Source organism: Culex quinquefasciatus, chromosome 2 (assembly GCF_015732765.1).
Source record: "Culex quinquefasciatus strain JHB chromosome 2, VPISU_Cqui_1.0_pri_paternal, whole genome shotgun sequence".
NCBI classification, from domain to species: Eukaryota; Metazoa; Arthropoda; class Insecta; order Diptera; family Culicidae; genus Culex; species Culex quinquefasciatus.
The window spans coordinates 191,068,563-191,138,318 of record NC_051862.1 but is presented as its reverse complement, the minus strand read 5'-3'; the positions used below and the strand labels follow the sequence as shown (position 1 = coordinate 191,138,318).

Here is a 69,756-nt window from a genome sequence, read left to right as displayed (position 1 = left end):
CTCGGAATTCTGTTAATGAATATTTCCCATTTTTGAGAAAGTTACGAAAAAATTTCCAAAGAATCCGCCATAAAAAGATTTTCAGACAATGGCTCTTCGGTCTAGACACCGTTAAAACGTCATTTTAAAGTTTCATACGACTTTTTCAAATGTTTGGCTCGACTTTCGGTCCTTAAACTGTTTGTTTTTGGAAGACCAACCAATCATCTCTCATTTGCGTTCAAGGCGGTTGAAATTGCGCGGAAAATTGACGAAAATGAAAAAATTTGACCACCCTATTGTAGGTCACCCTAATGCACAGTGGTCCAGATCGCAAAATAAACTGGAAAATGGATTTTCCAAAAAATTGTAAAGTTTTAAAGCTTTGATGTCTTCAGAAAACATATTGCTAATTGGGAAGGCCAACTTTTGATTTGGTTCAAAAAAGGGTGGTTCACGATTAGGGTGATTTTGAAAATCTATCTTTCAGGAATATTTTTGAAATTTTTCTCGTCTTGTAGAAAGTTGTTTGGCTCGCCAATCAAAGCCACTTTGTCCAAGGCACCAAAATTTGATCACGGAATCTAAGCCTTCTTAACCTTCAAAAAACAGTTTTTTAAACGTAGCAATTCAGGGTTCAGTTTTAGAGAAAAGTGCTGTTGCGGGAACTTTTAGAGCTCGAAAAAACTCTTATAAATATCACTGAAAAGATAGATTTTCATTTTTTTTTTTTGCAATAAGTTCACCAAAGAAGATTTTTTCAAGATTTTGATAAAATCGTCATAATTACAAAAAATTTTTTTACGGATGCTATAGAATTTTCTGCCAGCAATATCATTCACCTAGCCGCGAGTAAAGCTAAGCTGCTCTATACATGCAGCAATAACATTTCAAAAGGGCGTAATCTTGCTTGTAGTTACCAAAGGTTACGCCCTATTGAAAAATTAATACGGATTAACGATCAGTAAGACCTCAGTGCCTCAGACATTTTACTCAGCAATAAATTCATTTCGTTTCGGACAACAGACCACATCGTTTCGTCTTGGCATTTCCGTAGAGATCCCCCTCCCAAGAGCGGGAGTTCGTCTATTCGGTTTATATCTAATTTTAAATTCTAGGGCGGAGTTCACCCACCGGAACAAGCCACTGAATGCCTGTAAAAAGTCACTTTTGTTACCAGCTAAACATGTACAAATTTTCTAAATGAAAGTGTTTTTTTTTTCATTTTTTTCAAAAATAGCTTGAAAATGTTTTTAAGCAAATTTTAAGCTTATTTTGATTTTGTTTATAATTTCATGAACTATATGATGATGAAAGTTTATGTTTTTGCGTTGCTTTCGAATGTGTTCCACTACAGTTTTCGCACATAGAGAGAGTTTAAAGGGTCAGGCCAGTTTACATTGTTTCGCTTGAATGTTATCTACCAGTCAAAAAATCATCAGACACACAACTCGGCATCGTAAAAGAAATGGTGTTAATCAGAAACTTTATATACGAGAAGAAAGCTAATCGCCCTTTTGACGCTGGTCACTTCAAGCGGAAATGTTAGTTCGTATTTAACGGATTTCCCGAGTTGGTCAAGGTTTAGTCTAACCGGTGTAGCTCGTGGATATTAGACGAAATGAAAAGTGTGCGTTTGGTAGTGGTGGTGGCGGCGATGTTGGCAGTTTGGCTGCTGCCGGTGAAAAGTGACCGAATTTTGGCGATTTTTCCGTCGCCAGCGAAAAGTCACCAGATTGTGTTCCGCGCCTTCGTTGACGGACTGTTGGCCAGGGGTCACCAGCTAACTGTGATGAGTCCGGATCCGTTCGAGACGGACAATCCAAACATTACCCAAATTGACTGGAGTTATGGATACAAAGTGGTTAACGAGATTGGGGACGTGGCAAAGGTGACCCAGGAAGGGTGGAGTGCGTTTCGAGTGATTACCAAACTGTTGTCCGTGGCTGAACGATTGGTTGAGGTAGAACTGGCCCATCCGGAAGTGCAGGCCATGATCCAGAACCCGGTGGAGCAGTTCGATGCTGTGGTTGTGGAGTACTTCATGATGCCACCGTTTCACGCGTTCGCCGAGTTGTACAACGCTCCGTTGATCGGGATTACGTCCATTGATTCCGTGGCGTACGCGCATGATATCGTTGGAAACGTGGCCAACATTATGACCCACCCGGAGATGATTCACTCGTTTTCGCGGGATCTTTGCTTTTGGCAGCGCATTTTGGCTTTCGCCACCAGGATCGTTTCGGATTATTACATGTTCCCGATGTCGTTCAAAAAGATGGATGAAATTATCGAGTTTAACTTTGGGACAAACATGAGCAAATCGAACGAGCTCATGAACCGGCTTGACTTCCTCATGACCAACGTTGAGCCGGCGCTGGGTTTCGTCCGACCAACGGTGCCACAAGCCATCCAGCTGGGATTCCTGCACGTGAAACCTCCAAAGCCCCTCCCGATGGGTCTTCAGCGGTATCTGGACTCGTCCGAGCACGGTGTTATCTACTTTAGCTTTGGAACGCTGATCCGTACCCAGTCGTTGCACACAGTGGTCGTTACGATTTTGCTGGAAACGTTCAAAACTCTCAAGTACGACGTTCTGTGGAAGGTTGACGAAAGAATTGACCTGAACAATGCCACCAATGTGAAGGTAGTACGCTGGGTGCCCCAACAGGATGTTTTGGGTAAGTGGTGCATGTGATAACGATACCTAGATTGTGCACTTGAGTATATCTCTATGCTTATTTTTTTTACAATGGATGTGTTAATAGTGGGGAAGAAACCAACCATATACATATAGGTGGCTTAAGTTAGTTTTTGCTATTTAAAATTGAGCAGCGGGTTACAGATTTTCGACAATGTTGTAGGTGGTGATACAAAAAAATATTAGAAAAAAAGTCCTACTCAAAAAAGTCCAATTCATTGATTCATTAGTTTTTTATCACATAAAAAATGATTTTAAAAATCCTTTTTTTTAATTCGAATGTTTTGATACATTTAGAAATTCAATCAAATTTATTTCACGTAAAAATAAGTATCTGTGTCTAGTGCGTCTATCCCGGGAATTCCCAGAACAAAATTCCCGGGATTTTTCAAAACCAGGAATTTTCATATTTTGTCCCGGAATTCCCAAAATTGCAAAAAAGAACTAGTTTTGGTCTGGAAATTCAGATTGTGTTGTGGAAATAGATAAACAATTGAATGCTTAGTAAGTGACAGGAATTTTAAGTAATACAATTAATATTTGGCATGTATTAGCAATAATTTGGCCTATTAGGGAAAATTGATAAAATTTTAGTTTATAGATGCGCAAAATTCCTAGCGCTTGAAATATGATCTTTTAAATTTAATATATTTTTACAAGACTGAGTATTATTTTAACGAATATTTATTATTTTGTTACTTTTGAAAAATATTACCATATTTAACTATTTTTTATCAAACCCTTAACTTTTTTTCATAAAATCTGGGGTAAATCAAGACAAATGTAACAAATTTGGACAGCTATTTAAGCCCATTTTTTTGCATAATGCTTCGATTTTTTTTATTGATTTCGGTGAAAACAGGAAAATACCAAATCAATGAGTAAATCGATTTGCAAAACCATTGCTATAAAATCTCCTATACTTATTTAAACTGTAGTCCTATTTTTGTTTCATTTTGCGGTAGTTACTTAAAGATAAATTATCTCATCTTAAATTTGACATTGTCTGGAATAATTTTATTTTCGTCGGTTCTGATTTTTTAAATTGATTTCAAAATACATTTTAAATGCTTTTCTGGTCATGTCAAACAAATAAAAATAAATAAAATAAATGTATTTAAAATAGGCTTATTTCATTCAAATCACATTGGATTACAAATAAAAATTGAGTTTCACTTAGAATTCAAAGCACAACAAAGAAGAAAAAAAGTCTTTTTGAGCTATTTAAAAAAATGTCCTTGTTCAGATTGAATTGTAGGTAGATTATTACCAAATAATTGTGTTGAGCTAATTTTATGATTTTATGCTTGAAAAAATAAGAAATATTATGAAAACTTACATTTTGCGACGCCTTTAAAATTTTCCCGGGATTTAAAAAATATGTTTTTCCGTTTCCCGGGAAATTGAAAACCCATAAATTGGACGCCCTATCTGCGTCTATTTTGAGCTAAATTCGTCAAGATTTAGGGGTTGCTGTTGAGCGTTTAAGTTGATATGGGAAAATCGTGAAAATGTATCGGGAAAAACATCACTCCAGAAAAACTGAAATCAGATCAAACTTCATTTTCCTGCGTTTGAAATCTGATTGAGCATGTTTTGAATTTCCTTGAAACTCCAACTAGCAAGTATCTGTTCCGGTCTACAAATTCTTAACTATAATTTCACTTTGCATTGTAGTAAATTCAAACTCTACTAGGTCGACAAAGCTTGACAAAGAAAAATCCGAGTGTGAAAGTCCAGCAAAAGGAAATGTTGCGTGCGATACCCACATTTGTGTATCTACGGTCTGACGACTCTGAGACTAGTCGCCACTTAAAACGGTGTTCGATTAATTTAAATTTTATGGTTCCATTGCTTTTCCAAGCAATGGCTTTTGATATTGTTCAATGAACACCAAATTTGAAAAACAAAAATTAGAATTCAAATCATTTCTTTTGTGCTTACATGTCGCACGTGTATTTTGGGGCCAAATTGAGTTAAAAACACCATTTTGTGCAGCTCACAATGCCTTACTTTTTGATCTTCATCCTCAAAATTACATTTCAATCCTGAGATATTAAAAAAAAATCTCCGTGCATTTGTGTCACTTTTCACATGAAAGAAGTTTCAACCTAGTCAGGCTATCTAGACAAGGCCTGAACATTTATGTTAGTGCGTCAATTGGACAAAGGGATTTCAGGTCAGATCGCGTTTGACACACGGACTAACCCGACTATCGACATTTGTTAATTCAACCAAACTTCATGGCAATGCACAGAATGATCGTCCAAACAAAACGTGTTAGTTATTGTTTACAGTGCGTGATCTAGTTTTTGTTTATTCAAGGTCAAACATTAAAACGCATTTTTCTCGGAACGTCAAAAAGTGACTTGCATTACATTACACCAACGTTCTGGCAGATTTCATGAATCGTTCGAAAGCTCGCCAGGTCAAAGAAAAGCTCACACACGTCAACGGTGGCCTCCGTGGAGAACTCACAAAATCCACCTCTCTCTTACATGCCAACATAAGCAGCAGCATACGGCAGAATAGTTCTTCGCCACAGCAAATTTAACGCGCTGCAGTTGGTGTGGTCTTTCTCTTTGTGTTTCACTCGTTTCTCTTTTCGGTTGCGAGAGGTCAAGGAGATGGATTTGACAGAGCTTTGTGGGAGCTGCTGCAATGCTCATACGAGGCTGGAGTATGATCTGAAAATGTCTTAGATTATTTTTTTAAGCAATCGTTAATGTGAAAATATCCCCAAAATCTCCATGTCTTTTTAAAGCAAAGTCTCAAGTGAATTTATTTGAAAATGTAGTCCACTGATAAATCCTCAACGACAAACCAACAAATCCAACATAAAAAGGCATGTTATGTCACCGTTCAAGTGAACCCAGGGGGCCAATGCCAGCATCAATCTAAGGTTGACAATACCGCAAACTGTCACTGCTCTACTGAGGAAAGGGGGGGTTCGTCGCTTTGTCCCCTTGAAGTCTTTTACGCAGCCGACTTCCATTTAGGGGTGCATCATCCCGCGAGTCGTTGTCTGTGGCCGGGTGACGTGTCCGTTACTCTTCATGTAATCACAGTCTAATCATGTTTACCGTGGAGTGCTGGTGGTGGTGGCTTGCTTGTCAATTAACACCTGTTACATTCGTGTCGCACCTTTCAGATGGTTATTCCCAAGGGCGTTGGTGGACCTCGGTTTACTTGGGTGATTGAGTTCGCGATTGTGAATATTTTCAAGGTTGTCACCAGACAGAATTTGCGTTTGTTGTACTTGTTTTAAATTTCAAATATAACAAAATATTTCCAATATTCAATTCAAAGTGTAGGAATGGTAATTTAAATTGAATATTTTAAATGGGAACACAAATGAATCGGTTAAATATATTCAAATTCGGACGATTTTAAATCGATCAAAATCTTTATGTGTAGAATTTTAAAAAAATGTCCTACAATTATTATTAATAAATAATAATTTCATACTTAAAAATCATTCTAAACATTTTGTTCAACTCTTCATATGAAGTGTAGTTGCAAGGAGTCACTCTGCTCATCTACTGTAGACATTTTATTGTGATTGAACTCCAGCACCTAAATTCAACCAAATATCGGGTCAATGCACAGGAGCCAAACCGAACGTGTTTGTTATTGTTAGCATTGCCTGCTCTAGCTTTTTTTTCAAGGTCAACTCATGAAAAGTGTTTTATCTCGGAACGTCAAAAAGCGACACGCGACAGGATAGAGCGATCACTTGGAAATTTATCAAGATGCATTTTTTATATTGGATTGAAAGGAGAAATCGGATGTGCTCTGAAAAACATATTTTAGACGCCATCCACGAATGACATTGCATTTTTCGAGGTTTCGACCAGCTATTTAAACAATCTTTACAAAACATTTTATTGAAACTTGTTTGCTCACTTCCTACTGAGCTACTTATAACTCAATCTCAGCTGAATGCCCTTCTAAAAAGCTGTAATTGAACATCAAACATCTGATATGGCAATGGGTTTGAATATCTTATTGACAATATATTTTTAGCATTGCCTCTCCCGACCAATACAATTGTTTCAAAAATAGTCATCTGACCATCTCCATCTTTTCATGATGTTGAGAGAAGAAAAATAAATATAAATAAACTGTTTAGAACTTCAGAAAGCCGTGGGATATTTTTTTTCCGATTTCTTGATTTCATATATTCAATATTAAACTTAAACTGTTTTCAAAAATTCAAAACTGAATTGTACTTAACACTGGAACGCCCAACGCATGTCCAACTTACACGGACGCCCAAGCCTCCCAAAAAAGGTGGAACGGTAACTTCAACACGCCCGTTCTCGGGCATAACTCAACCAATCGGGACGATTCTTGTTCAAAGTGATTTGTAAGAATGTCTAGATGATCCTTAAATTTTGCAGAACTTGATTTGAACGAATCTGTAATTTCTGCGACCGAAAACATCGTTTCGGCGAATTTTTTTTACACGCGAAAAAAAAAGTTGGAACGATGTTTTTGATCGCAAAAATTACAGATTTGATCAAATTAAATTCTGCAAAGGTCTAGAATCATCTAGACATCCTAACAAATCACTGGAAAGAAGAATCATCTTGATTGGTTGAGTTATGCCCGAGAACCATTGAGTTGAAGTTACCGTTCCAACTTTTTTGGAGCCTTGGGCGTTGGAATGTTAATAAACTTTGATCTTTAGGAGATAACATTTCAGTGCAAAAAGTAAAACTTTTTAAAACTTTGATACAATTTGAGTGCATTTTTTTTTGAATTAAAAACAAAGTATACATTATAAAACATCATTAAACAGAGTTTAAGAAATAATTCCTATAATTTTGAAAATATTTATGTCCACAGTTAGAATCAGCTGATATTTAAGAGCTCAAATTTAAATCAGTGAAAAAATGTATTTTTTCTATTTTTAAGACTTCTTTAGGAGAGAAAAAAAATGTCTACGTTTCTTATGTAAGATGCACGGACCAAATCAGAAATTAAAAGAGAAATAATTATCATTATTAGATGCAGAACGAAATAAAAATTGAAAATAACGTTTTTTACCAAAAAAATGCTGTTTTTACGTTTGCAAGAATGGTTATTTTTTATGTTTATGCTTGGGTCTTTAAATGTAGTGTAACTTGCAATAACCTGAAAATAACTCCTAAATCATCGCCTTTGTTTTTTGACTCACGATGTATCGGAAACTTTTGGTTCGATGTTCATTGAATAAATTTGAAACTTATGTAAAACTTTTTGCTTTAATTTAAACTTTAAACAAAGTGAAAGCTAAAACAATAATCAATCTTGATCACATTGTTTTTGATAGTAAATAAATGTTGAGCATTAAGTAGCTGCAAATAAAATGCTTGTAATAAATGCTTCTAGACAACCTTGATTTTTTTCCCCAAAAAATTCAGATGACAACAAAATGAATCACTGAAAATATCAAAGAACTTGTCGATTGCGAACTATAAAGAATGCATTGATTTGCATTTAATTTATGCATATTTTTGCAAATTTGATTTTGAAGACTTCTGAAATCTAATCTAATCTAATCAGACCCTAGCGCAGCCAATCTTTCGAAGGGATCCTGGAGAGTGCCTTAGGTTAGATGACGCCTAGCACTCTTCTTGATTTTGAAGACTTCTGAAATGAATAAAAATATTGTTTGGTTTAAGCATAAAAATAATAATGTATAAGGCAATTTTTAAAACATTTTGGGTAAAAAATATTGAATATTATGCTTGAAATTTTGTATTCATAAATTTGCAAAGTGCTGTTTTTTAAACACATTAAAAAACTGGAAATGTAAAAAAATATGCAATAACCAACAAAAAGTGCTCTTCGACAAATTTTCTATTAAACGAGAGTAGATAACATTGAAGATCTTATCATGTTCAAAAGAATCATGTAATTAATTTTAATGTTCAAAAAGTTTTTTTGTTCAATTTTTATTGACTCTATTGGCATTATTGGTCCATTTCGTGAAATGTCCCATCCCACAATCATATTTACAGATGAGCCATCGAAATTGGATGTTTCTGATGAATAAATGATTAAATCGCGATTCAACGATGTCTCCAAAAAAAACCTACCACCTAGCGAGTCCAAATTTCTTACCTAGGTCAAGTGCAGTTACAGTTGGTGTGCAACAGCCCCAGGACAAAAGTTCGAGCTGTTTTCAGTGGCTCCCACACTCGTTAGCAAATCATGAGGTATTTTTATCCAATCAAACGTTCGACGAATGAGAAAAAGACGCGGCGAGGCGAAGGTAACCCTTCCACCGCGGCCATAAAACTGCTCAAATGTAAACAAACTCACGAATCCAACTGTGCGTGATTGTCGCCGCAGCGTAAGTGTGATCTTCAAAACCGTTGGCGGTGTGTGGTGATGATCTTCACCACGATGGCCTGTGCAGTAGGTTTATGCACACACTAGTATTAGGGGTGAGAGATGAGAGCGCGTCAGCGTCACGTTTTGAATTTTCCTCTGGTCCAGCTGCTGCCTCAGCGGTCACCCGGGAGTTGGGCTGAGTTTTCGCGCGTGTGCTGAAGTGAATGACAGTGTTGCAGGATTAATGTTTTTTTTTTTTTACGACCGAGGTAGTTGTTGTTTTTTATTCTAAAATTTGCAAACTTTTGGACCCAATCCTAACCTATAGGTCATAGCCTGAGGTTAGCTTAGGCCGGACAAACAGTAAGTAGTATTACAGGCTCTCCTAAAGATGAAGGCATAGTGTCCTTCGTGTTGGAATATTAAGAGATGCGAAGCCATCCAGTGGTAAGGAGTCCTCCAAAATGATAAATTGAACCAAATTTGCATCAAACGCTAACTATTACTTACATCGCGAAACACTCATTTGCGCTTCAGGTAGAGTCATGTGGAAAGAAAAGAACATTAAAATAAATTTAAAACGTTTCCCCCAAAGACATAATCCGCCATCACTGCCCTCCACGTGTTTAGCAAACACCCAACGCTGCTACTCCAGCTCCCTGCCATGAACGAAGCGAGCGCGCGCCAAGTGGTTGGCGCTGCCCAAGATCTCCGCACACCCGCCGTCGCGACGCATTCAAATCTCTGCTGGTCTTCTAGGCGCACGCGCGGGGCAGCATCTCTTGGCGCGCGCGATCTCCGCATGGTAATTCTACTTGCGGTCGATATAAAACTAAATTTCGCGTGGCGCGCTTTTTCAGTCTCCGATCGGTTGCCGCGCGGGACGTTACGAGTTCGATCTTTTTGGGTGCCAAGATGGCAACGACCACACTGAGGGTGGTCTGCTGGATCGCGACGGTTTTCGTGATGATGGCGTTTGTGGTGGAAAGTGGGAGTGGTTCCAGGATATTGGCGATTTTCCCGTCGCCGGCGAAGAGTCACCAGATAGTGTTTCGGGCGATGGTGAAGGGACTGTTGGAGCGGGGACATCACGTGACAATGATGAGTACGGATCCGATCGAGACGGACAATCCGAACATTACGCAGATTAACTGGAACTTTGCGCACAAGATTGTGAAGGAAAACTTAGATGTGGCCAAGTTGAGGCAGGAAAACTGTAACTCGCTTACGATTTCAATGCAGCTGCTGCATGTGGCGGAAATGTTTGTGCGTGCCGAGATGAACCATCCGGATGTTCAGCAGCTGATCCGGAATGCTGGTGATGAGCAGTTTGACGTTTTGATCGTGGAGTACTTCCAGATGACACCGTTCTTTGCGTTCGCTGAGCTGTTCAACGTACCGATGATCGGAATTACCTCGATCGACTCGATCTCGTTGGCGCACCAGGTCGTCGGAAACGTGGCAAACCCAGTGGCTCATCCGGAAATGAGTCACAAGTTTTCCGGAAATCCGAACTTTTTCCAACGGATAGAAGCCTTCTTCACGAAGTTGTTCCTTGAACACATCCTGATCCCCGGAGAGTTTGCCAAGTACGATGAAATCATAGAGCAAAACTTTGGCAGCAACATGTCTAAATCGTACGAGCTGATGAACCGTGCTGATTTCCTTATGACCAACGTAGAACCAGCCATGGGCTTCATTCGACCGATCGTTCCCCAAGCGATTCAGCTCGGCTTTCTTCACATCGAGCCCCCAAAACCCCTTCCCACGGACCTCCAACAGTACTTGGACCGATCACGCCACGGAGTGATCTACTTCAGCCTCGGAACGCTCATCCGCAGTGACTCGGTCAATGCCAAAAACACCAAGATCTTCATGGACGTGTTCAAGTCGCTCAAATACGACGTACTGTGGAAGTGCGACAGTGAAGTGGATCTTAACGGAACCACTAACATACGCATCGCTCGATGGCTTCCCCAGCAAGATCTACTCGGTAGGTTTGACGTAAATCACTTAGAAGCGATACATTGATATAACCCCCAGGGGCCCGGAGTGGACACTCAATTCAAGTTCACTGAGCATTATGGGAATTTTTGTGCTGAGCCAGCATCCTTTTATTACCATAACAATAGCTAATTATACATGTTTATTCGGGAATTTGAGTGTCATTGAAAAAACAACAGTGTATCCAGTATCTCCCCTTGAATTCAAGTACCGTTTTCCGGTGCTTTCCCTCTTGTTTGCAACAGAGCTAAGATTGGCTGGCGTCAGCAGTTTAGTTTCCAGTACAAAAATGTTCGCAGTACTTTGAGAAAATTAACACTTGTAGTATCAATGTGGGGTGTTCAAGTAAGCTGAAAAAGGTGTGAAGAAGACTGAAACTATCATTTAACTGAAGTGAAATCAATTATTTTCTTCATAAAAAAATATTTTCAGATCATCGATATGCAAAATGTTGTTCAATTTAAACAATAATAAGAAAATTAACTGAATTTATTTAACCATCTAAAAGCCATGACCATGACCGAGTCACGTAGCCCAGTGGTAACGCTTCCACCTCGTAAGCGGTAGATCGGGGTTCAAATCCCGGCTCGGACCAACACAACTGGTGATCTTTTCCCTTCTGGTATTGATTGCTTAGTAAAGGGAAGGTAGTGTATCGTCACAAACTGGACCTTATCAACGACACCTTAGGAAGCCGACCTATGCAATGTTACCATTAGTTGAGTGAAAAACTGCCACTGAATCCGCTTTGTGCATGCCGGGCCCGATACTCTTTAAGGGTGTTCCCCTCAAGAACTGGGAAAGATTTACTTAGTTTTATCTAAGAGGCCACCCACTGATTTTCTGATATCAAAGCATTAAATTGAATAAAAACTATTAAATATTTGTTGTCAAAAAATCATGTGACAAGTTGAGAATGAAAAAATAATATTCGAAAATACAACGAACAGTCCATTTTATGAGAATGCATGCAAAATATGTCTACAGTATTGCCCATAAAAAAAGCGACATATGATTTTTTTCACAGAAAAGTCCATTCTAAAATGTATTTAACAAACTGATTTTTTCTTTACTATGGTGTTTGTTTAGTATATTTTGAAGATAACTTCGGGTGGGCTACAATAATGGATGTGTTTTGGTACAAAATTTAACTTAATTTCAAACCTTATATCTCAAAAACGGAACACTTAAAAATATCCAACTTTGTGCCAAAAACATCGTTAAAGACGACGAAGTTGAGTTTATAGCTGTTGGCCACCATTGCTAGTACCAACCACTAGTGTCTTCCTTTTTATCAACAAGGACTTCGCCGCCCTGGGCTCCTAAGTGTATGAAAGTATGGCACGGAGCGACGGCGCCGAATACCCATATTTACACAAAGAATTTTTAGAGCGAACCGGCGCACTATGGTACATTGGGTGGCCAAGTTTCAAAAAAGTGACCTTCTTCAAATATTTTTTGGTATTTTTTTCTCGAAAGTAAACATTCTAACTAAGAAAAATCCAAATTTTCAAAGAACTAAGTTTGTTCATTACGAAGATACGCAAGCTGAAAGTCAAAAAATGGAGTAAAAAACAAGCGTTTTTCGTAAAAAAGGCTGATTGTTTAATTTTAACATAGCTCAGCCATTTTAAATGTTTTATTAGGACAAATATACATCGTTGGAAAGGTAATGAGATAAGCTTTGAAACTATTAATAGATAAAATGTTGTTTCCAAACCAAAAACTGAAATTTTCATCGAATAACTGGAGCATTTTTTTTGACAAATCATATTTTTTTGTGTTTGTTAATCGAGTACTTTTTTTGCTAACCGATGCTAAACATGAAACTAAGATCACTTGAAAGATTGGATTATAATCTAACATTGCTGAAATTTCGAGCCTGCGATTTTTTGCGTTTTCGGAGATATGCCATTTTGAACATTTACGTTTTATCAAAATTTGCTGCAATCTAGGTACATATGCGCCCGTTTATTTCACTTGCTTTGCTACCTCCTTCGTGGGCATCGTCGCTTCAAAAATCAATACCTGGTTTCAAGAAGTTCGAAATGACTTTATTGGAATTTTCTGTTGCCTATATTTAACATTGAGTACCTTAGTCAAAATAAGGTATTCGTACCGAAGTTTCTCAAGCGAAACTGGAGAATCTCAATTTGATACCGGAAAAAGTATTCATCAAAATGTTGACTTAGCATGATGAATTTCTGCGATCAATCCATGAAACTGATCCACATTTAAGTTCTATGTTGGTTAGTACAAAACATCATAAAAAGTACCTTTAACATATCCTGAAGCTGTCACAAACTCTATAATCAAATGAATTTTAAGAATATGGTTTGTATTTTATCGTTTTACTTCATAATTAATATTTTGAATAAAATTATTTTTTCTGTTATTTGATTTAACAATTAAAATTTTCGCAATTTATGCCCGTAAGGGGGGGGGGGGTCTCATGTTATATGGCATGGACTCACAAAAAGAAACACACAGCAGTAAATAATAAATATTTTACTTAAAATGAATTTATTCCGCTTAACAAAATTTTGTTGGTGGGAAGGAGGAGAGGGGGGGGGGGGCGTGAAAGAAAGAGGAGGGAGGGGTTGTGTCCATAAAGTGGGGATGTATTAGCTTATCCATAATTTAATAATATAAACTTGCAATACAATATATACGCAATTCTGTTGCACTTGCAAATGTATGAAAATACTATTTATTATAAACAATCAACTATTGAAAAACATGAAAAGTCATAAAAATCGACGTATATCATTTCAATACCATACAATTACCCAAATTTGTATGAAAAAACATTTAAAAAGCAAAAAAATAATTTGGCCGCCTGTTTGTATGGAGATGGCCCATAGTGCGGCGACCTCTGGATTGTGATTCCAGTGTGCGGTCCGATTGTTCCACACGGGCAGGACGGGAAACATCGTTAAAAGTCTCTCTTAAATTACGCTCAATCGAAATTTTTATAATTTTTGATAGAATTAGTAATTTTATAAAAAAAATGCCATTTGGGGTTTCATCTTGAGTGATTCGGTCATTTCTTAAAACCTATGTCGATGCCTCAAAAGGGTGCCATATTCGGATGATGGAATGTGCTCTACAACTTTCCCGAAGAGAGTATGGTGCTAGCTTGCCCCTGAAATAAGATACAGCGTCCTGAATACTTGTCTAAATACTTTCGAGCAAAACTCACAATTTAAATTACACAAAATTTTTCATTTTAAAATTTCGTGTTTTTTCTAACTTTGCATGGTTATTTTTAGAATTTGACAATGTTCTACAAAGTTGTAGAGCAAAAAATTACAAAAATTTTGATATATAGACATAAGGGGTGTGCTTATAAACATCACGAGTTATCGCGATTTTACGAAAAAAAGTTTTGAAAAAGTTAATTTTTGCGTTTCTCTTTGTTTCGTCGTCCGTGTCTGTCGCGGGTGACCATGAACGGCCATGATCGATGACGACCAACTTTTTCAACTTTGTAGAACATTTTTACACTCTTAAAAATAACCCTGCAAAGTTAGAAAAAAAACGAAATTTTAAAATGCAAAATTTTGTTCTAATTGAAAAAATGACCCTTCTGGGTCAATGTAGATTCCAAAAGTACATTAAATTTCCCATGAAATGACATGTTCCAAATTTTTTTTACAGTCGAGTAACGGAAAATGGGAGAATTTTTAAAACTTTTTTAAGTGTTTTTTTTTTCGATGAAAAATACGTTTTTTCAGAATTCTGAGTACGTCATCCAATCGGGCGTCTAATTTTACCTAAAAGTCCCTTTGATACCAAATTTCTATCTCATCACCTTTTCAGGCTGCAAATTATTGAAAAACACCTCTTTTTTCGCATGTTCAAAAACGAAAGGGGTCGTACCGCCCCTCCGTCACGAGATATCAAAAAACGGACCTCGGATTCGTGATTAGGGACAAAAGTTACCCCTTAGGACAAAGTTTCACGCAAATCGAAGAGGGGTCGGGGAAACTGCTTTGTGAGTTGGCGGACCCTGATATTAAAGTTCATCAAATATCAAAGTTTAGACAGTTATTTTGCGAACTTATACCCAAATATCTGTTTAAACATAATACTTGTTCGGGTTTGAATGCTTCCAGGAATTCGAAGCATGACGTTATTTACATCAGGAATTCACATGGTCTTTCAAAGAATACTGGCAATGACAATAAAAAATGGACATTAGGGACACCGTCTGGCTCGATTCCCTCGGCAAAAATAAGAATCTTTGCTGACATTGAAAAAAAAAATAATGGCTCAAAATTGGCACATATACTCGATTACCCCTTTTCTTGCCACACTTTTGCTCATCGCTGCAGTAAATTCTGGTAACATTTTTCAGCTGCGCCATTCGATGCCTCTGTGCTCTCTTGTTCTAAGCTTGTTGGTTTTCCTATCTAGTTAGCATAAGAGAGCACAGAGGCATCGTCTTTTAGAGTGTGACGATCAAATACTAAAAAATCAGGTTCCCTATCAAATAACAATGAACAATAGTGCCATTCAGTCTGGTAGATCCATTTTGTCAAACAAATTGCGGATGTTGTGCCAAAATTCAAATTAATCAAATTATCACATTTTTGCGAATTTTGTCTAACCAAGATCCATCTGGGATGCGGATGCATTCTTTTCTAACCACAGGCTTTAACACTCAAGGTGTTCAACTATCCTAAATTGACTATAGGTGCTAATTTTGCTAACCGCTATCAATTTTATACAACCGCTTGAAAGATCGTCAACTTTTGCGAATTGATGTTAAAGTTAATTAAACTTTACAATGTTTTACATATTGTTATGGATTGTTGTAGAATAAGCATTCAACTATGCAACAATGAAGCAATATACCATGCCAATCGTTTTTGTTATTTATTTATTTATCGTTCAGTTCGATATAATGACAATTAGGCTTCCAAATTAATACATCAACAAATCACCTGCCGACACTGAGCGCCACCACCTGTTGGCGCCAAATTGGCTCGTAAAACTTTAAAACTGATTCAGCGATCTAAAAACCCCAGAAACTGCTGATAGTTTTTTTACTACCCTTTCGAGGCCAATAATTAATCATTTCCTAAGTGGAAGCGTGCCATTTTTCCAGTGATCATCTTTATGGATTTTTGGAATTTATTTGTTTTTTTTTTTTCTCTCAATTTGCGACTGTGTGACCGAAATATCTCGTACGATTTATACGCCGCAATTTTCCGCAATGCAGCTTTAATATAAATATTAACAAGAGCAGAATCCTTATTCATTTTCGCTTTCAGTGCTTTTGCAGACGTCATTACCAATCTTATTTTGGAAGTTAGTGTAGCTATTAATGCTGCAGTGGTAGTTAAAACTGCAAGGTCGGCTTTATATGCTTTTATGTATGTATGTATGTGTGTCTGTATTTATGAGTCCCTCTGTCACTTGACGTGGTCATTACAATAGTTTGTTTGAACCAAGGCGGTTCGGTTAGTAACCGCCAAAATCGGTTCTGATAGACACCCCTCCCCTCCCTCTCATTTTTCCATACAAAATTTCAACTTGCTGTCCCCTCCTCCCTAAATAGGCCACGTGGTTCATGCACGATCCCTTAGACAAATAACAAAAAAAAATTCAAAATAAACTTGTTTGCTCCACAGCATTGAAATGGCGTTCTTGATTGCGAGATCACTAGCGTGCCCAGCTCTTTGAGGAAGGTGGGGCAATGATATGAATGTTTTGAAAAATACATCATTTGCGGACATCCCCTGACCAAATTTAGAACAAATTTCTGAGGATGGTGGGGCAGTTGCCCCACCCTGTGCACGCTAGTGTGCGAGATTCCTACTCGAAGCTAGGTGTTCGAAGGCTTGATTGTTAAGGCAATTGCAAACCTCTTTTTACACCTTAGCTTCCATCCACCCCGGGATTCGAACTGACGACCTTTGGATTGTTAGTCCAACTGCCTACCAGCGACTCCACCGAGGCAGGACCCAGAGAGACGAATCCTATACCTAGACTGAGCTAACGACCTAACCTCTAGGTTAGACCGGGGCCAACATTTATTTTCCCGTCCAACAAAAGGCGTGTTCAGACAAATCTCGTCTCTAAAAATGCCACCGGGACCTTCTGGGATCGAACCCACACTTACTGGGTGAGAGGCAACCACGCTTATCCCTACACCACCGGTCCTTGCTGCCAGCATAATCCATAATATGTTATTTAAATAATTTAGCACTCACTAAGATTTTTTTTACGGAATTCGCTCATGTTTACTAAATTTTTAACTGTTGAACAGTTTGGTAAACTAAAAACTACCGAATAAGGTTAAACCTTTCATCCGTTTTTTGGTTAAATTCTGTTTACTTTGACAGACCTGTGGTTTACAGAACAACCCGAGCAGACGGCAATAACTTGGGAATAACATTTTTTGATATTTGAAAATACTATAGGCCAATCATATTTTATGCTATTTATAACAAGATTTGTTATTCACCATTATGATTTTTTTTAAATTGGATTGTTATTGTAATAACAGACTAATAACATTTTAAAATATTCTCCGAACAAATCTTTGTTATTATTTTTTTGTTATTTTGAGATATTCTTCCATGACAAAAAATTTTATTCCCAGGTTGTTCTGGCTTTCAATCAATATCAGACTGATGACAAATTTTGTTATGATAACATAAACTGTTATTGAACTCTTATGCAAAAATGGATTTTGCAAGAATATTCCATAACACTTTCTGTTATGTTAACTGTATTTGTTAATTAAATGGCATAAATTTAGTTATTACCGTCTGTTTGGGTAAACTCTACCGATTTTTCAACTACCATATTCGGTAAAGAAATCTAAGTGTGCAAAGATTTGTTACACCTGAGATGATCTAGTCGATCTGAAACTTTTGGTAATTTTGTGCAACAGGCTTCCCCAACAGACGGTGATAACTAACTTCATGCCATTTTCATAACAAATACTGTTAAAATAACAGAAAGCGTTATGAATTCTTCCCGAAAAATCATTTTTTACATGAGAGTTGAATAACGAATTATGTTATCATAACAAAATTTATTATTGAAATTGATTGAAAGCCAAAACAACTTTGGAATAACATTTTTTGTTATGGAAGAATACCTCCAACTGTTATTGGGATGAGCGGATTAGTTGTTGAAATAACTAAAAATAAATAATTGTTGAAATAACAAAAAATAATTTAAAATATGATTAGTCTGTTATTACAATCACAATTCAATACCAAAAAATTCATAGCGACAAATAACAAATCTTGATATAAATAGCATAAAATGTGATGGGCCTAGTATTTTCAAATAACAAAAAATGTTATTCCCAAGTTATCTCCGTCTGCTCGGGTTACCAAAGAAACAAGTCAACACTTCAAGATTTTGACAACAGATCCTACCCGGACTGCTTCAGTGAGTGTGGTAGTAGGCTACAGTGCATTCTTGTAACAACTTCTTGGGAAGATCTGAGTTATTCAAGAACTGCTTGGAGTCTAGACCTGTGGTGTAGACTAGCCCAGATGTTCCAAAACCAAGCTGAAATGTTTTAATAAGATAACTTAACAAAATTCAATTGATACGTATTGGAAATTCTCCGATCGAATTCTCAAAGATTCTTAATTGAAGTCATATTCTAAATTTGAGTCATTCGTTTTTTTTAAAAGATCCTCGATTTAAACATCCCCATCCAGTTGTGAAAATTAAGAAAATGGTGCATTGATAAGGACTGCTAAAAAATTAGTACACGAAAATCTTATTTTACTCAAAAACACATTTTTCATAAAATCATAACTTGGTCCTAATCATGACTCCTAAAACATATAAAAAATGAAAAATAAAAAAAAACGGTGTCAGGTTAATTTAAAATCAGTAAAAAATAAGTGTACCTTTTTTCTGAACAATTCTCATCAAAACCTACAATTTTGCTGAAGACATCAAAATTACAGATAATTGAATATTTACGAACCATTTTTGTATGGACAGCTGCCAAAAATGTATGAAGCCTTGTATGGCGGAACCAATTATGCAAACGTCTCAGTTTTGTTGAATGAAAAAAAAAACATATTTAACAGTAAGGTACAAAACCAATTTTTTTTATCTGCCCGAGTAGTACAAATTGTTTCAAAAAGATCATACAAATTTAGCATTGTAGCGTTGTTCCAGAGAAATTGACAAATTTCACAACGTATCACCTCCGGGTGAAAATATGTATTTGTTCAATGGTCTTAGTTTAATCAAAAAAATTGTTACATTCCAAAAAAATAACTTGGTAATTATGTGTTTGGCATAAATGTAAACAAAAATCTGCACCTGATGAATAAAAACATGATTGCAATAAAAAAACGGCATCGAATGCTTCAGTAGGTCGAAAAAGTAAAGCAACGGAGTGTGAATGTTGAAGGACAACATAGAAAAATAAATATGGCGTGTGAAACTAATTTGTGCTGAATCACGGTTTGACGACTTATCTTAATCTGTGGGTTCGGAGCCATATGTGATAGTTGTTGATCAATTTATATTTTTGTTCGGTCGCTATTTTGTTCCACTTGGAGAAACTCTAATGTAAAGCTTTACATGTTTTAATTGTAGACCTTTTCTCTAATCAAAACCGGAAATGGATAGGTTATAAGAGTTTGAGTTATATGAATTTAAATACTCTAATTCTAAGCAATAAAAAACCAAAATGCAGATAATTTGATATATTTTGATATTTAAAGCTATTAAAAATACTGTGCATGATGTAAACAGTAAACGTTCAAAAATCTATTTTATCAACAAATTTGTGACTCGTTTTTTATTAGCGAAAACTTCAAATAACACAAAGCTTAAGTGAACCGAGGCTAAAATATAACTAAAAATGTTTCTTTTAATAATGGTAATAGCATAAACGTTTACTCTTGACTCGACTTGAAGCTTATTTTTCCGATTTTATTGAGCAAAGGGCTTTTGGAACAAAATAATTTCAAATCTAAGCCTAACGAAAAAAAGAAACCGAGCAAATAATAAAAGTCATTCTGCCATCACTGCCTTCACGTGATATTAGGTATCACACAGTTCACTACCATTCCAAGCTCGCTGACACGACCGACTTACCCGGCCAAGAGGTTGGCGCTGCTCAAGATCTTCACCTAGCCGTCGCGAGCCGCATTCAAGTCTCGGCTGGTCTTCTAAGCGCACGCGTGGGGCAGCGCACTCGATTTCCACGTGGTAGTTCCGGTCGATATAAAACTACACTTCGCGAGGCACGCATTTTCAGTTTCCGATCGTGCGCTGGGCGGGACGTTACGAGTCTTGGTGTCAACATGGGGACGGCCACACTGAGGGTGGTCAGTTTGATCGCGACGGTTTTTGTGTTGATGGCATTTGTGGTGGAAAATGGGAGTGGTTCCAGGATATTGGCGATTTTTCCGTCGCCGGCGAATAGTCACCAGATAGTGTTTCGGGCGATAGTGAAGGGACTGTTGGAGCGGGGACATCACGTGACAATGATGGGTACGGATCCGATCGAGACAGACAATCCGAATATTACGCAAATTGATTGGAGCTTTGCACACAAGATTATCGTGGAAAACATAGATGTGGCCAAGTTGAGGCAGGAAAATTGTAAAACGCTGACGATTTCGAAGCAACTGTTACATGTTACGGAAATGTTTGTGCGTGCTGAGATGAACCATCCGGATGTTCAGCAGTTGATCCGGAATGCTGGTGATGAGCAGTTTGACGTTTTGATAGTGGAATACTTCCAGATGACGCCGTTCTTCGCGTTCGCTGAGCTGTTCAACGTGCCTATGATTGGAGTGACGTCGATCGACTCGATCTCGCAAGCCCACGAGGTCGTCGGAAACGTGGTGAATCCTGTGATCCATCCGGAAATAAGTCACAAGTTTTCCGTAAATTTGAACTTTTTCCAACGGATTGATGCGTTATTAACGAAGATTTTCATTGATCACATTTTGTTCCCCGGAGAGTTTGCCAAGTACGACGAAATCATAGAGCAAAACTTTGGCAGTAACATGTCCAAATCGTACGAGCTGATGAACCGTGTCGATTTCCTCATGACCAACGTAGAACCAGCAATGGGCTTCATCCGACCGATCGTCCCCCAAGCGATTCAGCTCGGCTTTCTTCACATCGAGCCCCCAAAACCCCTTCCCACGGACCTCCAACAGTACTTGGACCGATCACGCCACGGAGTGATCTACTTTAGCCTCGGAACACTCATCCGCAGTTCCTCGGTCAATGCCAAAAACACCAAGATCTTCTTGGACGCGTTCAAGTCGCTCAAATACGACGTACTGTGGAAGTACACCCAAAACTGGCAGCGCTAGTACGAGAGAATGATGGTCTCGAGTCGAGAGAATAGTGGTACCATTCACGGACGCAGAGAACACAGCTCGAGATGGGCGATAGAACTATTCTCTCGAGGTTCATTTGCAAAAAAAAGTTCATCCGTCAAACAAAAAACCAAAAGTGTCGACAACGGGAATCGAACCAGAGACCTTTGACAAACCAATCCAATGACTTAGCTGCCTCGGCCACCACAGCTTGGTGACCATGGAGAAGTCAGAAGTCGATGTATGACACTTGTTAGAGATTTATTGATTCAACTAACGAATGAACTCATTTGTTATGATGGTGTGAGTTGGTACCATTATTCTATCGATTTTGGCACTGAGCCTTCAATAAATTTTGAGAGAACGATTATCTCGATTCTGAATTTTGGGTGTACGATAGTGAAGTGGATCTCAACGGATCCACTAACATACGCTTTGCCCGATGGCTCCCCCAGCAAGATCTGCTCGGTAGGTTTGACGTAAATCGCATAAGAATGATGCATCGATACTTCCTCCCTGTTACGAAGTTATCTTTCTGTGCCTTATTAAATGTTTATCACTTACAATGGCATACAATTTTATATTTGTTTCAGATCTTCCTGGTTCAAAAACTTCAATAAGTTATGTATTATATGTTTCATTATTCAGTTCACCAAATTTAATACACAATTACAAATAAATGTAACCCAAATTTTATCAACAGTTTGCAAACATACTTTAGGTTTGTCTATTTTTAGCGTGAGATAAACTTTTTCCTCGCCGCTTGGGTCGTAATGTCCCAGATTGAACTGGCACTCAATTCATTAGCCTTGTTCGGCGGCGACGCACCTTCGTTTCCACTTCCGGTGGCATTCGTCGCTGGTTGTTACATTAATTGTCGTTACGCTTCTTTGGTGACACCGCTGGCGGCTTCCAACGTCATTGCTTCCGCTTTTCCAGCTTCGAATTCTTCCACCCTTGGACTGACCCTGGATCTAGATGAATCCGGCCGTCGAATCGAACGTGCTAGACATCTTGCTTGTTTTGCTCAAAATATTTAAAATTACTTCAGAATCTATGTACATTAAACTCCTGATTTTCTGTCTCAAGTATCGCAATAAACCAAACGACAGATATTTTTTTTAAATTCATCCATTTGATCGACGACCATTGAATTCAATTGCCAAATTAAAACATCATCAAAACGCCGTCTGACCGTGAACGCCACCTGTTGACACGAAATGGTTTAAAAATAAATCGCTGCCTTCAAAATCTACTAAGCGGTCTAAAAACAGATCGGAAATTTCAAAATGGCATCCTTATTATTTTTCGCTTCGAGTGACTTTAGCGAGACGTCAAATCGTTAATCATTTTGGCAGTTAGTATAGGCAAGCGTGTCGCCGCTGAAGTAGATAAAAATGCACTTAAAAATTGTCTTTGGAGGACTTGACTATGGTTACCATTGGTTAGTTTATAGACTTTAATAAATAAGTTTTCTTCGAAGAATTTTACAAAATAGCTTAGACTGATAAAAGTATTCGAGTGTAGCGAGCGATTCTCTAGGACTTAGAATGAATATTTGTATTGTTTGATTTGGTTGAAATATGCATACATGTTTGGTACCGTCATCAGGGGTGACATTGGGTTCGGAGGGGGAGTTATGGATCATACAACAATGCAGAAACTATCACAATTGGATAGCAAAATTTGGTATCATGCTAATTTGAAAAAAAAACCAAAAATCTTAAAAAGTTTAGACACCAAATATTGGTAATTTTGTGGTTTTAAAGAAGTATACCTAATTTTCTGAAACCATCCATGGGAAACCAAAGCTGATTTTTTTGTGTTATTTTTGATATACCTTCTAAGGAAATTGTAAAATACTGTGATTTTTTGAATAAGGGAACCTAATTTTGGAATTTTCGTGGTATTTCAACTAATTACCGAATTATTCAAAAAAGTCAAAAAAAATATATAAAATTTGGAATAACAAGCCGTAGTCTCAACATTTGAATGCAAAAAGTGTTTTTAAATGCATTTTACACTAGTACAGTTGTTTTGCAATCATTAATTTCAAAAAAAAAAAAAGATTTGACAAAATCAAAAATTTTAGCAAAAAAAACTTAAACATCGAAAATTTAAAAAAAAAATCATAAGATTTTCAAATTAACTCAAACATGCTAAAAGTGGTTCTAAACGCAGGGAAATGCATTTTAAATGGATTTCTGCTGATTGTTTTTAAATTTCCATTGAAATTTTGAAGTTTCTCGAAAAAACAAATTGCCTCATGATTTTTAGGGCTAATTTTGAAGGGGGGGGACAAAAACTTTAAATAAAATTTCTACCAGCCTTAACAAAAATCAGTCAAAGAAAAAAAAATATTGTCGGTATTTATTTTTTATAAATTTTGAATTTTTTATAACCAAAACTTGTTGAAATTGACTTAACAAGTAGTATATTTTGATATTTTTTTAAAGATTAAACAGACAAATTTTAAAGGGTCCAGGAAAACCAAAATTTGGTATTGATACCAGAGAAAGGTATTATTATGCATTTCTCTTGTTATTTACCCATGCTTGGGGAGACGACTCCTACACCTGGACTGAGCTATCGATCTAACCCTTTGGTTAGACCGGGGCCAACATTTACTTCCTCATCCAACGGAAGGCGTGGTCAGACAAATCTCGTCTCGAAAAATGCCACCGGGACCGTCTGGGATCGAACCCAAGCCAACTGGGTGAGAGGCCACCACGCTTACCCTTACACCAAGGTTCCGGACAATCATCATCATCATAAACAAAGGGGAGTTTAATTTTCAAATTCAGTTAAAGGTTTTTTTTTGTGTCACGTTCAAATTAATTTAAGATTTTTTTTTAGTTTATGGAAAAATAATATGAAAAAAGCAAAAAAAGTAATACTGTAAGTTCAACATAAGATTTTCAGTTATTTTAATATTTGTCATGTTCCGCAAAATTTTCGTGAAATTTTGTGCATTCAAATTAAGATCTCCGTGAAATTTAAAAATTTTGAACGTGAAAAATCACTTAGCCTTATTATTGTCCTTTTTCGATAGCATTGATTTTTTAACATCTATCATTACTTTGTTTATCCTGTCATCAGAAAAAAAAAATAATAGATGTAATAGATATTTGCAAAGAAATTTAGAAATTTCAGACTCGCTTACTAATTCAAAATGCCCTTTTAGCACAGGAAACCCACGGCGCATTAGTGGTTATGAAAAAGTTATCTAAAATACCGCAACATAACAACATTTGGTATCCAAACTTTAACGTTTCTACAAATTTTTTTAGGGGGTACACCATATTCTTTTGTTAAGTCAGCTTTTTTTAAACGAGTCTCGATTTACGCAACTTTTTTTAAGTCATGACTTAAATATAGAATGTCAATGACTTAAATTGAGAATATGACTTAAATTTAGAATTTTTGGGATTTCGTAACTTTTCAGAGAATTTTCAAAATGTATCAATTGGGTACAAAAGCCCTATGTCAATTCTTATGTACAACGGTAAAAAACACGATTAAAAACCATTTTTGATCACTTTTTTTCATTTTAATGCAAAAATTTTTTTTTACAACACAACATTTTTTCGATGGATCAACTATGTTCCCCTTGGAACGAGCTGTCAAGTAGGAACTTTTCTGTCAAGAAGGACCGCGAGGATAATTTTTCAAAATTGATTTAAAAATCCATTTTAAACTCTTTGTGGTCGTACAAAGGGTCATTGTACTCAGAAAAATAAGCTTTATCACTGTAAACAATAATATCAGCAATCTAAGCTTCATTTTAGGACCCAATTGTATTTTATTAAGAAATGTTATTAAATCATTTTATCATGGTTTTGGAACACTTGGGATGTTCTAGTCCATCCGAAACTTCCGCAAATGTTGTGCAACAGGCTTACCAAAGAAACAAGTAGAAACTTCAAGATTTTGACAACGGATCCTACCCAGACTGCTTCAGTGAGTGTGGTAGGCTACAGATCATTATTGTAACAACGTATTGGGATGATCTGGGTCAACCAAGAACTCCCTGGAGTTAGGATCTGTGGGTCTACCGCCGTAACAAGCAAGAGGTCGACGGTTATCGACCCCGGAACATATCCGCATAGCTTCAGTGAGTATGGTAGACTACTTTGCTGGGGTGCTGGGATGTGTTTGGATGTCCTGGGTCATTCAAAGACTTCCTAGAGTTAAGATCTGTGAATCTACCGCCGTAACAAGCAAGAAGTCGACGATTTTTGACCCCGGAATATATCCGCATAGCTTCAGTGAGTATTGTAGACTAGTTTGATGATGTGTTGGGATGTTCTGGGACATCCAAGGACTCCCTGGAGTTAAGATCTGTAGGTCTACCGCCGTAACAAGCTAGAGGTCGATGGTTTTTGACCTTGGGACAAACCCGCATAACTTTAGTGAGTATGGTTGACTACTTTGCTAATGTATTGGACTGTATTCGGTCTTCAAAGAACTCCATTGAGTTATAACACGAGGGTCTATGGCTGTAAAAAGAACTTTCTGGAACGAGATGTTCACATAACAGCAAAGAAGTCTATCAAACTCACTGAAGCTCTGCGGATATTTCCCAAGGTCAAAAACGTCGACCTCTTGCGTTTTACGTCGGTTGACCCACAGATCTTAACTCCAGGAAGTCCTTGGATGTTCCAGAACATCTCAACACATCAGCAAACTAGTCTACCGTACCCACTGAAGCTATGCGGATATGTTCCGGGGTCAAAAACCGTCGACCTTTGACTTGTTACGGTGGTAGACCAACAGATATTAACTCCAGGTAGTCCTTGGATGTTCCAGAACATCCCAACACATCAGGTAAGTAGTCTACCATACTCACTGAAGCTATGCGGATATATTCCGGGGTCAAAAATCGTCGACCTCTTGCTTGTTACGGCGGTAGATTCACAGATCTTAACTCTAGGAAGTCTTTGGATGACCCAGGACATCCAAACACATCCCAACACCCCAGCAAAGTAGTCTACCATACTCACTGAAGCTATGCGGATATGTTCTGGGGTCAAAAATCGTCGACCTCTTGCTTGTTACGGCGGTAGCCCCACAGATCTTAACTCCAGGGAGTTCTTGGATGACCCAGATCATCCCAATACGTTGTTACAATAATGATCTGTAGCCTACCACACTCACTGAAGCAGTCTGGGTAGGATCCGTTGTCAAAATCTTGAAGTTTCTACTTGTTTCTTTGGTAAGCCTGTTGCACAACATTTGCGGAAGTTTCGGATGGACTAGAACATCCCAGGTGTTCCAAAACCATGATAAAATGTTTTAATAACATTTCGTAACAAAATACAATTGATACATTTTGAAAATTTTCCGAAGAGTTACAAAATCCCAAATATTCTTAATTTAAGTCATATTCTCAATTTAAGTCATGGAAATTCTTTTTTTAAACGATTCTCGATTTAAACACCCCCATTTCGTTGTGTAAATCAAGATTATCCTGGCCATGGTCTTCGTTTTCTACATACACGAATGGTATTCCGGGTCTATAGGACCCAGAAATGTTTTCAGCTGCCAAAATTCGAGATTGTAACCGATTTTGGATGTCTTGACCGCAAATGAAAGGCTAGGATGTCTACTTTCTGAACCCAACCGGCAGAACCGGTTTTGGACACCGTGGCCACCGGGAACCTGCTACAGCCGAAAAAGTTCTTTTGAGGCCCCTACTTTGAGGACCTGTATCTCCGAAACGATTGCACATAGCAGGTTGCTTCCGGTTGCATTCGACAGATAATAACCTGAATTTTAAGCCCCAGAAAAAATAATTGGTCCATAGTGGCCACCGGTTCCGGTAACCCGGAACTTCCGGACAACTTGATTTTTGCAGTTTTTGACATAAAACCGTCACACAGACCAGTATTTTGAAACGGATTATTTTCCAAATCATTGCAGAAGGATACTACATACTACCCCTGACTGTTTGGTATCGGTTCTGGCCAACTCTGGCCAATCCGGAACCGGTTCCAGGGTACCACTAAAACGGTTCCAATAATTGTCACGCTAGAAACCCGTCATGTTGCATATAAAACTTCATGAAATTGCATGTTATGACCATCTGAGGTCATGCCGATGTCCTCTGACCCATCCTGGTCACTCCGGAACCGGTTACCGGTGGCCACTGGGGACACTATCGGAATATGCAATGAACCCTATCATCCGACGTATCAAACTTCATGAAATTGAAAGTTATGACCATCTGAGGCCATGCCGATGTCCTCTGACCCATCCTGGTCACTCCGGAACCGGTTACCGGTGGCCACTGGGGACACTATCGGAATATGCAATGAACCCTATCATCCGACGTATCAAACTTCATGAAATTGAAAGTTATGACCATTTGAGGCCATGCCGATGTCCTCTGACCCATCCTGGTCACTCCGGAACCGGTTACCGGTGGCCACTGGGGACACTATCGGAATATGCAATGAACCCTATCATCCGACGTATCAAACTTCATGAAATTGAAAGTTATGACCATCTGATGTCATGCCGATGTCCCCTGACCCAACCTGGTCACTCCGGAATCGGTTACCGGAGGCCACTGGGGACACTATCGGAATATGCAATGAACCCTATCATCCGACGTATCAAATTTCCAGAAATTGAAAGTTATGACCATCTGAGGTCATGCCGATGTCCTCTGACCCATCCTGGTCACTCCGGAACCGGTTACCGGTGGCCACTGGGGACACTATCGGAATATGCAATGAACCCTATCATCCGACGTATCAAACTTCATGAAATTGAAAGTTATGACCATCTGAGATCCTGCCGATGTCTTCTGACCTAACCTGGCCCGGAACCGGTTTTCGATGGAACTGGTTACCGGTGGCCACTTGGGGACACTATCGGAATATGCAATGAACCCTATCATCCGACGTGTCAAACTTCATGAAATTGAAAGTTATGATCATCTGGGATCAAGACGATGTCCTCTGACCCAACCTGATCACTCCGGAACCGGTTACCTGTGGCCACTTGGTGACACTCTCTGATTATGTAATAAACCCTATCATCCGACGTATCAAACTTCATGAAATTGAACATTATTACCATCTGAGGTCATGCTAACGTCCTTTGAACTTATCTGGTCACTTCGGAATCGGTTTACGATGGCCACTGCGATTGTCCTCAATTCGTCACTTGTGTTATCTTGTAACACGTCTGCTGTAAAAGATAGGAGATAGATAGCACACAAGCGACGAATTAGTAATTTCTTGCTTCACGGCACGTTTTGAGATTCCAAGGAACGGCTCGGGATCCACGAATATGTTTGATAGGCCTAGTCTGGCAAGTTCATCAGCCATTTCAATGCCTTCAATACCGCAGTATCCTGGTACCCAAAACAACATGCCGAGTAGCAAGTTCCAAACATGTTTGGATTCGCATTTAGAGGATTTTAACGCCAATAGTGCAGCTTAGCTATCCGAGAAAATACCGATTTTTGCGTGTCTATAATTTCTAAAATATCAAAATCAAAGGTTAGATGAAAGAGTTTCTGCACCCAAATCTCGGCAACACTCGGTTTGAGAGAAAGACGGCCTCATGAAGTTTGATATGTGGGACGATAGGGTTTCTATTCCGCATATTCCACAAGTGTACACCAGTTGCCACCGGTAACCGATTCCAAAAGCCAGATAGAGTTAGGGGATGTTAGCGTAATTACCTTAGATATAATATTGTTCCATTTCATGTTGTTCGATATGCCGTCATTGCATATTACGATAATGTTCCCCAAAAGCCACTGGTAACCGGTCCCGGAGTGGCCCTCAGTGGCCATAGGTAACCGGTTCCAGATTGATCAGGTAAGGTTAGTTTAGGTCGGCATAACCTTGGATAGAAATAATTTTTCAATTCTATGAAGTTTGATATTTCGGATGATAGGGTTTCTAGCATATTCCACAAGTTTCCCCAAGTGGCCATTGGAAACCGACTCCGAAGTGACCAGATAAGTTCAAAGAACGTTAGCATGACCTCAGATGGTCATAACTTTCAATTTCATGAAGTTTGATACGTCGGATGATAGGGTTTACTACATACTCAGAGAGTGTCACCAAGTGGCCAACGGTAACCGATTCTGGAGTGACCAGATAAGTTCAAAGGACGTTAGCATGACCTCAGATGGTAAGAATGTTCAATTTCATGAAGTTTGATACGTCGGATGACAGGGTTCATTGCATATTTCGATAGTGCCCCCAAGTGGCCACCGGCGACCGGTTCCGGAGTGATCAGGTTAGGTAATAAGACATCGGCATGACCTCAGATGGTCATAACTTGCAATTTCATGAAGTTTGATACGTCGGATGATAGGGTTCATTGCATATTTCGATAGTGTCCCTCAGTGGCCAGCGGTAACCGGTTCCGGAGTAACCAGGTTGTGTCATGGGACATCGGCATGACCTCAGATGGTCATAACTTTCAATTTCATGACGTTTGATACGTCGGATGATAGGGTTTATGCATATTCCGATAGTGTCCCCCAGTGGCCACCGGTATCAGGTTCCGGAGTGACCAGGATGGGTCAGAAGACATCGGCATGACCTCAGATGGTCATAACTTTCAATTTCATGAAGTTTGATACGTCGGATGATAGGGTTTATGCATATTCCGATATGGTCCCCCAGTGGCCACCGGTATCCGGTTCCGGATTGACCAGGATGGGTCAGAGGACATCGGCATGACCTCAGATGGTCATAACTTTCAATTTCTGGAAATTTGATACGTCGGATGATAGGGTTCATTGCATATTCCGATAGTGTCCCTCAGTGGCCACCGGTAACCGGTTCCGGAGTAACCAGGTTGGGTCAGGGGACATCGGCATGACCTCAGATTTTTTTGTTTGATGCCACTATCCACTGCGACCAGGAATTAGATCTATTGCGGACTTGCAATTCTATTTATAGAATCACAAAGGCTTCTTCTGTTATTAGGCAGATGGGACACGCACACACGCTATTGTTGAGCGACTGTGTCGAGCGATCCACTGCCGTAACTTCGCCGCCGAAGAGGTTTGAATATTTTTTTTTCAATCCTCTTTGGCTCTGCCTTTCCCACTCTGTACTGTCCAAATGTATCGCTAGAACCGAAGTGCACATTTTACGTTTACTTATACCCAGCTAGCCCTTAAGTTCTGGTTTCTGGAAAACTCGTCCCTTCAAAGCACTTTTTGCGATCGGGCCGTGGAGCTCTGTAGGGCAATTATACAGAGAACAGTTGGTCCTTATACATGTGAAGAGTACAGGGGAAAGGATGTGCCAAGCCATGTGGGTTTGAAACCACGATCTTCCACTCGTAAAGCGAAACCTGTAACCATTAGACCACAGGAGCTCGGCCCTCAGATGGTCATAACTTCAATTTCATGAAGTTTGATACGTCGGATGATAGGGTTCATTGCATATTCCGATAGTGTCCCTCAGTGGCCACCGGTAACCGGTTCCGGAGTGACCAGGATGGGTCAGAGGACATCGGCATGACCTCAGATGGTCATAACTTTCAATTTCATGAAGTTTGATATGTCGGATGATAGGGTTCATTGCATATTCCGATAATGTCCCCCAGTGGCCACCGGTAACTGGTTCCGGAGTGACCAGGATGGGTCAGAGGACATCGGCATGACCTCAGATGGTCATAACTTTCAATTTCATGAAGTTTGATACGTCGGATGATAGGGTTCATTGCATATTCCGATAGTGTCCCCCAGTGGCCACCGGTAACCGGTTCCGGAGTGACCAGGATGGGTCAGAGGACATCGGCATGACCTCAGATGGTCATAACATGCAATTTCATGAAGTTTTATATGCAACATGACGGGTTTCTAGCGTGACAATTATTGGAACCGTTTTAGTGGTACCCTGGAACCGGTTCCGGATTGGCCAGAGTTGGCCAGAACCGATACCAAACAGTCAGGGGTAGTATGTAGTATCCTTCTGCAATGATTTGGAAAATAATCCGTTTCAAAATACTGGTCTGTGTGACGGTTTTATGTCAAAAACTGCAAAAATCAAGTTGTCCGGAAGTTCCGGGTTACCGGAACCGGTGGCCACTATGGACCAATTATTTTTCTGGGGCTTAAAATTCAGGTTATTATCTGTCGAATGCAACCGGAAGCAACCTGCTATGTGCAATCGTTTCGGAGATACAGGTCCTCAAAGTAGGGGCCTCAAAAGAACTTTTTCGGTTGTAGCAGGTTCCCGGTGGCCACGGTGTCCAAAACCGGTTCTGCCGGTTGGGTTCAGAAAGTAGACATCCTAGCCTTTCATTTGCGGTCAAGACATCCAAAATCGGTTACAATCTCGAATTTTGGCAGCTGAAAACATTTCTGGGTCCTATAGACCCGGAATACCATTGGTGTCAGTTTTTTTTTGGTGGGCACTTCCGGTGGCCACCGGAAGTTCATTTTTGGCCAGAATGTGTGTCTTAGTAAGATACACAAAGTCACAAAATTTCAGATCTCTAGGTGTTTTTGGTCAAAAGTTACAATTACTTTTATAGTGCTACTGGGTCCTATAGACCCGAAGACCATGCCCGGGTTATGGTGTATATCAATAAAAAAAATTAAAAAAAACTGTTTTAAAATACTCTGTTTTTCAATCAAAGCATTTTCGCGCAATATTAGGGTAGGGTAGTCATCAATGAGACACTTTTGGTTTTCAACTTTCAAAGATTTTTCTCATTTTTTCATCAGCATGTTTTAATGAGCTTTTTGTTGCATTTTCTTTCTTTTAATGTGTTCTAACATTGACCAAAATATGAGATCGATCCGACATCTACAGCCAGAGTTATTCAACTGTCTCATTGTAGACGCACTTGGCAGGAACAATGAGACAGCTGGGGAACAATGAGACACACTACGAAAATCAAGATTTTTCTAGTAAAACATCATGTTTTTGTATTGTTCCATTGCAGGTAACTTTCCTTGAACATTTTAGAGCAATTTTGCCAACATGAAACTTTAGTTAACAAAAGTTATACTAAAAAGTATTTAAATTTTGTAAAATCCGTATATTTATACCAAATAACTTTGTATTTTTGGTTAAATGAAGTTAAAACTCAATAAATATGCCAAAAATCACTTTTAATTCATGTTTTGAAAGATTCCCATAGATTTTGAAAAGTTTAATGAAGAAAAATCAAAGTGTCTCATTGTTACCCATGAGCTGAAATGAGTGGGGAACAATGAGACAGTCCTGGATACTGGGTATTTTCTAAATTTTGGCCAAACCTAATGAAAGGACATTGTAGCCCAACTCAATCTCTATGGAACGTCGAAAGAAATTTGAAGAAATATTAGTTTTGGTGTTAATGGTAGCCTACGAGCGAAAAAGTAATTTTTGTTCATAATTTACTTTTACATCCCAGAATCAAACATTTATGAATAACTTTTCAAGGAAGCGTCCATAACCAAAGCCACTATAATGGCAGACGTGTATCCAGTAGACACACCTTTCCCCCAAATATGAGCCTGATTGGTTGAAACTACGACTTGTGAGAGCCATTTTATCATTGTTCCCCGTGTCTCATTGATGACTACTCTACCCTAATGACCTTTTCGAATTGGTCAAAATTTTCCTATAGTTTCAGAGAAATTTTATAAATTAATGTAATTCAAAAAAAAAATACCTTGTACTGCTCATGTTCGCATAAAGGCACCACCCACAAAGATAGATTAAGTTAGTTTTAGTATGATTTCATGGTATTTTACCATCCATTACTGGGCAACCAAAGACACATTTTGGTCAATGTTATTTGTCCAAGTAAAACCAAAACATAGTATTCCCGTGTTATTTTCCCCTGCTCGGGTACACAACCTTGAGAATCAACTGAGCCTTTTAACTTTTTCGTTCCGGGCCGATTTCACCCATATCGTGTGTGGCCCCAGTTTGGACAGCTCTTTAATCCATCATACCTTAACACACTGCTCTATCAACATGTTCGCGGGTTCCATTAAGTGCAATGTCCGGCTGTGCCTGACAAATGTGCGTATCAAATCATTGCCACGTCAACGGTCGTGGTTCGTTTCATTTCTTTGGAAAACGACCTTGAACCACACGGCGTTACGAGATTTGATCAATTTTCACATTGCTTCTATGGTCACGATATTTTGGCGGCCCCAGTTTCGGACCCCCGCAACCTGAACTAAAAGCCGGTCAGCCGAAATCAAGCAGAAATTATGCATTTCAATCAGCTGATCGTGGTTTAATGGTAATTATGACTTGAAGGCCAATCCAGCCGGTAGAAAACCGATTTATCAAATTGAACAACGTGTTTGTCAATTTGATTTTGATGAGAGGTCTGTATTAATTTGGTAGCCGTCAATCATGTCTTATCTGATAGATGCATCTTTTTGGTGTATTCAGTCATGTTTGATTATTTCTCCTTTTGCAAAAACTAATCCAAAATAGCAGCCAGCTTGCTGTAACTTTGAATTGTGCCGCGAGCGTACTGTTTCAAAAGGTCCTAGCTGAACTGTATTTTTATAGCTCATAGGTAGTAATAAAATGTACCGTAAACTGGGGTGACTTTGATAGCCCGGTGTGACTTTGATAGGTTTTTTAAATGCCCGTCAAATTAATATCTAAACATTTTTGAGAATTTTAAGGATGCAAACATTAAGAGATAGCTTATTATCGAACATATATGCAAAAATATGACTGTTACATTGGATGTATCAAAATTAGTGGCCAAATCAAATTTCTATCAATGTCACCCCGGGCTATCAAAGTCACCCCAGTTTACGGTATACAAAATTAGAGAGATTTAATTGATTAAATCCCAAAAATAACACCCTAAGTTCATGACATTTGAATATCTAGCAATGGCCAAATGCAAATTAATAAACATTCCCAACTAAGACTCCTCTAACCCAGTTTTCAAACCCCGACTTCTTGCAGCCCACTCGAACGTGAAGCTGTTCGTGACCCAGGGCGGCCAGCAGTCGATGGAGGAAGCCGTGGACCGGCACGTACCGATGGTGGTCATCCCGTTCAACTTCGACCAGTTTGGCAACGGCGACAAGGTGGTCGAACGTGGCATCGGCAAGTCCATCTGGATGGAGCGGCTGACGACCGACGGCCTCCGGCAGGCCATCCTCGAGGTCATCGAGAACAAGAAGTGAGTAATTTTCATCTTTTAGATTATTATTTTTTTGTGCATGTTACATTAAAAATAATTCTTGAAATGTAAGCACATCGAAAAATTTTGAAATCTTAAAAAAAAAATCTGCAAATTTCTCTCCGAGACTTTGAAAACTGGACAATTCTTTATTGAGAAGAAGCCTCACAGTTAACTAAAAACGATAAAAAGATTTTTTTTTTTTTAGTTTTATCTGTTCAGCTTGTAATTTCCAACTGATCTCGGAAACATTTGGCTCGATTGCTAAAATATGAAACTTTTTTCAGCTTTCTGATATTTTATAATGAATTTGAAATTAGAGAATTTTCCTCTTTCTCATATTTTAAATCAAAATCAAAAAAAAGAAAATCAAATTATTCGCTCTACAGCATTGCCTTGGCGTTCTCGATTACGAGATTCCTACTCGAAACTAAGTGTCCGAAGGTTTGATTGTTGAGGCAATTGCAAACCTCTTTTTACACCTTAGCTTCCATCCACCCCGGGATTCGAACTGACGACCTTTGGATTGTTAGTCCAACTGCCTACCAGCGACTCCACCGAGACAGGACCCAGGGAGACGACTCCTACACCTGGACTGAGCTAACGACCTAACCTTTTTAGGTTAGTCCGGGGCCAACATTTACTTCCCGTCCGACAGAAGGCGTGATCAGACAAATCTCGTCTCGAAAAATGCCACCGGGACCTTCTGGGATCGAACCCAGGCCGACTGGGTGAGAGGCAATCACGCTTACCTCTACACCACGGGTCCCGGCTTAGCGGATATTTTGAATCAAATTAAAAAAAATTGAAAAGTTTAGAATAGTTTCATTTACAGAATTGAAAAAAAAACGAATAGTTTTTTAGTTATCGTCTGATGAAAATTACAGGTAAATTAGGTAACATAAAATAAGTCCATTATCATCGCTTGGAATTCTTTGTAATGCTGTTATCTCAGAAATAAATAGCCCGATTTTCAAGACAAAAATTGAAAATGCATTTTAACCTGTAAAGTAGAGTGTCAAAAAAAATAACCCCTGTTCCACAAGCGGAAAACCGTTTATTTAAGTTATCGGTTGCAGTTAAAATGACCAAAATGACCAAAATGACCAAAATGACCAAAATGACCAAAATGACAAAAATGACCAAAATGACCAAAATGACCAAAATGACCAAAATGATCAAAATGACCAAAATGACCAAAATGACCAAAATGACCAAAATGATCAAAATGACCAAAATGACCAAAATGTCCGAAATGACCAAAATGACCACAATGACCAAAATGACCAAAATGACCAAAATTACCTTAATGACCAAAATGACCAAAATGACCAAAATGACCAAAATGACCAAAATGACCAAAATGATCAAAATGACCAAAATGACCCAAATGACTTAAATGACCAAAATGACCAAAATGACCAAAATGACCAAAATGACTAAAATGACCAAAATGACCAAAATTATCAAAATGACCAAAATGACCCAAATGACCTAAATGACCAAAATGACCAAAATGACCAAAATGACCAAAATGACTAAAATGACCAAATTAACCAAAATGATCAAAATGACCAAAATGACCAAAATGATCAAAATGACCACTATGACCAAAATGACCAAAATGACCAAAATGACCAAAATGACCAAAATGACCAAAATGACCTAAATGAACTAAATGACCTTAATGACCAAAATGACCAAAATTACCAAAATTACCAAAATTACCAAAATTACCAAAATTACCAAAATTACCAAAATTACCAAAATTACCAAAATTACCAAAATTACCAAAATTACCAAAATTACCAAAATTACCAAAATTACCAAAATTACCAAAATTACCAAAATTACCAAAATGACCAAAATGACCCAAATGACCAAAACGACCAAAACGACCAAAACGACCAAAATGACCAAAATGAACAAAAACGACCAAATTGACCAAAATTACCAAAATTACCAAAATTACCAAAATTATCAAAATTACCAAAATTACCAAAAGGTCAAGCTTAACCCAAAAATGTATTTCATACAAAAGTTGCATTTTTAAATCGCTAATAATTCTTCGGGAACGAATTTAACAGCTTAGATGTAAATGTTCATGTTCTACAAAATTGTAGAGCATGCAATTTTCAATGAAAACCTCACTTTTAGGAATATTTGGATGAAAGTAGCGCACCGTGCAGACCAAACAGTAAGAAAATTTGGGTTTTCATAATTCTATTTTTTCGATTTTTCTCATACAAACTTCACCCCCGAGTGCTAGTGGGTAAATTTTGACTGATTTTGCTCATATTTGGCCCATAGTCCTAAAATAGCTCAAGGAACAATAATCAGCTTGTGGAGCGAGGCTTTGGAAAAAATCCCATATTCACCGCATGGGAAACAAAAAAAAATTTTTTTGAAGACTTTGGAACCTGGAGTTGAAGTCAAGAAAGCTTAAGAAAGTTGAAGAAAGTTTTTTTTTCGCTGGACCAGGAAGGGCTGCAGGATTCCAAAGTCAACCCTTTAAGGAGTTTTTGCGTTCTTATACAAAATTGGAGATTTTGTTTTTGGCAAGTTATTTTTATAAGTTTATGCATTATTACATACAGATTTTTTTAAATAATCGAGTTGAAAAGAAATTTTTGTGTCAGTTTTTGCTTTTTTTCAAACATAAGCAGTTCTTTATCAAAGCATATAATATTTAATACATTACTGTTAGTTTTTTGCACCCTTTTTTTACGCATATCATTTGAATTTTGAGTTTTACATAATTTTTTTCATTCAAATTATTTCGATTTGTTATGTGAGCTTTTGGATTTTTCAAATCTGAGCAGCTTAAAATTTTCAGAATTTTTTAGAATTGATTCTATGAGCATTAGGATTTTTAAACTAAGTATTTTTTTTTAATTACTTTTGTGAGTTTTTGCATTCTTTAAAACTTGAGCAGAGCATTCTATTTTGAACATATAATTTTGGTTTATTTCTGCTATTTTTGCATTCATTGTTTTTTAAGCGAATTATTTGAATTATTTTTGAGTTTTTGCATTTTGTCAATTACGAGAAGTACTTTACTCTTCATATTAAAAAAATAATTATTTTTCTTGACAATAATTCTACAAGATTACGAGAGCGAGTGCCAAGATTGTACTGCAGAAGACATACCATAAATAATACAAAATACACGGATAGAAATTCTGTGTGCTAATCTGGTAACACTTTTTTATGATTTGGGTGTGAATTCGTAAACATTGAAATGTTTCCAAAATCGTCAAAAAATTTCCGATTGTGAACAACAATGTTGTCGATTTTAAAAACTTTAAATCAAAATCGAGAAAAATATTGACGAATTTGGAAACATTTTATTATTTACAAATTCATAAAGAAAGGTGTTACCGGATATGCTTACAAGATTTTTATCCATTTAGTTTATTTTTTATTTATTTCGACAAAACGTATTGGCGAAATGACTTCTGGCAAAAAAAAAAACGGAATCGACGTAACACCTTATAATGTGGCCCTCTTAAGCCTTGCGGTTTCGTCAACGGATCCACAGGCGTGTATCGTTCTTTTTGTGACAAGACTCCGCCTCCCGGGTCTCCTAAGTGTGAAGGTATGGGCACGGGGAGAGGGCACCGATTACCTATATTTACACTTAGAATTTCTGGCAAAAAACCACGCTCAAAATGTTTCGTAAATATTTCAACATACGTAAATATTTGAAAATCTGAAATTTTTAAGGAATTTTCTGATCGAATTGTTTTCTTCGACGAATTAATGGGAATTGATGAGGACTATTAAGAAAAGATAGGAATATGGAAAAATATGAATTTTTAAATAAGGCTTTTTTCACAGAAATTATTTTTTCTCTAATCCATATGTGTGTATTTTGGAAAAAAATAAATTTAGTCAAAACAATAATGCTAAAGTACCCCGTTTTCAAAATGTGAATATTTTTTTTTTCAAAAGGTTCAAAAAAATGCCTAATAGATATGGAATATTGAAATTTGACATTTCAAGCTTTATGGAGACTTGTATCGGTAACTTTATTATACAAGTTTGCTTTTTTATAATAAGACAAAGATTGACTCAAAAAAAAAAACACAGAAATTAAAATAACATGAAATCAGCCAATTTCGTTGAGAATTGCTCAAAAGATAAACATCCGTGTCCTATAGGCGTTCCAAGAAACAAAGAGGCAATAATATTTTGATAAGAGAAGAAACAAATATTCGGTTGATAATGTATTGGTCTTAAAAAAACAGAGAGACAATCCGTATATTTTCCCGTAAAACTGTGACTTTTCACACACTGCCGAAAAGAGTGCTACATACATTTGAAATGCAAATTTCAAACGGTAAACTTCACAGATTATGTTAGCTCAATATAACCGTTGACTTTGTATAAGACTACTAGCGTCACAGCACCATCGGCGATCATTGACCTGCGTGGCTCGAATCAATTCTTTGCAACATCTTGAGTGATCTTAATTTTTCAATCTCTCCCACCTCTCTACTTTTGCAGATACAAGCGCAACATCGAGCGGCTCGGCAAGCTGATCCGCGACCAGCCGATGCGCCCCGTGGACAAGGCCGTCTGGTGGACCGAGTACGTGATCCGGCACCAGGGCGCATCCCACTACCGCTACAAGCCGGCCCAGATGCCAGCCTGGCAGTACCATTACTACGACGTGGTCGCGTTCCTGCTGGCCGTTACGGCCCTGCTGATCGCGGCCCTTGGATACGCCGTCCGGCGGTTCTACCGATTCCTGGCTGGTCACCGGTGGTTCAGCACCCAGGTCAAGCAGAAAGCGCTGTAGCTCTTCGGCAACGAAAATCTTCAGCAGTGCAAGATAGGATGTGTGTGCGTGTGTGTGTGTGCGTGCGTGTGTGACTACCATTGAGTACACGGGTGACCTTCAAACTCTAAAATGTTGAGTGTTTGGAAAGAAAGAGGCCCGCACCGAAAGCCACATCATTTGGCCTGCCCGGTGACCCTTGAACGAGAAGAGAGATATACCAAACCTGGTGGTGACTCTTAACGACTGTCGATTAGTGTGTAGTGTACAGTTGAACGCGCAAGGGGTTGCATTACTTGACGGCACCTAAAGACCTTGGGATGGGGAGCCACAGTGTGACCCAACCTGCGTAAGCTCAAGTAGTTGACAACCCCCTAAATGCGTATGCGTATTTGTTTACCGTTCAGATTTAGGTTAGTGAGTGAAGCTCAAGTTTAGGCTATAACGTTTATTTAAGTCATTGACATCCCTCCCGCATAGGGTGGTTCACGCTAGGATGGAAAGAGCAAAGAGGGTCAAGATCAAATCAAGACTCAGGGAAACTGAAAAAAAATGTAAGATCGATCAATAATGTTGTAAACATGTAACTTTGAGTTTTACAAAACAATAAAATCATCATATGAAATAAACTATTTCTATTCGCAAGATTTTCTTTAAAATTTAAGTACCTTACCACCCTAAAATCTCGTACATCAAAACCATCAAAACTGTTAGCCCCCCACCCCCAATCCAAACCGGGGAGGCTTTCATTCAGTGAAGATTTGTCCACGATTTGTGGTTCGCTTTTTGGTGTTGCCGCCCGAGGGCAAACGGTGTGTACGGCAAACAGACTTTGTACTGGAAATGTGCATTGAAGAAGAACAAACATTTATATGTATGCTTCGTACTAATGAACCAAGCAAAGAGGCATTTATCACCAGTTCCGAAATGGAACCGGTTGGCCGGGTTGAGTAAGGTCCCCTCCGTCAGATCAAATTTGAAAGTCTGAAGGTCACTGAAATGCTAAGCTATTTTTAAATATAAAGTGTAATGTTCAGTTAATTGAATCGAGAAATATTTATTTGTGATTTATGACTAATAGCACCAATGGGTTTCAGACGGAATTCAAACTGACGTGCCTTATTGAAATATTATCCGATATTGATGATATTTACTAATCTTGAAAGTAAATCTTTCCCTGTTCCTGAGGGGAACACCCATAAAGAGTTATTGGGGCCGATATTTACAAAGCGGATAAAGTGACAGTTTATTAATCAACTTAATGTTAACATGTTATGGTTAATGTTAACATTCCATAGGTTGTCTTCCTAAGGTGTCTTGATAAGGTCCAATTTGTGGTGATTCACTACCTTACCTTACCTTCACTAAACAATCAAATTCAGAAAGAGAAACTAACTTAATCCCCCTATGTGGTTGATGTCTTCCTCAATTTTTACGAACAATGGGTAATATGAGTGGTTTGGACACAAATTTCAGCTATTTTTTTAGATCTGGATTTGTGGTGATTCACTACCTTACCTTACCTTCACTAAACAATCAAATTCAGAAAGAGAAACTAACTTAATCCCCCTATGTGGTTGATGTCTTCCTCAATTTTTACGAACAATGGGTAATATGAGTGGTTTGGACACAAATTTCAGCTATTTTTTTAGATCTGGAAAAAAATCATATATAACTTAAGTGGTAAAACAACTCAAAACAGGGTTGCGAAATTTTCACTGTTTTTGATTCATTTGAAAGGTATTTCAATTACTTTACCAACAATAAGTTTAATGAAGGATCTGGGCATCGATTACATACATTTAAGTGAGATCCGGCTTCAATAAGGTACATAAATATCACATAATAAGTCACTATCGAAAACGTATCTAACATGGTTAGTCTCGTTTAAAGAATGTACGACTCGTGCTGAAATTTTTTCTTGATTTATATAAATGGAAATACCTGCTTATGTTTATAGACAACATGTTCTTGCTGCGAATTTGTCAACTAAACCATAAATTCGATGTCAAAATCCAACATCTGAATAACTGCTCACAATATTATTTGTTTCAACGATTTAATTCAAACTGCCTGACCTGGATTTCAATTTCCAATTACGCGTAGTGTAATTAGTGCATCCACCAACCGCCACGCGGCACAAATGTGTGGGTTGTTACAATTGTGGTATCGTTTCGAAAAATATCACTAAATCAGTGGTTTTACAGCGGCTGACTCACACAAGCTAAACTTTGGCACACAAACTCATGCAGAATGTGTTATTGCAAATGTCCCCTCATTATTGTGTCGTAAAGTCAATTCCGAAGCCGAGCATTCCGCTAATTACAAACAAATTCAATTAAAATGGGGGTAATACTGACGCCAACTCACCTCACGCTTAGCCTTTCGTGGTATGGATTAATGTGTTAGTGAGAGTGGCAGAGGTGATAGTGATAGGGTGAGGTGTTGTATTATCGACATATCAATCACAAACAATTGGACTATCAAAAACGTTGAGGTTCTGAGGATTGATTTTCGAAAACGTTAAAGGGTTCAGAAGTCGTCATTTTTCATGATTATGACTTCGAAATTTATGTTTACGTAACGTGATGTCTGACGGTACTGTTATCAAAGGTAACTCTATAGCTCATAGGACTCTTTTTTTAAATTCTTAGGATTTCAACTATTGTATTGCTTTCGCAGAAAAATTGATTCACCCTATGCGTGTGAAAACAACTCTGTCCTGGAACAAAAAGCGTGCTGAAAAACCCGCCGGCAAAAACCACCTCCCCGGAACCGGTGTCGATTTTCCAACGCTACCATGTCAGGAGAGAGAAAAACCCATTTCATCAGCGATTAAATTTTACCACCTTTTCCGCAAACCGTTATTACATCGGCCATAGAGAGTGTCTGTGTGTGGGTGGGTGGGCCGGCGGCAACCGCTGAAATTCAACTGTTTATCGCTGCTGATCCGATCGGATCCGATTGCTATCAGTCAAAATCTCTGGCAGAATGAGTTGACGTACGGCCACATCGACACAATAGTCGTTTTCAACGCGGGGTAATTGTTCTAGGTGGAACAATTAGTTTAATTAACGTGAATATATTTATCGTTGAAATGTGTCATGTTAGCACGACTCTTCACTATGTTTTGAAACACTTTAAGTGAAGAAGAATACTGAAAAAGTAGCTTTGACTCGTCGGCCATTAAATGAAAAAAAAAAAATGCTTAAAAAATGTTTTTAAATTTTTTTTAAATTTTTCTCGAAACCCCAACAATAAGCTATTTCTTAGGCAACTTGTTTTTGTTTTTTGTTTTTTGTTTTTTGTTTTTTGTTTTTTGTTTTTTGTTTTTTGTTTTTTGTTTTTTGTTTTTTGTTTTTGTTTTTTGTTTTTTGTTTTTTGTTTTTTGTTTTTTGTTTTTTGTTTTTTGTTTTTTGTTTTTTGTTTTTTGTTTTTTGTTTTTTGTTTTTTGTTTTTTTGTTTTTTGTTTTTTTGTTTTTTGTTTTTTGTTTTTTGTTTTTTGTTTTTTGTTTTTTGTTTTTTGTTTTTTGTTTTTGAACTAAGGCCCAACAATACTGAGGGCAACATACGTATTAACACACATGAAGACTGTTTATTAAATGTATTTATTGCTGAACAAATGTTGATAACTTTCAAGGATACTTCACATTTTAAAGAAATTCTTCAACAAATGCTAAGAGAGCAAAAAAACAACTGGCACCAAAAACAATCAAACCCACCAATAATAAATTGTAATCGATTGAAGTGAGGCCTTCCCGGCTGCTGACTGGGGGCTCGTTATGCGAAACAAATATCCGACAAAACTCATTAGCAATTCTGTAACGATGGGCCACTTGACTCGAAATCCTGCCAAGCCGACCCACTTATCGACGCTACTCATCGTGAGACTCCAGGCTACGTTCGGGGAATGTATCTTCTACTTCAATAAGTTGTTTTGCATCAGAAATAACGAACCAACGACGTCACACACCACCCTAGACCATCACTCCCAGCGTAAGCTAAAACCACCAGGTGAGACGATGTGCCAACGTCTTTTGCCGATTGTGGGTTGTATGCAGATGTGCTTCTTGGCCACAATCAGGAATACCACCCACACCACCCACTCACCTGCTTGCTCCCTCTGTTGGTTCAACAGTGCAGGTGACGTTCGATTGATTCCTGTTTATTGTTATAATAACGATAATGTTTTCAAAACAGCATGTATCGTCTCGGTTTTGGTCTTGGCCTCGTTCAATTGTACAGGTTTTGCTTTCCCAGCACCATTCCAGCTCCGTCGGCGTCATCGACGGGATTTCCCGGCACACTAGACTGGTTCACGAACAGGTACTTTCTTGGTTGGAATGTTTGTTGAGAAAATATCGGGGCAAATAGTTGGTATTGTTTTAAATTAAGTCTGTTTTGCTAAGGCCTTAACTAATCAAGATAGAGCAAGCTTTGGGAAAAATATTGTTTTGATTGATTAAATTGTTGTGCAGAATCGATTATCCAAAGTTCGATCCAAAGGTATGAATGAGATTTCAGATAATCGAATCACAATTATTTAACATTACATTTATAGCTCAACAATCATTTATGAGTTAGCGATTGATTTTACGAAAAAAAAGTTTTGAAAGTTATTTCATCACTCGTGTCTGTTGGTCGTAATTAACGAAGTCCAAGTTAGTGGGAATTGCGCAATAGTTAGTTAGTTTTTTTTAGCGATTTAGCGAACCATAACGAAATCAAATGTTTTTTGCCAAAGAGACTTTTGTGTAACTCACTTTTGGCTTACTCAAAATTTCAATACATTTCAATATTTTTTACATTTTTTTTTAATATTTTTTAATTGTTATCATTTCTAATTATTGGCAAAATGGTGCGACATATTATTTTATGCAAAATTTTATGGTTTTCGCGAATCTGCTACAACCAGGGATGCCAGGTGGTATTTTAAAATGTCTGCAAAAAGTCCGTGTATGTCTGTGTATTTGTCTAAAATTTAAATATATCAATTAACAGTCATCGAAATCCATCAATTATTGCGTTTTAAGAATAAGAACACTAACAAAATGATTTCAGTTGATATTTTCACAAAAAAATGAAGTTTTTTAAAAGTCAGTGAATTGTAAAAAAATGTCTGAAACCTAGTTTTTTTTTTTAATTTTGAACGGAACAAATAAAAACAAAAAAAAAAATGTTTTAACTCACCGATTAACAAGTATTCTTCGCGACTATTCTGAATTTTACAAAAATGTTTTTTCAATGAGGATTTTTAAAATTATTGACCTTTTTACGAAGTTTTAATCCCCGATCTCAATCGTGTGCAGTTAAAAGTATTTCTTTCGGAAACTTCAGCAAATTTAACATAAAAATGTCTCTACGATATCGGTATTCTTAAAAAAAAAAAAAAAATGTATTTCACAATCCGACTGAAACTTTTTTGGTGCCTTCGGTATGCCCAAAGAAGCCATTTTGCATCATTAGTTTGTCCATATAATTTTTCATACAAATTTAGCAGCTGTTCATACAAATTTAGCAGCTGTCAATCTTTATCTTTTGAAGGAATTTTTTGATCGATTTGGTGTCTTCGGCAAAGTAGTAGTTATCAATATAGACCAAACTGAAAAAAAATTACACGCTAAAAATTTTTTTGGTGATTTTTAATTTAACCTTTTGTCACTAAAACTTGATTTGCGAAAAAAACCCTATTTATTTTTTTTTATTTTTTGATGTGACATAAAATGCCAACTTTTCAGAAATTTCCAGATTGTACAAAAAATCTTTAACCGAGTTATGATTTTTTTTTTCAATACTGATTCTTTCAAAAAAATCAAAATATTGGTCGCAAAATTTTTTCAACTTCATTTTTCGATGTAAAATCAAATTTGCAATCAAAAAGTACTTCAGTGAAATTTTGATTAAGTGTCTTTTTCAGCAACTGTCTTCCTGAAATTTTCCGATATTTTCGAAAAAAAAACATTTTCAAAAATTTTTAATCAAGGCTTAAATTTTAGAAGGGCCAGATATTCAATATTACACCTTTTTAAAATGTAAGTATGGGTTTTATTTTTTTTTTAATATTTGTTTCGAAAAAATCGGAAAATTTCACGAATTTTTCATGTTTTAACATTTTAAATCGGACCATTAGTTGCTGAGATATCGACGTTAGAAAATTGTGGATTGTTTGGGTGAGACTTGGAAAACATCAATTTTCCTGTTTTTTAACCTTTGCATGGCAATATCTCAGCAACTAAGGGTCGTATCAACAAAGTTCAAATAAGCAAAATATAGAATATTTTCTAAGCTTTCCAAAAATATTTTTTTTTCAAGAGTGGGAAACACGTGCACTTATTTGAAAAAATTAAAAAATGAGACTATATTCAAAAAAGTTACCTAAAAATGGCCTTAACTTGAAAACGGTGCACTCTATCAAAATTTACTGAAGTACTTTTTGGTTGAAAATAGGTATCATCGAAAAATGAAGTTGAAAATTTTTGGGACCAACATTCCGATTTTTTTAGAAAAAATCAGTATTGATTCAAAAATTCTTAACTTGGATAATTTTTTTTTTTTGAACAGCCTGAAAATTTCTAAAAAATTGGCCGATTTTGGAAACTCGCTTCCGTTTCTCGGATATCGCAATACATACTTGTGACATAGACAAATTTATCATTTAAATGATTGTGCACACTTGTGACACGTCATACATGTTTTTGGAAAATGTGGATTTTTTTTTTGTTTTTCACAAATTTGTACATACTTTCTAAAGGCAATGCAACCTTTCGTTTTTGAAAAAATACTGATTAAATCGGTTAAATTATTGATTTAAGCCTATTTTATTTTATATGGGAATTCTGTGCACACTTGTGACACGTAGTACAATTTCACTTTCGAAACACACTTGTGACACGTGATACTTAGTTTTTTGTTTACATTATTTACTGTATCTTTTAACTGGTATAACCAAATTAGTTGAAACTTGGAGCTCTTCAAAAAGTTTGGCTCTATCATTCTTAATTTTGAAATTATTTACCAACAAATTTTAAAAATCGATTTTCTCGAAAAGTACTAAATGGTCGTTGTCACAAGATAGCTAACAAATGACGTTATATATTTACCTTTTTTTTAATTGCTTAAAAGACAAAATTTTGTTTGATTTTTTTTTCTAGAGTCACATAAATAACTTGGGTATTATTTTGGTCCCACCCGTGTGAATTAATCGGACCGCGCATTGGACTCACAATCCAGAGGTCGCCGGGTTGAATCCCGCAGCGGGCGCTCTGAAATTCTTTGTGTAAATATGGATATTCGGTGCCGTTGCTCCGTGCCATATTTTCATACACTTAGGAGCCCAGGGCGGCGAAGTCCTTGTAGTTAAAAGGAAGACACTAGTGGTTGGTACTAGCAGTTGTGGCCGACAGCTATAAAGTCAACTTCGTTCATTTTATTTTAAATCGTCTTAAACTTTTGCGCATGCCATTTTTAGTCCTGTAAAACATTTGTAAAAAATTCGATAATAAATCACTTTGGGAATTTAATCTTTGTTTAAAAAGAAATCTTTTGCATGGACAAAATTTTATTAAAATCGTAAAGAATTTTTATATCACCTCTTCGTCACCAAGAACAAAAAAAAAACTCGGATACATGATTTATAACAAAAATTTACCCTAAGGACGAATCGAATCGAAAAATGATCACGGCTTGTTATTTCGTTTGGGTTAGTTTTTTGTTAACTATTTTTATCGCATTCTAGATGATCATTCGAACAAATGTCTAACATGTTTTTATTTAATTTCTTTAAACTTCAAATTTATAACCTCTGCCCCTTAAAAAAAAACATTTGAAGTATTAAGTTTAAACCGACACAGTTGAAACAAATCTGAACTGTTCTACGTCGCAAACGCAACGTGGCATCGTTTCGCCATAATCCTTTACCGGGAAATAAAATAAATGCAACCAACAAATGGAGAAGCTTTTTTTTCCTCCTATAATACATTCTTGCAGAGATATGAACGACGGCAAAAGGTAAGTGACTTTCCGGTGAGCCGTTGACATCATGTCGCTGGAAACTGAATGGAAATCGGACGAGAAATGTTTTTTTGAGAATTGCTAACGAGATAAGATGCATTTGCTGTTATACAATTTCCAAGCACTTATGCTCTATAACTTGAGTGTGCCAACTGACATAATTGGTTGAGAGGACTTCTTGATAAACGAAAGTGACTTTTACAAAGCTGTATTTGAATAAGTTTATGATGTTGTTACTTGCAGATTAAAATGTTTTTTTTTTTTTTTTTATTTTTCAAAGGCCTAATCACGAAATTTAAATTTAACTAAATATGATTCCTTCAAATAATCAGTGTACCTGCCATAAATTCCGAGAACGGCTTGTACCAAATCCAAATCAAGCCCAGCTTCGTGCGAGGCGTACAGAATTAATTAACAGAGATAAAACGCTAACTTGCACGTTTCGAAAACCAAAACCACTAATAACACGCAAAGGCACAAGCACACATACATCAACTCGAGGGCCCAGTGGTCCCAGTCGACACATGGTTAGCCAGCACAGGGAGTCCATCAAAACATCGTCTTTTGCATCAAGCAACAAATTTGCTCATGTTTCTCTTCTGCAGGGGCCTTCCACAAACGACGTAGTCCCTTCAAAAGAGATTGTTTGCCATTTATACAAAAATGACGCAAATTTTGATCTAACTATAGTCACGTAACTTGCGGATGACCCCTCGCCGTGGATGCATTGTCCCCTCCTGTGGTCGCATATCTCCGGATGGACCATTCCAGGGCACTCCGGAATCATCGTCGTGCGTCATCGTCGTCGTCATCGCATTTGCGATAAATCATAACCGGAAAGTACATCTTGTAAGCTTGTACCATCGGAGGAGAGGACTTGCACTGCTGCTGCTCCTCGGGACCGGAAGTGTGATAAATAACCTCACCAAACGCTCTTCTCGGACCGACGACGAGGGCATTTGGTCGGTCGGTGACCGGTGGACCGAGATGACCACTTCCACGCACACAAACACACACACACGAGGACATTTCCGGGAAGGCAGTTCCCCTGGCAACACTTGAGCGGGCGAGCTAAATCTTGCATGCGGTGTGAAGTGATGTGTGGGATGGTGTGCCAGGTCTCCTTATGTTGTTGCAGATTGTGGACGGCCATCCAATTTCGACTAACATCGAAATCGTTATGTTTACATCTTGTTATCCTCGAGGAAGGTTGGAATAGCTTTGCCCTGGCTCCTGGAAGTGGTCGGTGCGATGCAAAAGAGCAAATAATCCTGCGAGGGGATCGTGTAATGAATAATTTTGGCAATTAATTTGTTTAACATCGTGTTTGATTCTTGGTAGTTTTGATAAATAATCACGAACGTTAATTTTTATTCTAGTACAACACTAATTGAAGTCGGGATCGGTGGTGTAGTGGTAAGCCTGGTTGCCTCTCATCTCAGTTGGACTGGGTTCAATCCCAGATGGATTCGGTGGCAATTTACCAACCGAGATTTGTCTGATCACGCGTTCCATCGGACGGAGAAGTAAATGTTGGCACTGGCCTAACCTAGAGGTTAGGTCGTATGCTCGGACCAGGTCGTCTTCTTGGGTTCTGCCTTGGGACCAACAATCCAAAGGTTGTCAGTTCGAATCCCGGGGTGGGTGGAAAGCTTGGGTGAGCAACTCTCAACGAAACCGGTCTTTTTTTTAATTTTTGTATTTTTGTAAGTAGCGCACCGTGCAGACCAAACCGTAAGAAACTTGGGTTTTCCATACATTTTTTGGGTTTTTTCTATACAAACTTCACCTCCGAGTATCAATGGGTAAATGATGACCGATTTTTCTCATATTTGGCCCAGAATTCTAAAAATCAAGGAACAATATTCAGCTTGTGGAGCAAGGTTTTGAAAAAAGTCCCATATTCTGGGCACCCTACTGTCCATGTAAAAATAATGTATGAAAATTCGAAAATATGTATCTTTTGAATGAATTTTTTATCCATTTGGTGTCTTTGGCAAAGTGGTAGGTATGGATAAGGATTATACTGAAAAAATGATACAAGGTAAAAAAGAGTTTGTGAATTTTTGTTTAAATTTTTAGTAAAACTTGATTTGTTAAAAAATATTATATCTATTTTTTTATTTTAAAAATGTTCTAGGGGACACCAAATGCTAACTTTTCAGAAATTTGTAGAATGTGCAAAAATCGAGTTGTGAATTTTGGAATCAATACTGATTTCTTTTCAAAAAATCTTAATATTGGTCTACTTCATTTTTCGATGTAAAATCGAATTCGCAAAAAAAGTACTTTTTTGAAATTTTGATTAGATGCACCGTTTTCAAATTAAAGTCATTTCTAGATAACTTTTTTCTAAATGGTTTGGCCCATATTAAATATTATTAATTATTAATTGAAAATTGAGGGAATGGCCCATTTCAAATATTAATCTTGATTGAATTGAATTAAATTGTTGTTTTTGAAAAGACCAGAAAATTTCACAAGTGTTTCATATTTTAACATTGAAAATCGGAACATCAGTTGCTGAGATATCGACATTAGATAATGGTGAGTTGTTTGGGTTTGACTTAGAAAACATCAATTTTCCTGTTTTTTTTTCAATCTTTGCATGGCAACACTTCCACAACTAAGGGTCATATCAAAAAAGCAAAATTTAGAAAATTTTCTTAGCGTTTCAAAAATATTTTTTTCGAAAGCGGGCACTAATTTTAAAAATGAATAACTGCGACTGTTTCCATAAAACTGATCTAAAAATGGTTCTAACTTGCAAACGGTGCACTTTATCAAAATTTCAGTAAAGTACTTTAGAATGGAAGTTAGATTTTAAATTGAAAAATGAAGTTAAAAAATTGTTGCGACCAAGGAGATCGAAGTAGCCATGCGCAAGTTTGGACGTGAATTTTGTTCGGTGCCGAAAATTTGACGTTTTTCTTCGGTTTAGAGTTAATTTTCATTGGTAAATTCCAAGAAAGTTTTTGATGAGTTTTTTCGGATTTGTTTGTGATGTAAGTGAATCTACATGCTGAAGGCAAAAGTGAAACTCTGCGTGATTTTTTTTGTGTGGCGTAACGGAAAGGATTTCCGTTTGGTTCCAGCCGTTCCAGCAAGGCCAGAAGCTGTGCACAACCCGCGGATGGCTGGATTCGATGATGTTCTTGTGAAGCAACAGCATCGTATTCGATGTATATTCGGTTTGTCAAATTCTTTGAAGAACCTTGGTGAAATTTTTCCATACTGTTTTTTGCTAAATAATTTATATTATATTCTATTTATCAAATGAAATATCCTTCCTACCCCACCCCAGCTTCCATGTCCATAATCCCAATTCCACCCCCTCCTCCCTCTTCTCCCACCTAAAAAAATAATAATTACTTGCCAAATTTACTCTTACACACCCAACCACAACTCATTCGGAGCGTTTGGTACGGTATGTCTACGCATCCTTCCTCCCCTGTTGATTCTGTGAAATGTGATCCGTTCTCAGAATTTGTCTCTGCGGTTAATGCAACGCAGTAGGCCTGGCCGCTTTAATTTTTGCAATACATGTTCGGGGTTACTCGGATGTAATGCAATCATTAATATTCGCAAGAAAGGACTTGGGGTGTAATCTAACCACATGTTCTTCCAGAATGCTTTCTTCGGACTGGTTGCGCTTGTATTCGATTAGATTAGATTAGATTAGAAAAATGAAGTTTAAAAATTGTTGCGACCAAACTTTAGATTTTTTTTTTTTTAAAAAAAGCAGTATGTGTTCAAATTTTTTTTAATTTGATCAAAGATTTTATGAACATTGTGAAAATTTCTGAAAAGTAGGCATTTGATGTTCCCAAAAACATATATGATATATCAGAAAATTAAAAAAAAATGTTAAAAATAGTGTTTTGTTGTTAATCAAGTATTATTAACAAAAAAAGGATTAAAAATCATCATTTTTTCACCTTGTATCATTTTTTTTTCAGTGTAGTCAGCTGCCAAATTTGCATGGAATTTTTTTTGGGCACACCGAAGGCACCAGAAAGTTTCAGATGGATTAAAAATTACAAAAACAACAAATGACCGAAATCTCAGAGAATTGATCCGGAATAATCAAATTGGAAATGGATAAGAAATTATTTGTTCCTTGTTGTGCTAACAAGTCACAATTTATAATCCAATGTGATTCATATTAAGTAAGTCTTTAATACATAAATTTGTGACTGTGAAAAACGACGACCGTTGAAATGACATCCAGTTAACTAGAGAAAATCGGGAATTCAGTCTGAATAGTGACATTTTGGTCATGTTGAGGTTGCAATAAAAGAATTCAGATTGTTTTTGAGAAATTTTCAATCTTGAAAGCAAAAAGAATCTTCTAAATCCTTTATTTTGTTTTTTTTTTTTTCACTGATCGATTGCACACTGAAAAGCACATTCAAAATTTAAAGTTAAGATAAAAATAGCTTTGTAAATAAATAAAAATATCGCAACTTTTACTATCCATGAACGATGGTTCTTTTATTGTTTCACATGTTGGCAGTTCTCTAGAATTTTGCAAATAAAAAATAATACCGTTTTTATCTATTCCATGTTTATATATGCTATTATGCCTCATTGGTTTCTCCGTATAATTTTCTATACAAATGATCGTCAGTGTTTGGTGTCATCGCGCTTTGTTGGTAAACAGATGACATGCTGGCGCTCTAACGGTGGTGGGTGGTGTTGACTACCGAGTCTGGGTGGGAGGCTCATTGGTTTAGTGATGTTGGTTTGCGAGTGATCGGTGGCGGTTGTTTTTCAAAGATGGAAGGTGGACTTCTTCATCTATGAAAGCGAAAAATTTCTGCGAGTGGAGGATTAACAACTGAGCAATTCTCTACGAAATCGGTCTTTTTTCTTCAATTTTAATTTTTGTATTTTTTAATCTGGCTGAAACTTTTTTGGTGCCTTCGGTATGCCCAAAGAAGCCATTTTGCATCATTAGTTTGTCCATATAATTTTCCATACAAATTCGGCAGCTGTCCATACAAAAATGATGTATGAAAATTCAAAAATCTGTATCTTTTGAAGGAATTTTTGATCGATTTGGTGTCTTCGGCAAAGTTGTAGGTATGGATACGGACTACACTGGAAAAAATAATACACGGTAAAAAAATTTGGTGATTTTTTATTTAACTTTTATCACTAAAACTTGATTTACAAAAAACACTATTTTTAATTTTTTTATTTTTTGATATGTTTTAGAAGACATAAAATGCCAACTTTTCAGAAATTTCCAGGTTGTGCAAAAATCACTGACCGAGTTATGAATTTTTAATCAATACTGATTTTTCAAAAATCGAAATTTTGGTCGTAAAATTTTTCAACTTCATTTTTCGATGTAAAATCAAATTTGCAATCAAAAGTACTTTACTAAAATTTTGATAAAGTGCACCGTTTTCAAGTTATAGCCATATTTAAGTGACTTTTTGAAAATAGTCGCAGTTTTCATTTTTAAATTAGTGCACATGTTTGCCCAGTTTTGAAAAAATATTTTTGAAAAGCTGAGAAAATTCTCTATATTTTGCTTATTTGGACTTTGTTGATACGACCTTTAGTTGCTGAGATATTGCAATGCAAAGGTTTAAAAACAGGAAAATTGATGTTTTCTAAGTTTCACCCAAACAACCCACCATTTTCTATCGTCAATATCTCAGCAACTAATGGTCCGATTTTCAATGTTAATATATGAAACAATTGTGAAATTTTCCGATCTTTTCGAAAAAATATTTTTGGAATTTTCAAATCAAGACAAACATTTTAAAAGGGCGTAATATTGAATGTTTGGCCTTTGTGAAATGTTAGTCTTGATTTGAAAATTCCAAAATATTTTTTCGAAGAGATCGGAAAATTTCACAAATGTTTCATATATTAACATTGAAAATCGGACCATTAGTTGCTGAGATATTGACGATAGAAAATGGTGGGTTGTTTGGGTGAAACTTAGAAAACATCAATTTTCCTGTTTTTAAACCTTTGCATTGCAATATCTCAGCAACTAAAGGTCGTATCAACAAAGTCCAAATAAGCAAAATATAGAGAATTTTCTCAGCTTTTCAAAAATATTTTTTTCAAAACAGGGCAAACATGTGCACTAATTTAAAAAAATGAAAAACTGCGACTATTTTCAAAAAAGTCACTTAAATATGGCTATAACTTGAAAACGGTGCACTTTATCAAAATTTCAGTAAAGTACTTTTTGATTGCAAATTTGATTTTACATCGAAAATGAAGTTGAAAATTTTACGACCAAAATTTCGATTTTTGAAAAATCAGTATTGATTAAAAATTCATAACTCGGTCAGTGATTTTTGCACAACCTGAAATTTCTGAAAAGTTGGCATTTTATGCCTTCTAAAACATATCAAAAATAAAAAAATTAAAAATAGTGTTTTTTGTAAATCAAGTTTTAGTGATAAAAGTTAAATAAAAAATCACCAAATTTTTTTACCGTGTATTATTTTTTCCAGTGTAGTCCGTATCCATACCTACAACTTTGCCGAAGACACCAAATCGATCAAAAATTCCTTCAAAAGATTCAGATTTTGAATTTTCATACATCATTTTTGTATGGACAGCTGCCGAATTTGTATGGAAAATTATATGGACAAACTAATGATGCAAAATGGCTTCTTTGGGCATACCGAAGGCACCAAAAAAGTTTCAGTCGGATTAAAAAATACAAAAAAAAATCGAATGACCGAAATCCTAGAGAACTGCTCAACTATCATTTGGTGAGTTCGTTCCATGTTGCGTGTTTACTTGATTTTTTTTTTAAGTATGTGTGGGAGATATATGCCCTTTTTTGTGAATCCTATTTTTTAATGTTCTTGGTATTTTTTTGTTTTGTTTTATTTATTTCTGCCTTTAAAAATTGTCCACGTTGTGTTCGGGTCGTCGCAAACTATTAACGGTTTACATTGTTTCTACACATTGGCAATTACTTTAAATCAATTCGATTAAATTTTTGAACAATCATGTGAGTTCATTGATCATTAGTGCAGTACCTATGAGGACGCGCAGTCCTGTTTTTTGTGTTATTTTCGTCTCTTTTGTGTCGCTGTTTGTGTGCATGGGGTGATTGGTCTTCTTCTTCTTCTTCTTTTTCATTTTACTTAGTTCGCGCGTTCGTTGGCCGATGAGATTTTTTTGTTCTCTTTATATAATTTTCGATAAAAACGATGCGAGTTCGTTAGGTTTATCGCGTAACAAAATTATTTTGTTTCATCAAGAACGTCGTGTGGTGCGCGAGTCTTTTTTTGTGTTGAAAAGACCTTCCCATAGCTCCGTAGCTCGGAGGGCTCGACGTCGGTTGTTTGTGTGTTAAGCCCTCTCCATAGCATCGTAGCTCGAGAGGCAACGAAAATCAATACCCTATCTAGCTAACAAAAAGAAGATCGGAAGGCATTTGATGATTGAGTTCGTCGCGTCTATTCCGTAACAAATTCATGAACTAAATGATTATATAATAAAAAATCAGACTACGCCATCATTGCAGCATTGCGTTTAACACCTCATTGTATAAATAAATATTATTTGGTTTTATCTTTCCACAGCCGGCTGTCTAAGATTAAACCATTTCATTAAAAATTTAGCAACAGTTAAACGGGAAATGTCTCATCCGCAGCTACCGATTGTTTGCCTTGAGAATAAAATATAATACCTTTCAACAAACACTATGATTTTGGGTCGCATCATCATCTTCTATGATGAATCCTGACCAAACACCCTATCCTACTAACAAGTTTTCAGGTTCCTGGCGCTCGTGGGGTGTAAGCACAGAGTAAATCAGCTGCCCTAGTAGCAACCTGCGCTAACTAACATTCCCGTCCCTAAAAATCGAGATCTACAAACTGACATGGCGGGCGCCGTTGGTGGCCAATGACTGTTACCTATTCGCAACTGATCTTGTTTTGGAAGTCATGGTGTTTTATCTTTTCAGCGCATTCATTCATGCTGTTGATAAGGGAAATACCACTTGATAGTCGAAGCCTATGATCAGTAGTGCTGAAAGGATATTACGGTTCTGTTCAGCAACGGAGAAGGACAACCATGGGTGGTCTCTCATGCTCATGCTCATGCTCATGCTCATGCTCATAATTTTCTATACAAATGTTGGGGCTGTCTGTAGAAAAGTTCTATGCAATAATTAGACATTTTCATTCCATTTTCATTTTCTTTAGAAAAGTTTTATGCAATAATTAGACATTTTCATTCAATTTTCATTCCATTTTCATTCTTGGAAAGACATTTTCAGATCGATTTGATATTTTCGATAAATTTGAGCTTTTGATAAGGAATGGATTTCAGCATACTTCACTTAATTTGATCTTTTTCATATTTTTATATATTTTACTGGAGTTGGATTCAGATATAAGATGAAAGGTTCTCCAAATCTATGAATTGCAAACGTAACATCCTGGAGCAGTACTGTTTGGTTCTAAAAAACCACTGATTGAATTTAATTGAATTTGCTATTTAGTCACGATGTTAACAATGTTTTGGTGTAGTAAAAAGGAAAATTTGAAGAATTGAATATGTTTTTTCGAAAAGTTTTAAAGGAAAAAATGTTAAAATCGTTTTTTTTTCAATTTGTGATGCATAAAAAACGAATAAATTCTCGGAATTGGTTTGCAATTCAAAACAAAATCAATTTACCTCCGATGTATTCTCAAATCGACCGAATGCACATAAACACCGCACACGTCCAACGAATTTCAATAACGTTTAGCGTTGAGATTATGGGCCGCAATTGAATCCAAAACAATTGACCGTGCTCAATGACCGTGGTGGTTTTGGTTTGCACACAGGGTCCTAAAATTCACATCAAAAGCTTTGCCGGCAACGGCCTCCGCACCGTTGAATGAATTGTATTTTGTGGCTGAAATTTATTCCGAGAGGTAAACAGTTGAGTGGAAAATGGGTGATCAATAAGCTGATTGGATTGCAATCTTTATTAAAAGAATGGTTTCAATAAAGATAAATTAAAAATGTTTTTTTTATTGTATCTCCTGTAATGTAAATTCTGATATTAAAAAAAAATATTTAAATATCTTTAGAATAACCTTCCAGAATGTAACCTCCCAACTCCGATTCAAATCAAATTTCATCGCTTCCCGTTTTGGGGACCAATGTTTGGCCCATTAATCTTGCTGCAACCGCCCCGTGTACTGAAAAACTGACTCCTCTCTTTATGGTGGTATCGATTTGCAGTGAAAATCGAATCGCACTCGGCCCCAAAACGGTCGTTTGGGTGGAAAGAGCGCGTGAATTTTCCCGATTTTCCCGCAACCTTACTTTTAATGTCTGTTTACAGACTTGCCCGGAATCGCTTTTAAAAGCTTTTTTTTTATTATTTTCAAGTACCGAAATTTAAATTTTTACCACTATCTGCAACGTGTCGCACCGTCATCGTCGTGCTGGGGATTTTCCCACGGAACTTCCTGGAATGCCTTGCCTGCCAAAGGAAGCCATCAACCGTTAGTTATCGATAATTTTTGCAACCATGCTCGCCGAAGTCTGCTGACCGTTCTGACACTCTTGCTGGTTGTTTGCTGGGGCTTTGAGTTTGCTTTTTTTCCCCTGTCAATAATCGCATCGATAGTGCACTAAAGACGGGCCAAACTGGTCATCAAAAACATCGTTGCAAGGGGAGATTTGGATAACATGGATTTGCTTAAGTTGTTTTTTCTGTAATTGTAATTGTAATTGTAATTGTAATTGTAATTGTAATTGTAATTGTAATTGTAATTGTAATTGTAATTGTAATTGTAATTGTAATTGTAATTGTAATTGTAATTGTAATTGTAATTGTAATTGTAATTGTAATTGTAATTGTAATTGTAATTGTAATTGTAATTGTAATTGTAATTGTAATTGTAATTGTAATTGTAATTGTAATTGTAATTGTAATTGTAATTGTAATTGTAATTGTAATTGTAATTGTAATTGTAATTGTAATTGTAATTGTAATTGTAATTGTAATTGTAATTGTAATTGTAATTGTAATTGTAATTGTAATTGTAATTGTAATTGTAATTGTAATTGTAATTGTAATTGTAATTGTAATTGTAATTGTAATTGTAATTGTAATTGTAATTGTAATTGTAATTGTAATTGTAATTGTAATTGTAATTGTAATTGTAATTGTAATTGTAATTGTAATTGTAATTGTAATTGTAATTGTAATTGTAATTGTAATTGTAATTGTAATTGTAATTGTAATTGTAATTGTAATTGTAATTGTAATTGTAATTGTAATTGTAATTGTAATTGTAATTGTAATTGTAATTGTAATTGTAATTGTAATTGTAATTGTAATTGTAATTGTAATTGTAATTGTAATTGTAATTGTAATTGTAATTGTAATTGTAATTGTAATTGTAATTGTAATTGTAATTGTAATTGTAATTGTAATTGTAATTGTAATTGTAATTGTAATTGTAATTGTAATTGTAATTGTAATTGTAATTGTAATTGTAATTGTAATTGTAATTGTAATTGTAATTGTAATTGTAATTGTAATTGTAATTGTAATTGTAATTGTAATTGTAATTGTAATTGTAATTGTAATTGTAATTGTAATTGTAATTGTAATTGTAATTGTAATTGTAATTGTAATTGTAATTGTAATTGTAATTGTAATTGTAATTGTAATTGTAATTGTAATTGTAATTGTAATTGTAATTGTAATTGTAATTGTAATTGTAATTGTAATTGTAATTGTAATTGTAATTGTAATTGTAATTGTAATTGTAATTGTAATTGTAATTGTAATTGTAATTGTAATTGTAATTGTAATTGTAATTGTAATTGTAATTGTAATTGTAATTGTAATTGTAATTGTAATTGTAATTGTAATTGTAATTGTAATTGTAATTGTAATTGTAATTGTAATTGTAATTGTAATTGTAATTGTAATTGTAATTGTAATTGTAATTGTAATTGTAATTGTAATTGTAATTGTAATTGTAATTGTAATTGTAATTGTAATTGTAATTGTAATTGTAATTGTAATTGTAATTGTAATTGTAATTGTAATTGTAATTGTAATTGTAATTGTAATTGTAATTGTAATTGTAATTGTAATTGTAATTTTAATTGTAATTGTAATTGTAATTGTAATTGTAATTGTAATTGTAATTGTAATTGTAATTGTAATTGTAATTGTAATTGTAATTGTAATTGTAATTGTAATTTCTTCAATAGTTTTTATTTGATGTTAATTTAAGTAATTTTTTCAGTATGAAAATAAAACCAAATGCTACAATATTATATGACTTTAAAAAAAGTGTCAATTGCAATACTATTCCTTGCTAAATTCGTCGTATATGCTTGACACTTCCCGGCAACACGAAAACGATGACACTTGAGACCGGAACATACCTTCAGCTCAAAAGCTTTGGCCAATGCAGAGCAAAGCAGCCGAGTGACCCGGAATGCATTTTATGGTGGCATTAAAGATGCGGCAACCGTTCCGAAAAACGGCGCAAATAACGATGCATTTAATGCCAGATGCCAGAATTTTAAGGAGCAAGGGGGTGGGACACTTTTGCCCTATTGACTCGTTAGAGTGATGGTAAGGTTTAGGAGTGGGCCGAGGGTCAGGAGTTGACAAAAATTCTGCTTGAAGATTTTTGTTTTTCGGAGGATTTTTTGCTTAAATTGGTAGATTGTTCAAATAGAGCGTCACTTTTTTATTGAGTCAAGACAGTTCAATTTGTCATCATAGAAAGAATCATTTAAGGTAATAAATATCATCATAAAATTCTACCCTACAGTAAAAAAAATCCCAACCCTATTGGTGTGACAATCACGACGATGACTTTGGTTCTACTTAAGCTCGTTTCAGGTGCCGTTCTGAATCAGGAGAAAATTTCCGTACGTGAGTGGAATTGATGCTGCTCACTCGGCAACAATTACACCATCGAGCTGACAACGACGAGGACTAACGAAGGTGTTAGTGGTCGGTCAATGTACCTGAGGTTTGTCTTGACACTCAGTTTCTATCAATTAGCACGGTGCTAAATAGTTAGTTGAGCGTTCGGTTTTGCAAGCGAAATGCTCATTACCTCGTCTAAGATATGATGAATATGTTTTTTTTTTCAGTGAGATGGTGAGATCACTTAAAGATTTGATTGAAAAAAGAACTTTAAACCAATTCAAAACTCAAAACAAAAAACTAAAACATTAACAACAAAAGGAAAGCTCAGGAACAAAACAGCTTTCAGACAAAGGCAGACTCGCGAGCATCTCAGATAACCGCCGAGTGTCCAAGTGGAAAAACTAATTATAAAACGGAAATTAAAACTCAATGGAACATCAGACCCCGGAGGGTGGCTGGTTGATGCTGGTAGTTCTTGTATCGGGAAACTCTACACTGCCAGAGCTTTTGGTCAATCATGTGGAAAAATCTGGTTCCGTTCGGTGTGTGGTTTTCTGGGCAAGAGGATGGTTTGAATCGGTCTCGGCAATTTATCATGTGCAGGAAAGAATGTTATCCAAAACATTGCCTTAAAAAAATAAAAAAATAATTCTGTTGTCATACTATTTCTGAAGTATTTATAGGATATTTCTTCAAACAGTTGTCTACCACTCAAAAGCACAATTCAGCAACACGCAAGAGTTAAAATTATCTGCAACTGGCACTCCCCGTACGGAAATCTCTGCAGAGTTGCGTCCCCCAACATGCCAAATCTCGTTTACAGCCCGTAAAGCTACTTGGGATGCCGCTGTCAGATCTCTGCCTCGTGCAATCCTTGCAGACAACCAGACAGCAGCAGCAGCTATGGAATTAGGAACTACAGCAATGCAAACAATCTCGGCAATGCCCGAAACAGCTTCTAATGATTATGCCAAATGTTAAGGGCCGTAATATTTTCAGTTAGTTCACCAGTTGAGACTTGCATCGCCGGCGCCACCGCCACGGGGGAAAATGTGAATTAACATAACACTCACACACACACACACACACACACATACACAGTGGCACTTGGGGAGCATTTGGAAGGAAGGAAGCGAGGATCAAAATTAGTGAGCAAAGGAAGGATATCTGCATATCGCTTGGAAAAACATGCACCAGCTGCTGCCACTTGGTTTATGGTGCTGCTGCTGCTTTTATGAATGTTGTGGAATGGCTGGATAAGGATTCCCAAAGGGGTTAAAACTGGTAAAGTGAAAATTGCAACATAGTGGAGGGAGTTGCTGGCGGCATCAGCTCATTACGGGCTTTTTGAGGAATCGTCAAATTGTTGTGGGAAGTTATTTATTATTTTGATTTAATTTGTAAAATTAACTTAATACGTAATCACCGTACCCTTGATCAAAATCATTTTTTTTCTAGAACAGTATTGATAACCTGTCGATGAGATGAACTCATGCCAAATATGAGCCCTAAAAGACAAAAGGAAGTGAGGTAAAACGGGCATCAAAGTTTGAAGTCCAAAAAACATAAAAAATCTTTAAATTGCTCGCATACGCGAAAAACTTCATCAATCATTCAATCATTCCAACTCGCTTAGTTGCATTCGAAAGATTTTTTGAAGTTTTTTAAATTGTGCAATAAACATCCAGGATCGGTTTGACTTTATCTCATAGCTTTTGCTAATTACTGTAAATTTTTTTAAAACATTAATAGCTTTTCGCAACAGCCTCCAACACTCGTACTCCCATTGGTCAAAAGATTGGCCATTCGCAGTTTTCCACATAGATTCACGATTTTTCTATAACAAATATTTTTCAACGTTAACATTAGCCCTGTTGGCCGGAACTTTTTTGATCTCAATTTTGACATAATCGGAATCCTCGGAAAATTTTACGTAAGTTGGAGTTATGAATTTGATTTTGAAAATAATTGAATAAAACATTTTTAAATCAAGTTAAATTTATGTTTTGATATAATACTATGCTATGATACAAAACACATATTTTTATAAGGTATATTGAAAAACATCAAAAATATCTAAATGAACTTTTGTTTTAAATAAAATACCATCGGAGAAAATAAAGTTTTAATTTGGAGTTTTTTTAAATATTTTTTTCTTTTAATTGATGATCAAATTTGGTAAAAAGGGCCTCTCTTGTAGAAAAAAAAGCTTTAAAAAGGTAGGTAAAAGTTTCCGAAGATTCCTAATTTAAACATTGTTGACCCGACCATACGTAACTTGAAATAAACGTTTTGAAAACAAGATCGATCTTTAAAGTTATCGAAGAATACAATTCATGCTTTATGACATTATTTTTCGTGGTTTGGATCCTGTCATTTAAAATAAAATTATCAAAAGTGATAAATAATGAAAGTAATTTGGAATTTTAATAAATATTGTTTTTTTTAGAGAAGAAAAAGGATGGACATTTTTTTCATTTAAAAAGCATAAATGTACTTTCTGAAAGCTTTGTGAAATAACTTATAAAACAGAAAAAATAAGTAGAGCATTTGCTCTATATATTGACATTTTGGATATATCCAATTTCTTATAAAAAACGGCTTCTACTAAACGAATTTTTTCCTTACAGTACGGATTTTCGGCTCTCTTCACGGATTTTAACAGGCCGGATTTGAATAGATTTTCAATGGTGACAGTAAGTACTTTTTAAAATAAAAGGATTAAATTAAAAAGATAATTATGGTTGTTTTCCAGGGTGGCCTCAAAATTGATATTATTCATCATTCTGGAGTTTTTATTATAAAAACGTCCAATGAACATAATTTTCATATTTTGCTCTTTGGGTGTTTTTGAATACCCCTGACTCAAGGCAGTTTCAAACACACAAACATTGATAAATTGTTTATGTTTATTTCTTTATGTTCATCTGAAACATTTGTCTTCATGAACTTGGGTGGGGAAAAGCCAGAGGCATAAAACCACCCTCAAGGACAACAATTATTACATTACAATGACCAGTTACAATACATAAACTTAGAATTTAAATATCACAGCAGCTATCACAGTCAAGATGTAAACAAGAGCGATCTATGTTTTTGAAGTCAAACACGTCGTAGACACAATTGAAGACATCACATAGACTCATAGAGCATAGAACAGCACACGTAAACAGGACAGGTCACGGAACTACTTTGCAGTTCTGATTAAAAATCCTTGAATCCTAATCGCCTTCGTGAGGATGTTGCAGTACTAGTTGTCGTAAGTTAGTTTGGCATCCAGCAGGACCCGCTCCAGCGCTTCACCACCAACAACATAAGTCTAGCCTTTTCCTTGTGAAAGAAATCACAGAGCATCTCGGGACTTTTTTTTTAAAGGTCCAATAAAGCAAATTTTTAGTTTTTTTGCTTTTTGGGTGTTTTTTAATACCTCTGACTCAAGGCGGTTTTGAAGACACCCAACAAGCAAAAACTGGAAATTTGGAACTTTAAAAAAAAAAAAAAAAAAAAAAAAACTCCAGATTTCTGGATACTCAGAGAGAGCAGATTTTTTCGCACCAGTTTGCGAATAAGTTGATCAGGTCTTGGAGATATCGGCAGTCATCCTCACTCTGGATCACGTGAAATATCTTCAGGTCATCAGCATAAAGAAGTCTGCATCGTAGTCGTCTTTTTAATTCCTCACAAAACAAATTTATCCAATAAAAAAAACAAATACTTTCTAAAGCTTGTCAAAAATGGAAGAAACGTAAAGATTTGGTTCTGAAAATCACAGTTTACTTTGTGAATGTTTTTAAACGTGCAAGTCATAAGTAATTGCATAGCAGAGTTAATTTGATGAGCTGTAAATACGAATTATTGTATATTTTGTTTCACATTTTTATGTTCCAAATTTCAATTTTTAAAAATGATTGCTTGAAAGTTTTTGCTGAGTTGATAGCCTTGCTAGTAAATATATTTTAAAGATTTTTTAAAAGGTCCTATAAGGTATCGTGTTTCATATGTTTATAGGACCTATTTAAAAAAAACTCTGGAATACTACTATTTATTAAAATTATATGACATGACTGGAAAATTTTTAAGCTTGAGTTGTTGAAAATGTAAAAAAAAAGAATAATGATTTTTGTTCATATTAATTTTTTGACAATCTGTTTTTTCTGACAATGATTTATATTTTTACCAACAAAAAAAAAAATAAAAAAAACTTTAGAAAATCCATGCCACATAAGAAGACCCAGATATTTAAGAAATACCGTTTTTAGAAATATCCCAGGAATTCCTGGAATGGAGGCACTTGTGTTAATGGCAAACCATGTGAACCAAGAAATATCTACATTTGGGTGCCCAGAATATGGGACTTTTCTTGAAACCTCGCTCCACAAGCTGATTATTTTTCCTTGAGCTATTTTAGAACTCTGGGTCAAATATGAGCAAAATTGATCGACATTTACCGATTGATACTCGAAGGTAAAGTTTGTACGCGAAAAAATGAAAAAATGTATGGAAAATTCAACTTTCTTACGGTTTGATCTGCACGGTGCGCTATTTCCATCCAAATATTCCCAAAAGTGAGAAATTTAACGCTCTACAATTTTGTAGAACAGACCGAAGCTGTTAATCTTGATCCTGAAAAGTTATTAACGTTTTAAAAAGTCATTTTTGTATGAAAAACATTTTTTTCACCAACTTTAGGCTCATAAATAAATGAGTTTATCTCAATCAATTTCGCTCAAAATTTACACAGATCTGTGCATCTTTGCTTAAAATAACACAAGAAAATCGTTTTCCGCTTGTGGAGCAGGGAGTCATTTTTTTCTGGGCACCCTATAAAAAAAAAACTTCATCATCCCGGTACAAGATTCGAACTCGCGACCTCTGGATTGGAAGTCCAGCCCGCCGCTAGTCGAAACCCATCCCCTACCGGTCAGTATTCCCAGTGAGCATATTTACTCTTTTAAGGGATCTGACTTTGCCGAGCCAGAAAGGAATCGAACCCATCACCTTCCGCTTACAAGGCGAAACCCGTAACCTCACGGCCACAGAAGCTCGGCAACCCTAACCTACATCTAAAATTTTATTAGAAATATAGTTACCACAAAGTAAGCCCAAAATTAATAATATCAATTGTTCAACGCATTATTTTTTAATAGCCCTGTTGACTCCAATACATCTAACTTACGTGAAATTTTCCGAGGATTCCGAATATGACAAAATTGAGACCAAAAAGTGCCGCTATGAAAGCTTACAGGGCAAAATTTAACGTTGTAAAAAGTTTGTTAAAGAAAAATCGAAAAACGATGAGAAAAACTGCAATTGGCCAAAAAGTTAATACCGTAGGCTTATTGTCCATGAAATTCCCTAACTTTTGACTTATAGGAGTATGGGTGTTAGAGGCTGTTGCAAAAAGATATTGAGGTTTAAAAAAACAATTTTTACCAGTAATTTGCAAAAGCTATGAGAAAAAATCAAACCAATCCTGGATGTCAATGTCGCATTTTGAAGTGCTTTAAAAAACTTTTCGAATGCATCTGAGAGAGTTGGAATTGATGAAGTTTTATGCAAATGGGAGTAATTTTAAGATTTTTTTAAATGTTTTTTCGACCTCAAACTTCAAATCCCGTTTTACCACACTTCCTTTTGTCTCATGTACAGACAAACAAACGCTGAAAGTTTCATCCAAATCGGATCACCTCGATACGACCTGTTACACATTGGTAAAAAACTCGCTCTTAAAACAAATTTTTAAGCAGAGAACACTCTTCCAACTCACACGAAATCGGAAAAAGATGCCCCGACCCTTCTTCGTTTTGCTTAAAACTATGTTCTCACTTTTCAAAACAATGTTCTAACTTTTCTCCCTGATCACTAATCTGAGCTCCAACTTTCGATAACTCGTTACGGAGGGGCGGTACGAATTTTGGACATTCGAAAATGTGCTGCCAGAAATGGTGATGGTCTGGAAATTTGGTTTCAAAAGGACTTATGTAAAATTGGTCGCCCGATTTAATGGCGTACTGAGAATTTTGGATAAAAAAACGTGTGTTTCATCGATAAAAAAATAACAACAATGGTTTCAAAAATTTTGAAATGTTTTGTTGCTCATCAGTATTTTTTTTGCAGATGTAATTTTATTGGTAATTCAACCTTGAACTGCCGTGATCAAAGACTACCAACTTTTTCAAAACATATTTTTGTGTATGAAAACTAAATGAAATCATCAACTACCAGCTTGAAAAAAGCCGAAAAGGTTTATTTAGCTTTTAGATGAAATGCAACGGTTTTAAGATTATAATTTTGTGATACCACTGCTCGCTTAAATCATTATGCAAGTTTATTTTTTACCAATTTATTTTCAACACGATACAAATATTTGGTCACAATACAAATTTAATGATGCATTTAATTCGGCATCACTGACAACTTATTTATTCAAACATTATTTGAAAGGTTCTGTGCGTCTCACATAATAAAACGCATCCAGCTACTGCTTAACAGTTTGAAAACGTATGTTTTTTCACACATACTCTTCCAGTCGAATAATTCCTCAGCATGTACGTACACACACTGCTTTCACACAAAAGCCCCAACGATAAAACAATGCTAGTAAATCGCAAACAAAAAACACCACCCCCAAAAATACAAACATTTCCTGGCTTGGTGCTGCTTGCAGAAATGATGAACGAGCCCACCCATCCATCCATCCATCCACTTGGCAGAAATTCTGGAGATATTCCGCAGTCAAAAACCGGCGTTTGCTGCTGCACTGCCAAAATTGGATGCAAAACACGAGCGAGATAATTTTATTTATCTTTCATTTAGATCAAAATTACAAAGTATTGTTACTGTTGCAGGGATTTTCCACCCGTTGAAAATTGTGGACGCCGAGGGAGCGGAGGGTGGTTGAGCGGAAGGAAAAACATGATCATTATACAGCTCTGGGATGTCGCTGGCAAGCTCCCCGTTCGCCACTACACCGTGCAGGGCGGTGTGTTTGTGACCTGTTCATCAAAAATTTGCTCCACCACCACCCATTCGGGGAGCACAACAGTCAAACAGCATAATCAGTTTTATGCTTCCTCCCAGCAGGAAACACATGCACACATACAAAAATACGCAAGTTAGCATTAGGGTGTTCTTTTTTAAAAATAGCTTTTTAGCAAGCAAGACGCAAATTATTTACAATTATTTTCTGAACATTTAATTTCAAAACGAAAAAATCAAAGTTTTCTATTCTGAGTCACCCTAACAAAAACTCTTGCACCAAAAGCATACAAATGCAGCGCAAAACGTGCGCATATTTGAGTGTGCTGCTGCTGTTGGTCTGAAAGGGGGAAAAGCTACAGAAAGCCACCACCCCCTTAAGGGGGTGGGACCAGGTAAGCGAGGGGGCGCTAGGGGAACGCAAAACGCAACGCTTGAATTGTGCATATCCGTGTTTTGGCTGTGCTTTTTCCCCGGCGATAAAGTGTATGACAAACAAATTATTTTAATTTGAATATAATTTAAACTTAATTTCTGTTCCCGGGACGGCTGTTGGATGCTGGGAACAAGAAGGGGGAACGGGAAGACTTGCTTTGCGTTGGAATTGGTTAGTTGTGTAATTTTGTTACGATTTCCCACAAACAGCCACAAGGATGTCTAGTTTGGTTGATGCAGCTCAATGTTTAGTTTTAATTAGTGTGTACGATTTTTCTTGCACTTTACAATTCAATTATATCAAAACGGATTATACTAAAAACGTGATCGTGCAATCTTGTCGCACTTGCATTTTGGGCCAAATCGAGCACCGATCGACTTTTTATGCAGCTTTCAAACCTTTTGACCTTCGCAGATTTCCGAAATTCGATTTTAATCGAAAATTCAACAAAAACCATATGAAAGAATTTCGATCTGATCGTGCTGATCTTAACACACCCTGCAAAATGTTGTAAGTGGCCAAAGATTTTCAGGTCAAAACGCGTTTGACACACGTACAAGCCCAACAACCGTAAAAATTTGTCATTAGAACTTCGGCAACCAAATTAATCAAAACCTTGAGACAAAGCGTGCTTTCATTTTGGGTCCTTCAAGGTCGAACATAAAAAAATATTTTTTTCTCGGAACGTAAAAAAACAACCTGCGACAAGAAAACACGACCACGTCGATTTGATCTTGAGAACTTGAAAGCAAAAAATAACGCCTGCAGTTAGGCAATACGTACGATCGCTTTGGTGAGCTTCTCACCAAATATGTTTTTAAAAGCTTGTATCAAGCATGGATGCACACAGTGCACGAAAGAGCGAGAGAGGAAGAGAGAAACTGGTATTGGATTAGCTTGAGCATCGAAGCTTAACGATCGCAATCTCCATTGTTGCTTTCTGCCACGAAAGTGAGTGAAGATGAGATTCAATTTTTAAAATGTCTCTCGCACTTTTGAATAAATCATCAATCGGTGAACATTTTTTCGTGGATTTTACTGTTACCACATTAAATATTTTTTATTTTTTTTGTCCAATTTTTGTTCAAAGAAAACGCCAAAAGGTCAATTTTGGCCGTGTGATGTTTCATCTGCAAATAAAGAAGAGAAATATTATTTAAATCTGATCATTCCAGAAACATTTTTCTGAAGAATATTTTTGCCGATCGTGCGATAGAGAGGGAAGAGGCTCTCAGTAATTTCAATTTCTTTTCAAAATGCTCGATTCTCGACCCAGTGCATAACTGAAGCACAGAGCTTGTGGGATTTTGACTATATGGAGGCCATTGGCTATAGCCCTATGAAAAGTTATCGAAACTGCAAATAATTAAGGTTTTTTGGAATCGGGATGAGGTCAGCTATCTATCGCATTAGCATGAAAATTTTCTCAAAAATACGCATTATTCCTGTATTTTGAAAATGGAATGTTTCTAGAAAAAAATACTTAAAATTGTTCGGATCAGGATTTTTTCATACAATCCGATAGTTGTAATACATTTATTTGCGAAATACTCAATATTTTCACATAACTACGTATTTTCGAAAACAAAACTCAACATTTTTTTACAATATGGATATCAAATGATCAGGATTTTTCATGCATTTCGAAAGTGAGAGCACATATTTGTGATAAAAACTCGAAATTTTCACATAACTACGTATATTCTGATTTTTTTTTAATTTCAGTATTTTACAATATCTAAGTATCGGGATTTTTTTAAAGTTTCAAAGTATCGGGATTTTTTCATACATTTTGATAATAATAATATTTTCGTGAAGTATTAAAAAATTTCACAAAACTTCGTATTTTCCAAGAAATCTTGAAATTTAGTATGGGTATCAAATGATCAGATTTTTTCCATACATTTCGAATTATTATTATAATTATTACAGATTATTATTGACACTATACCATAATTTGGCATTCGTGTCATATATTTCGTATTTTATAACACAAATTTTTGGATATCGTAAAAAATTTCACAAAATTATGTATTGTCAAAAAAATACTAAATATTCATGTTTTTTACACTTTGGGATTTTTTATACATTTCAGAAGTAATAATACAAAATTTGTAAAACACTTGAAATTTTCCCAAAACTACGTTTTTAAAAAACTTAAAAATACTTAAAATTTCTATGTTTTTCAAACAAAAATCCTATAATTATTCTATAAGATGAAATCCGAAATTTTAAGTATTTTTTTAAAATATTCACAAAACTTCAGTGAAAATTTGAGAATTTTCAAAATCCTTTGGGATGTATGAGAAATACCCAATCATTTAAAAAAAACAATTTTTTAAGAGTGTAATAATGTTTTTACAATGTTGAGCAGACAATCACAAAAAAAATGATATATAAACATCAGGGGTATGCTTATAATCATCATGTATTATTGCGATTTTACGAAAAAACGTTACTTAATCCACCTGGTTGGCGCCTTCCTCACATTTAAAGGGTAAAAAAAAGTAAATCTTTCCCAGTTCCTGAGGGGAACACCCTTGAAGAGTATCGGGGCCGGCATTTACAAAGCGGATTCAGTGGCATTTTCATTCTCAACTTAATGTTAACATGTTAGGGTTAATGTTAACATTCCATAGGTCGCCTCCCTAAGGTGTCGTGATAAGGTCCAGTTTGTGACGATACACTACCTTCCCTTTACTAAGCAATCGATTCCGGAAGGGAAAAGATCACCAGTTGTGTTGGTCCGAGCCGGGATTTGAACCCCGATCTACCGCTTACGGAACGTTACCACTGGGCTACGTGGCTCGGTCACATTTAAAGGGTGCTATCCAAAATGCAAAAAGTGCGTAAATAATTCTTAAGTGCTTATAACTTTTGATAGGTTTGTCAGATCTTCAATGTTTTAAACGCATTGGAAAGCTCTTTTGAATACCTATCCAACGATATGTCGCATGAGAGATCCGGACAACGTTTTCATCAACGTATCTGAGATCCGGCTTCCAAAAAGCGTATAAATAACACTTAAGTGCTTATAACTTTTGATAGATTTATCAGATCTTCAATGTCTAGGACACGTTGGAAAGGTCTTTCAAATACCTTTCTAAAAATGTATAGCATGACGCGTTTTCTTACAAAAAACTTCCTTTTTACAATCTTCCGGAA

General features: G+C 36.4%; 3 protein-coding genes across 3 annotated transcripts; all 3 read left to right on the top strand.

Moving 5' to 3' along the window:
* Positions 1 to 1,600: 1,600 nt before the first annotated feature.
* LOC6049452 (UDP-glucosyltransferase 2) lies at positions 1,601 to 2,677 on the top strand. Its single transcript, XM_001866172.2, has one exon. It carries the CDS (start codon positions 1,601 to 1,603, stop codon positions 2,675 to 2,677), a length of 1,077 nt encoding a protein of 358 aa, XP_001866207.2.
* A 7,211-nt stretch (positions 2,678 to 9,888) lies between these two features.
* On the top strand, positions 9,889 to 39,915 carry LOC6049450 (UDP-glucosyltransferase 2). Its single transcript, XM_038255927.1, has 3 exons — positions 9,889 to 10,997; positions 34,266 to 34,485; positions 38,995 to 39,915. The coding sequence occupies exons 1-3, from the start codon at positions 9,920 to 9,922 to the stop codon at positions 39,287 to 39,289; spliced, it is 1,593 nt and encodes a 530-aa protein (XP_038111855.1). The 5' UTR covers positions 9,889 to 9,919; the 3' UTR covers positions 39,290 to 39,915.
* LOC119767404 (UDP-glucosyltransferase 2-like) lies at positions 20,296 to 21,384 on the top strand. The gene has a single exon (XM_038255928.1). It carries the CDS (start codon positions 20,314 to 20,316, stop codon positions 21,337 to 21,339), a length of 1,026 nt encoding a protein of 341 aa, XP_038111856.1. The 5' UTR covers positions 20,296 to 20,313; the 3' UTR covers positions 21,340 to 21,384.
* Positions 39,916 to 69,756: the final 29,841 nt, after the last annotated feature.

Excerpts from the sequence above, each read along its gene's own strand:
- LOC6049450 (XM_038255927.1), top strand. The coding sequence starts at position 9,920 with ATGGCAACGACCACACTGAGGGTGGTCTGCTGGATCGCGACGGTTTTC. Across the intron at positions 10,998-34,265 it reads TCCCCAGCAAGATCTACTCG|CCCACTCGAACGTGAAGCTG; the intron begins GTAGGTTTGACG and ends GACTTCTTGCAG. Across the intron at positions 34,486-38,994 it reads GAGGTCATCGAGAACAAGAA|ATACAAGCGCAACATCGAGC; the intron begins GTGAGTAATTTT and ends CTACTTTTGCAG.
- LOC6049452 (XM_001866172.2), top strand. The coding sequence starts at position 1,601 with ATGAAAAGTGTGCGTTTGGTAGTGGTGGTGGCGGCGATGTTGGCAGTT.
- LOC119767404 (XM_038255928.1), top strand. The coding sequence starts at position 20,314 with ATGGGGACGGCCACACTGAGGGTGGTCAGTTTGATCGCGACGGTTTTT.